The sequence below is a fragment of the Anolis sagrei genome, chromosome 2 (genome assembly GCF_037176765.1).
Source record: "Anolis sagrei isolate rAnoSag1 chromosome 2, rAnoSag1.mat, whole genome shotgun sequence".
NCBI classification, from domain to species: Eukaryota; Metazoa; Chordata; class Lepidosauria; order Squamata; family Dactyloidae; genus Anolis; species Anolis sagrei.
Genome location: NC_090022.1, coordinates 210,262,831 through 210,334,919, shown reverse-complemented (window position 1 = coordinate 210,334,919; position 72,089 = coordinate 210,262,831). Strand labels below are relative to the sequence as shown.

Here is a 72,089-nt window from a genome sequence, read left to right as displayed (position 1 = left end):
AACCCTGCTTTGTGCTGAAGTAGTTTAACAGCTGGAAAGACCCGGGTCTTTCCAGCTGTGGGCATTGTGTGGATTGGGCCCAGTGATTGCATCACATGACTTTCGATCCCAATCCACACAGCTGTCTTGGATTTCTGGGCTCTTAGAGCCAGAAAAACCCAAGACAGCCCCCACCCTTCCCAAAACCCCTTTTAAAAGCATTAAAAAAAGAAAAAAAAGTGACCTGCTTGGCATTAAATGGGGGGCGGGGGTGGAAAATTGCTGACAGGAGAGAACCACCAGCAGCAAAATGCCATCTGGGTAATTTTTTATTTTAAAGGCTATTCTGGGAGTTTTTATTTTGTGTCTGGGTGAACCCCCCTTCCAGAAAAGCATGAGCTTTCTGGAGTGTGTGTGGACTGTAATGCTGGCCCAACTGGTTTTTTAAAACTCAATTGGCTACAAATTAAAGTCCTGTCTGGAACTACACGCAGAGAGGTATCTCTTACCCTTCCTTCCTTCTTCCTTTTAGGCCACCGGTTGACTTATGTAAACCCCACTAAGTGCACAGAGTTTTCTTAGGCAAGGAATACTCAGATAAGGTATTGTTGAGCCCTTCCTTTGAAAGATAACAGTCTATATCACTAGATAATCATTGGTGGTCTCTGATCCAAACATTAACCAAAACTTAGCCTGCTTAGTTTTGTGACACAGTGCTAGTCTTGATGCTATGCTATAAAGCGGAGCCTTGTCCAGGACTGCATGATTTCTAACTGTACTGTTTCTGCAGTATTAGGACCATGAAGTGTCATTCTAAGATAAAGACAAATGTGTCTGACCTGAAACAAGTGGACTTTTAAGAGCCTATATCCAGCAGCATTAAATGGTGACTTGCATCAGAAAGAATGTGCCGTTTTCCAATGCTATGAAAGATATGTGAGTGGGATACTTTCCAAGCAAACATTTAAGACTTTTTACCCATGACATCATTTTGTAGTCAACTCTTGTCAATTGGATAAAGAAATGTGTGTAAAAATTGCCCCCCCCCCCCCCTTCATCTATTTCCCCCTTTTCAGAGTGGCAAACTATTCAGAATCACTGGAAGCATAAATATGATGAGTAGCAAACCCTGACCTTTTTAAGGGGAGAAAAAAAAAACAAATGGAAAATCCGCAAGCCAATTTGTTTCACTTTCGAAAAACACACTGACATGGAAAAGCAGAATGTTTGCTCTGGCTTTTAGAGTACAGGGCTCCAAAAACATTTTTTTGGAACCAATGAGGCATCTGATCCTTTTTGCCAAATGATGACCATTGCTGACTGGGTTAAAATGATAAGCTTTGTATATATCTTTCAGATGACCTTGTAATAAGATATATGTAATGTGTGTGTGTGTATTATATTCACTATCAACCTGCTCTCCAAGCTGCCTTAAACCCTGTCTGTTATGGTGAATGGATGGGATGGCTGGAATAATGAGATTTTTATAATCAATTCCACACATATCAGGAAGGTGCTTGGTTCAGAAAATATCAGTTGCCTCCAAAGATCTTCAAGCATAACTCCCCACCACACACAGAAACTTGATATGAGTTTCCATCCATCTATGACCTGGGAAGGTGAAGGGGCAAAATCTGAAATTTGACTTGCAGTTCTGGTCCATGGACCGCATTTCTGCATTGTCAGTCAATGCCATACAACTCACAAGATGAAGTTGTGAAATGAAATAGAAATGCCTCTAGTATCATGACACATTTCACAACCAATGTTCCAGGACAATTCATTGATAGTCATGCCTTCTGATTTTAACAAAGTTATGACAAAGATTTAACTTTTAACATAGAAAGTCCATTTTATACATTTGCTGCCCCTCTTCCACCAAGTGGAAAAAGAGTTAGGACATTTCACCTGCTCTTTGGCTATTTCCTTAACATTTAATCAATAATAATGAAGTAGAAGAGGAAAACCAACATGATTTAATGGTTTTAATGTTGGACTATGACTCTGGAGACCAGAGTTTAACTCCTTGTGCAGCCATGGAAAACCAATGGGTGACATTGGAGCAGTTATACTTTCTCAGAGGAGGCTTGCTTTTGACTTTAGAGAAAGGCAAAAGCAAACCCCTTTTGAACATATATTGCCTAGAAAACTCTGTGATAAGTTCACCTTAAGGTTGCCAAAAGTTGGAAATTACTTTAAGGCAACAAGAAGAGGTACACATGGAATGAAAACTAGCACTGATATGTGTCTGTACTTGCATGACAAGCTGCACTACAGAAAATGGTAGGCATTTTTTTTCTAAAAAATATTCTTCAAGTTCAAAACACATGTCATAACCAAATTACAAATAAAACTTCCAAATGTTCTGCATTAGTTTAACAATGGTAAGGAATGGAAGGCATTTGATGATCCCCAGGAAGAAAGGCCAGATATGGTTCTGTGCGTGGTGCTGTGCATCAAATAATAATAATAATAATAATAATAATAATAATAATAATAATAGTAATAACAACAACTTTATTTTTATACCCCACCTCCATCTCCCCGAAGGGACTCGGGGCAGCTCAAAAAGGGACATGCCCAACAAGTACAGGTTAAAACAAGCATAAAAATTACAATCAACAACAAAAAAATCAATAAAACATCATAATCAGACAACATCATAAAAACAAAACCATGGCTGAACAACAAATGGTGGGTTTGGGCTCATGATTCCTAAGTGCAATGATTCCTATGAAGAGTGAAGGGAAAGTGCAACAATCGGAGGACTGGGCTAGGAGGTGAAGATGCTGCATATATGGAAAGGACAAAACCTCAGCCTTTTATAGGCCTGGCCATCCTCTCATAAGCCCTCTTTAAATCTTTGGGTTGGATTTGCAAAATCAAGTCAGGCTATTATATTTATTTTTATGGGAAGAGTGAGGATCACAAACACAAGGTGGATCACAAACGCAAGGAGTTGGAGAACAGGGAGATTAGATAGCAGAGGCTTGGGAAGGGGGCTAGATCTTAAGACTTATGACCTCATCACACTAGAGAATGAATCCACTTTAAATCCGGTTTCTGTTTCCTGCAGAATTCTGGGGTTTGTAGTTTAGGGAGAAGCCTTTAACAGTCTTACTAAACTACAAACCCCAGAATTCTGCAGAAGGCAGAAACCAGATTTAAAGTGGATTAATTCTCTAGTGTAATGAAGAAACTAATCAAGCCATTTTAGGGTTTTTTTTGTCATGTCAGGAGTGACTTGAGAAACTGGAAGTCACTTCTGGTGTGAGAGAATTGGCCGTCTGCAAGGACATTGCCCAGGGGATGCCTGGATGATTCGATGTTTTTATCATCCTTGTGGGAGGCTTTTCTCATGTCCCCGCATGAGGAGCTGGAGTTGATAGAGGGAGCTCATCCACCTCTCCCTGGATTTGAACCTGCGACCTGTCGGTCTTCTGTCCTGCCGGCACAGGGGTTTAACCATTAAGCCATTTTAGTGCCATTTGGGGAAAGTTGGGGTGGTATTAGTACAGGTATGGATCGTATGCCACTTGCTTTCAGAATTTGGGTGTTTTGGGTCTAAATCCCCCTGCACCTCCATCTCTCATACATTGGAAATTTGCTAACAATCTGGCCATTTCGAACCTGGGTTACACAGGTTCTCTTCTGAGGATGTGACATGCATATCTGCTCAGCTGGAGATCAGATAACTGTAGTTTGTTTCCATTGTTGTTTTAATTTAAATTTGGGGCGAGCTGCGTGACAGTGTGCAAGAGATTATGTAGTACAGGCAGTCCCTGAGTTACAAAATCTGATTTACAATTGAATCATAGTTAAGAACGGGATGCGGGTGGGGTGAGACAACAAGAAATGAGAGAAATCTACTGCTCAGAAGAGAAATTCATTCCTGGAAGAGTTGTCATAGGGAAAAGGTGTCTCCACTGAAGCTTTATCACCAATCCTTGTTTCCACAACAAGACATATTTTTTTTTCAAAATTCAATTATCACAGAGACAGAAAGTGAGGTGAAATCTTCTGAACAGGGGGACAGACAGCAAAATAAACACCACAGGGTTATTAACCCTTCCCTATGCACACCCCAGAGTCAGACATAACTGGACTTAATGTCAGGGGACAACCTTTACCTTTACCTATGCTATCCAACACTAAAATATATGTCTATTTGACTGGAGTTACACTTAAAATGTGCCTGTTCTAACTTACATACGTATTCATCTTAAGAACAAATCTACAGAAGCGGTCTTGTTCATAACTTGGGGACTGTCTGTATCAGCCTTGCTGGCCAGCATCCCAGTGAGTGTGAACCAACAGTAATTCCTAGGTCCCTCACTGCATAGACTAGTAGAATTTATGTTCAAACAGAGCCTTGAAGCTGGTCACAGTCCCTCAGGCTATTTTGAGATGGTGTGTGCTTTAAAAAAATCACAGATGGACAAGGCTTGACTTGTGGCACATGTGGGATTAAAGGACCACTCTGTGTCCCTTGGACTCCTTTTCAAAACACATATTATACACTAACTTAAAATACTTTTCTAAATCACCTTTGCTTCCATTTTTAAAATCCACAAATCCAGCAAGAGGTCTCCTCAAATTACTATTGCTTTCCCTCTCATCGCACCCTCCTTCCCAACAAAAGACAACACAATACACTAAAATGGCAATTTAAAAGATGTATTTGGTGGTTTTAAAGCCGCAGCTAAAGTTAGAAGTCTGATTGGCTAATTAATCCGACAATCTCCAATTCATTATTTCACCTAGCAGGGTGTCTCTTTGGCCCATCGAGCCCATAAACTCATTAACGCACATTAATCAGCGGAATGTAATTGCTTGTTGTTGCCTGCAGACTGGGTGTACACTGGATAAATGGAGTGATGCATGCAATTAGCCCAGGGACTGGTTCTCCATAAGTAGCCTAGCCAACGGGAAAATGAGCATTAAAATAACAGAGATAATGACTGTCTTGGGTCCTGCTGCTAGTGTCATTGCCAATGGTAAAGTCAATGCTATTCTACCACGCCAGTTTTAATTTTCTTAAATATACTGCTGGATAAAGCTATTTGTTGTGCCAGAATTTATAACATTACTGAGAAACGTACTTGAATCATTAAGACAATGCACGTTTTATGAGTCATTTTTGAGATTTATTTTCTTCTATTGCAATCCACAGAGGCGGCCGTAGGTAATTTTCAATGGTAAGCTAACAGTATTTTGGCGCCCCCCAACCAAACACTGATATATATTTTCTGTTTGTCGTGGGAGTTCTGTGTGCCATATTTGGTTTAATTCCATCATTGGTGGAGTTCAGAATGCTCTTTGATTGTAGGTGAACTATACATCCCAGTAACTACAACTCGCATATGTCAAGGTCTATTTTCCCCCAAGAGCGCCTCAAGAGCACCCCTGGGCAAAATCAACTATACTGCAAATGCTTACTTTGCGTAATGGGTTGAGCTGCCCCTAGCAATCCATCTGGAAAACATTGGAACACAAAATTGAAAGATCACCCAAATTCAAATCGGTGGTAAAAAGGAAATTTGATAGCAACTCTCCAGATTTGGTTCAAAATCATATATTCAAGAATAGGATACTCATACCTTAATGGTGAGTTGTGTTATGTATATGTATGGCCTTCATGACATTCGCTACAGACTTTTGGTCAGGAATTGACAAAGCATGCCCCATGAAGAGCAAAAATGATCTTTTAATGGGCGGGAGTACTCATTTTAAGATAGGGATTTAAAAAACCCTCCAGATTTCAGTGTCATGATGATTGTCTGGCTTCTAGTGGATTGGGGCAGCCAATAGGGCACACCAAATAGGTGAAATAAAAGGGCAACATTCCCTGATGGGGAAGAAAAAACTTATAGAATGCCCATGGATCTTTTATTCTTCATGGCAAAGAAATGCACAATCAGGAACACCTGATCACCTCTCAACAAAGGACATTCACTCCCTCTCACAAAAGAAAAATTTACCCGGCTACTCCTTCAGTCCTTCTGGCACATAGAAATGACACTCCAGAAGATGACGGGGAGGGGGGAGGAGGAAAATCACTTCTCGTCACCCCCCCCCCCCCAATCTTCTAGCACATTATTTCTTCCTGCCAGGAGGACTGCGGGATTACCTTAATGGTGACCTGGTAAGGTTTTCTTTTTAAAGGGGTTATTCTGGAGGGCTTCTGAGTGGCTTTATGCCATCCCGAATCTTACCAAGTGACTAATTAACTTGGAACAAAGTAGGATGATGTGGTCCCCAGGTCCAGCCCACACTGGCCCCACACCTAGTAAGATCCGAGTGTCCAATTAGCCACCCTGCCCAGGAAAGCCTGGGTTTTGGGCAGTTTGTGGAGACAAAAGCCCATGCTGAAGCGGATTTTTAAAACCCGCTTCAGCATGGGTTTTACCCATTTATGGGAGTGTCCTGGGTTTAATAGTGCTAACTAAATTTGTCAAAGTATGCAGCCACTGCAGCAAGGAATGGGTGTAAAGTAGAAGGGGAAAAGGAAGATGCAGAAAAAGGAAGCAAAGGGGAACCTTTTACTTAATTATCCAATTTCCATCACTGTGTGAGAAACAAATACACTAAGGGAGTACAAATAGGGCTTTCTGAAGCTTACCTCAAATAATAATATTAAAAACCTAGAAAATGAAAACAATTAAATTGGAGATTTTTCAATTTGAGAGCAATAACACCCCCAACTTGCTCAATTCAAAGGTTCTAAAAACTTTCATATAGGCCAAAAGACCAGGAAAGGGAGTGCTAGGCATCAGCTCTTATGGGTGAGATTTCGTGAAAGGACTACGGCTGACTATGGGTCACCTACTGAGCAACATGTATTTCCATTACATCTCCCATTCCATTCTGCCCTTTGCTTGCCATTTCATTCTGCTATTTGCTCTCTTCGACTTCACTTTCTTGTTTTTAAAAGTAGGAAGCTTAGAACAAAAAGCCAAAAAAGATCAGTCAGATCCAGTTCATCTCTCCTTAATTCTTCGTCTCTTGGACCTCTTGCCTTAGTTTTGGGGACAGAGAGAGAGGACCACTTCACCCTCTAACAAATTCTGACAAGCAAAATGACAAATTCATTAAAGTGTCAGAATAATGGTTCTAATCAGACAATCCATAGCGATGCCAGTAGCAAAAGAGAATGAATGACTAATGTAATGAATTTACTAATAATGTTTTAGGGAGCCAAATTAGATTTTGTATCAAAACAATCTAGATTTTTTTTTTACTCAAAAATTGATTCCATCTCTGAAAAACTGAAGAACTACAGAAAGGTTAAGGATGGTAGACAAATGCAGCTTTGAATGGAAAGTGGAAATACAGGGAAGGAATGGAAATAAGGAAAAAAAAGTGTAAGTATGGTTGATGATGAAGGAAACACAATAGAAAAGGCCATAACTTTCTTGGAGGCTCTTTGTTACATTGTTCCAATTTCATCCATTACGGGAACAACTTTTACCCAACAAGAATTCTTAATTGTGCATGCATAACATTGCTTGCAAATAAGAATCCCACAAAACTCCATTTAGAATGCAAAACTACATTTAGTTATGATTACTTGTGACATGTTTACCAAAATATGTCTATTGTCTTTTAGAACAGTAGGGTCTCGCTAATGAACATTGAGTGAGACTAATTGATTACCCATGTGCATTCCACCATTTAAAGGGAAACAAAAGGGAATGATGGTGCTTCCGTACTAAAAGCAAACATGACTTTGTTCCCAGTTGTATACTTAATCAGACAAGTGCTGTTTCGCTTTCAGTTAGGTCCAAGATATAAAAAACAAAATGTGTGGAAGACTGAAAAGTGGAGAATAAAGAAAGGAACTAGGGATGAAGCATGCTGTTTCTTTAGATTGATAAAGAATGCCTTTAATGCATAGATAGCTGAGTAATAATATTTAAATAATATAATACACAACATTAAAGCCACGCTAACTTTATGACCCACATTTTGATTATTTTTTTCTTTTTCCCCAATTGATTTTTATTGAATCTTTTATGTATATGAAGATGATAAAAAGAATGGGGATTCAGGGATGGGGTAGGACCTAACTACAAATTATAAACAAGATAGGTAAGGGAAAAATATAATAAAGAAAGAAAAGAGAGAACACACACAAACCCATTACATATATACATTTATACATGGTCTGAATTAGCTAAGCAAATTTGGAGGTTTAGGGTAGGGCATAAGTAGAAAGTTCAGACTTCCAGTCTACTCCATTGTAGTTTTATTCTTTCATTTAGTTTTCCTCTCTCTTCTGTCCCCTTTTCTTCTTTTAGTTGCAGTGTATATGCTCTCCTGTTTCTTATTTTGGTTTTATAGTCAACTCCATGTTTTCATGTCTCATGTATTTACATATTAGTGACCAGTCTGTATTTTTCCTTCTTTGACCCTTGGAGTCCTTAGATAGTAGTTGGGTCAGTTTTCCTATGCTCATAATATCTATTAATTTAATCACCCATTCTTCTGTAGTAGGGATTTTTTTTTTGTTCTCCATCTTTTTGTATATACAAATTCTAGCTCCTGTTGTCAAGTAACAAAATAATATATCTCTGTTTTTGTCTATCTCTACATCTATCATTCCCAGGAGAAAGTATGCAAGTTTTAGTTCCAGCTTTATGTCCCTTTTGTGTGTGTTTTGTCTCGTATTTCCCTCCAGTATTCTTAGCCTATTTACAGTTCCACCACATATGATGGAAAGTTCCTACTTGTTCTCCACATTTCCAGCATTTATCCTGCATCTTTGATTGGAATTTTGCTAGTTTCTGCGGTGTGATGTACCATTGGTGTTATGTACATTTTGATTATTTATGTATGTTCAGAGGAAGCCAGAACTCCACCATCACAGGGTGCATCTACACTGTATTATCAATGCAGGTCGATACAACTTTAATTGCCACAGTTCAATGCTATGGACTCATAGGAGTTGCAGTTTTACAAGGTCTTTAGCCTTCTCTACCAAAGAGTGCCAGTGCCTCAACAAATTACAAAGCCCAGGATTCCATAGCATTGAGTGATTGCAATTAAAATGGTGTCAAAGGGCCCTTCCACATAGCCCTATATCCCAGAATATCAAGACAGAAAATTCCACATTATTAAGTGTGGGTTCAGATAACTCAGTTCAAAGCAGATATTGTGGGTTTTCTGTCTCAGTATTCTGGGATGTAGGCCTTTGTGGAAGGGCCCAAACTGTATTGATTCTACAGTGCAAATGCACTGAAAGAAAGCTCTCTCAAGGGCTGCTTCCAACCTCTAGAACTCCCTTCTTTGAGAGTCTTGGCTGGCCCCCTCTCTGCTCTCCTTTCACTGACAAGCAAAAACTTTTCAATTTAAGAAGGCTCTTAATGAGTAAGCCGGTAGGCTGCTTTTTGGGGGTATTTAGTTTGTTTATTCTAACATTTTGTCTGGAAGGACTTCAAGCTCAGCTCAGTTTTGATGCTCAGATCAAATCCCCATGAGCAGCGTGTTCTCCAATTCGTTTATACCATACTTCAACTTGGTGATTCAGCTTGGTGATACATAACCCTCAAATATAACCCCAGTCAAGCATGAAATAGATCCTTCAGGTCTGGTCTGCCTTCACCAGTCCCAAGCCATATATAGACTTTCAAACATTAGTAGTATTGCATCTGCTCAGAAATGGTGGAAGCCAGTGAAGGTCTTTCAATACTGGCAAGATAGTACCCCATGCATTGGGCAGCACAAAATGATGAACCTTTGTCTATATCAGTGGTTCTCAACCTGTGGGTTCCCAGGTGTTTTGGCCTACAACTCCCAGTAATCCCTGCCAGTTTACCAGCTGTTAGGATTTCTGGGGGCTGAAGCCCAAAACACCTGGAGACCCACAGGTTGCGAAGCAATTGTCCACATGGAGATCTACACTGCATCTTAAAATATTGCAGTCCATTGACTTTAGTGTGTATACAAAAGACACTGAAATGATCATATGAATCTCTATATAAATGGAAGCAATCTTCTGTTCTTTGAGATGCAAAATGTTCTGTCAAACCCCTAAACTCCTATCAGTTTGGAGCTTTGCATGTGCATTGGAGTCTTGTGGAATGTTGGATGGTATATCTACCTGAACTTTGAGAAAGAACTTTGTGTTTACAAGACTAATGTATTACTTGGATTTTAAGTTACCAATCCAATAATTTGTCCTTCCTGGTGGGGAAAAATTATGCCCTCAGAATTCAACCTGAACAGCAATGTATAAGTCCAAGAAGTCAGGTCTGGAAAAATAAAGAAAACCTCCAGTGTTGTCCAGGCATCCTCTGAAAAACAAAATGTAAATCGTGCCTTTATGTCAATAGTTGTTGTGTCAATGTAAGCTTTCACTGGAGCAGACACGCTTCACTTTGGAAACAGCTATGACAGAAGATAACAAATAGATGAAGTTTACTGCTGAATGCATGACAGTGTTCTCTCCTGAGAAAATATAATAATTGGGGAAAAAATTAGTGAGGGTGGCTCTGAAAGAGTGGCTGGAGAGCATACAATGTCGGTGCTGTTCAGGTACTCCATCACTCCACTCCAGTGGACATAGCTGTGATATTAGCTAACATGTAAAATGTTGTTGTAAGGAAATGGTGAATCTGTAAGGTACAAGTTACAAGTTAGGAGAGATGGTTGTCATTAAAAGTTCTTTTGCTAATTAGGATTGCCAACCATTGCAAATCTGCTCAAGCTGCTGACGTCCCACATACAAATTTGGTTAAATGAATGTTTGGAAATTAAGTGTTTACCTCTGAGAAACACTAAGTCGCATTCAATTAGCATCCAAAAAATTGGAAGCTGCAGACTTAAGGCTCGGAAAAAAGAGAAGCCCATTTTCTCTCCACAAACAAGATTATAGAACAACAAAATGCACCGAGAAAGATGCTTTCTGTTTTACCAACCCAAAATGCTGTCTCAAAACAAACCTGGAGAAAGAGTGTGTCTATCTTAAAATGCAGCAGTGGTACCCAAGCAAATGAGAAAAAGTGAATTATAGCTCTTCTTTATGCCATCAAAATAAAGTTAATATTTTGGCCTTGAAATTAACTTCATTTTACAACGAGGCAAATTTTAAATCTCACACTTTCATTAATTGGCTGCTTATTTCTTCATCTTATGTTTTTCAGCTTCCAAAGTGGTAACATTTGAAGCTTGGCAACAACTCTTCTGTTGAAAAGTGAAATAATGCTGCACACTGAACCCCAAATATGTATTTGTGATACCATAAATTAAATAAATTGTGTTGGTCTGAATTACTGTCAAGACACCAGAACTTATATTGATATTGGAAGATAAGCAGGGTCAGACAGTGAATATCAGGTGCCACCAACGAGTATCGGGCATGGTAGACAATATTTCAAGGGAAGTAACTGGTAAAACCACCTCTGAGGGCAGTTCCAGACAAGACTTTAATGAGTCCGCATTGGAGTCTGAATACGCTCCAGAAACCTTGTGCTTTCCAGGGAGTGATGGCCAGATGCCCTGTCGGACACAAAACCAAACCCCAGAAAAGCCTTTAAAAAAGAAAATAACTTACCCAACCATCACTCCTCTTTCTCCAGAGTTCTCCTGGCACATAGAAATGATGTGTGCCATTTCGACTCACTAAGAGAGCTCCAGAGAAGGAGGAATGGTGACTGGGTAAGTTATTTTCTTTTAAAAAGGCTTTTAAAGGGGTTTTGGTAGCGGGTGGGAGCTGTCTTGGGTTTGTTGGGCTCCAGGAGCCCAAGAACCCCAAGACAGCTGCGTGGATGGGCACCAGGTCGTGTGATGCGATCCCCAAGCCCAATCCACATAGTGCCCACAGCTGGAAAGATTCGGGTCTTCTGAAAGACCCAGGTTTTTCCAGCTGTCAAATTACTTCAGAACAAAGTAGGGTTTTCCTGCTTTGTCCTGAAGGAATTAGTTTTTACCTAAGGCATTTTTTTGGATGCTCCAGGGAAAATGCGGGAGAGTGTGCATTTTAGGCACTGTCTAGGTTCACCTTGAGTATTCCTTGCCTGCAAAAACTCCTATAAAAATCTGGAGTCTTACTGTTTTGATGAAGTCTCTCTTTTTTTGCTAATTTGAATGCATTGGCTCATGTTCTAGTTTTTGGAGCCATAGGAAAAAAAAATCATGCTTCACGTTCAACATCCCTTCATACTTTCGATACCATCGATCATGGTATCCTTCTGGGTCGACTCTCTGGGATGGGTCTCAGGGGCACGGTTTTGTCGTGGCTCCGATCCTTCCTGGAGGGTCAAACCCAGATGGTGAAGCTGGGAGATGCCTGCTCGGACCCCTGGCCTTTGACCTGTGGGGTCCCGCAAGGGTCTATCTTGTCTCCCATGCTTTTTAACACCTACATGAAACTGCTGGGAGAGATCATCTGGAGTTCTGGAGTTAGGTGCCACCTCTATGCAGATGACACACAACTCTATTACTCATTTCCACCCAACTCCAAGGGGGCCTCTCGGGTGCTGGACGAGTGCCTGGCCGCTGTGTCTATCTGGATGAGGAGGAACAAGTGAAGATCCATCCTGACAAGACAGAGGTCCTCCTGGTGAATCGTAAACCTGATCAGGGTATAGGGTGGCAACCTGTGTTGGACGGGGTTACACTCCCCCTGAAGCCACAGGTCCGCAGTTTGGGAGTCCTCCTGGATTGCTTATGTTTGAGGCTCAGGCGTCGGCAGTGTCCGGGAGGGCTTTTGCACAATTGAGACAGTTACTTCCCTTGAGTGCTCACTAATGCTTCCTCTTCATCTTGGAAAGAAGTGACAAGTGGAGTGCTGCAGGGTTCCGTCCTGGGCCCGGTCCTGTTCAACATCTTTATTAACGACTTAGATGAAGGGCTAGAAGGCATGATCATCAAGTTTGCAGACGACACCAAATTGGGAGGGATAGCCAATAGTCCAGAGGACAGGAGCAGAATTCAAAACGATCTTGACAGATTAGAGAGATGGGCCAAAATTAACAAAATGAAGTTCAACAGTGACAAATGCAAGATACTCCACTTTGGCAGAAAAAATGAAATGCAAAGATACAGAATGGGCGACGCCTGGCTTGAGAGCAGTACGTGTGAAAAAGATCTTGGAGTCCTCCTGGACAACAAGTTAAACATGAGCCAACAATGTGATGTGGCGGCAAAAAAAGCCAATGGGATTTTGGCCTGCATCAATAGGAGCATAGTGTCTAGATCTAAGGAAGTAATGCTACCCCTCTATTCTGCTTTGGTTAGACACATCTGGAATATTGTGTCCAATTCTGGGCACCACAATTCAAGAGAGATATTGACAAGCTGGAATGTGTCTAGAGGAGGGCGACTAAAATGATCAAGGGTCTGGAGAACAAGCTCTATGAGGAGCGGCTTAGGGAACTGGGCATGTTTAGCCTGAAGAAGAGAAGGCTGAGAGGAGATATGATAGCCATGTATAAATATGTGAGAGGAAGCCACAGGGAGGAGGGAGCAAGCTTGTTTTCTGCTTCCTTGGAGACTAGGACACGGAGCAATGGCTTCAAACTACAAGAGAGGAGATTCCATCTGAACATTAGGAAGAACTTCCTGACTGTGAGAGCCGTTCAGCAGTGGAACTCTCTGCCCCGGAGTGTGGTGGAGGCTCCTTCTTTGGAAGCTTTTAAGCAGAGGCTGGATGGCCATTTGTCAGGGGTGATTTGAATGCAATATTCCTGCTTCTTGGCAGGGGGTTGGACTGGATGGCCCATGAGGTCTCTTCCAACTCTTTGATTCTATGATTCTATAATTCTATGAACTGCGACTGTACCTCACAAAGGCTGATCTGGCCGGGGTGGTCCATGCCTTGGTCATCTCTAGATTGGATTACTGTAATGCGCTCTACGTGGGGCTGCCCTTGAAAATGGGTCGGAAATTTCAATTGGTCCAACGGGCAGTGGCCAGGATGTTAACTGGTGCTCCTTACAGAGAGAGGTCAACCCTCCTGTTTAGGGAGCTCCACTGGCTGCCGTTTATTTTCCGAGCCCAATTTAAGGTGTAGGTGCTTACCTACAAAGCCCTAAATGGTTTGGGACCATCCTACCTGTGTGACCGCATCTCCGTGTATGAACCCACACGTTCACTTCGTTCATCCGGAGAGGCCCTGCTCGTGATTCCGCCTGTGTTGCAGGCGCGTTTGGTGGGGACACGAGACAGGGCCTTCTCTGTGGTGGCCCCCCAACTCTGGAACACCCTCCCCAAAGATCTTAGACAGGCCCCTACATTGGCAGTCTTTAGAAAGAACTTGAAGACCTGGCTGTTCCGATGTGCCTTTCCAGAATAGGAAAACTCCAATAACAAGTCCCAGAAGCACTTTATTAGAATTAAGATTGCCGCACACCGCACAATGCACTTACCCTATAATCCTTACATATCACCTGTCACATCAGTACTTTTAATCCTGTACCCATTACTCTGGCCTGGCCCAGTTTTATTGTGTCTTGGTGTATTGTTGATTGCTCGTTGTTTAATTTTGCTTTAACTGTTTTAATTTTTTAATTGCTTTAGGTTGTGTATTGTTATGTTGTGTTTGAGGCCTTGGCCTTTGTAAGCCGCATTGAGTCCTTCGGGACATGCTAGCGGGGTACAAATAAAGATAATAATAATAATAATAATAATAATAATAATAATAATAATAATATAGCTATTATGTGAAGTTTGACCAAAGCAGAACAGAGTGGCACTACTTCCACCTTTGAACTGGACATAGTACTTCCGCTGATATACAGCCCAAATTGTATTGGCTGTTCTGACTGCTTCATCACACTGTTGACTTATATTTAGCTTGTGGTTTACTAAGTATCCTAGATCCTTTTCAAATACAATGGAAAAAAAACCCCAGCAAGTGGGTGCAAAATAGTAACAAAATAGTACAAGGTGGGGAGAAAGAGAATCCTGTAGTACTTCTAAGATTTACTTTAATGTGAACTTTTGTGGATCGTAAACCACTTCTTCTAAGGCTTAAAGCCCAAGAAACATCCCCAACCCCAAAAGCATCAATTCATGATGGCAGACGGGATCAAACAGGTGTTTCCTTTATGACAAATCCCCTCCCCTTGTACATTGAGGACACCGTCTCCCATCAATTAGTTTTTGATCACTGAGTTAGAGATCTCTCTTTGCACATAATGATAATTCTTAGACACTCTTAAATGAGAATAATGGCTTCGGCACTGCCACCATCTGCTTATGGTTAAGCGACAGAAGATCTAATTGCTTAGGGGAAACGATTCCCCCTTCCCTATAGGAAAGGAAGTACATTTGGTCTTTACAGAAACTAATAGTTGTCAAGAGGCCAATTTTAAAAAGCACTGCTGGGTTATTTACTTATTTGTTTAGCGAAAGTATGCAAAAATAATTGCAACAGTGATGGATGCAAAACCTGCGATGACTCTGTTTTCTGATAGAGTAAACCATGCACTTACTATTTAATACTGAACAGATCTAGAGGTGTATTGGTTTAAAGTATGTTATAACATGGGGTTTTGTTCTTCATTAAACACCAGTAAATTAGTAATGCTCTCACATTGCATTCTCAAAAGACTTTAAATTTGTTGGAGCTGGAAGTGATAGAGTTTCTAGTCATGTAACAGTATATCAGAGATGTTTTAATGAATGGCCTATTAAGTAAATGTCATTCACAACTCACTGGCTTGAGTGAATTAGATCTAATTGCAACACAATGTATAGGTTGGCATGCTCAAGTACATTCAATGAAAGACTGGTTTAATTTTTCTGGAACATATAGTATTGGATTGAAAGCTGTAAGGTCCATGCTTTGGAGAACAGAAGTTGAGAAACTGGCTAGTTCCATCAAGTCCCAAATAATCTTTTCCAGACAGGTTTGCTTTGCAACACATCATTTCATTTTGCTTCTTAAGGGTGCAACTAGACAGCCACTTTATTGCGGGAGTTTCCGCAATAAAAAGGGGGATGCCCAGATGACGTCCTGGACAAACCCAAATTAATCTGCCACAAACCAGGAAAATCAGGAAAACCCTGTTTTGTGATGAATTTGATAGTGGAAGGCACGGGATAACCCCACTACTTCTGGTGTCTGGACTGCAGCCCAGACAGTATTCTCTCAGTTCTCAGGGCTAAATTAGCCCAGAAAAATGTGAGAATACATACTCCACCCTGAAAGCCATTTAAAAAACAAAAGTACTTATGATGCTCCAGGAGAAAGGGGAGGGGAGAAGGAAAATCACTCCTGCCCCCCTTCTCCTGGCACATTATTTCTACATGCCAGGAGAACTCTGGCAACCATCTCATGAAGGCCGGGTAAGTACTTTCGTTTTTTAAAGGGCTTTTGGGGAGAGGGTTAAAGTGTCCTGGTCTGGGAAAACATCTGGACACCCACCCCAGAAAATGTGCGCTTTCTGAGGTGTGTGTAGATGGATAACAGTCTGTCTGGAAGAACCTTAATACTTAAAATAACATTTCCTGTCTCTTTCCATCCAAAGGCTGTCCTGTCATTTTGGGGAGGGGGCATGAAGAAGTACATATAAAAGTAGCACATTTTTGTTTTTGAATGATATTATGTTCAATATGGATGGGTTGCTGTGAGTTTTCCGGGCTATATGGCCATGTTCCAGAAGCATTCTTTCCTGACGTTTCACCCACATCTATGGAAGGCATCCCCCGAAGTTTTGAGGTCTGTTGGAAACTAGGCAAATGAAGTTTATATATCCATGTAATGTCCAGGGTGGTGTCCAGAGATACACAGATACATAAGCTTCACTTGCTTAGTTTCCAACAGATTTCACAACCTCTGAGAGAATGCTTCTGGAACATGGCTATACAGCCCAGAAAAATCACAGCAACCCAGTGATTCCAGCCATGAAAGCCCTCAACAACACATCACAAGACTATCTGATTTTCCATTGTTCGTACATTTGATATTTACAACTATAGTGACAGCCAAATGCTTTTTTTTTAAAATCACAGATCAGGCACTGACAAAATACTTCAAATTATTGTGGAAAACGAAGGGTGAAATTGTGTAGGTGAATTTCAATACTCAATGGAAAAGTTTAAATTCTGCTTTGCAACATTCACAGTTTTCAGCTGGAGATATTGTTTATCTTTGAAATGTGTGACTAAGGCACATATTGTATTAGCTGAAAACATTACTGGCGCCCAATAGGCTACTTCCTAATAGACTAGACCAGGCATGGGCAGACTTCAACCCTCCAGGTGTTTTGGACTTCAACTCCCACAATTCTGTTGGAGTAGGCAGTTAGGAATTGTGGGAGTTGAAGTCCAAAACACCCGGAGGGTCAAAGTTTCCCCATGCCTGGACTTGACCCATTCAATCAATTGTTGAATCATGAGTCAACATATTGGTAAGTCCTATTGACTGAATTAATCTACTCCAGTCAGAACTAACAACAGTATTTAGGCCATTATTATTCATGTTTTATGTATGCTAAAACTCTTCTATTCAAAGGTTTCATATACATATAAACTTTAGAACACTTAGATTTTTAAATTTAAAAATCTGAGCAAATGTGCAGCCTATCTAGTCTAAGCAACACACTGAGCCTTGTCTGTTTTCCAATATATTTTGTTTCTCTAAGCATTGTTGCCCGTGCAACATAACCCCATTTTTAGAAGTGTTTTTTTTTATTTCCTCGCCTTTAAAGTCTTTACGCCCAGCATGAGATTATTGCAACAACTTAACAAGCAGCTTCTTTTCTTATTTGTTCTTTCCTCTCTCTTCCCATGTTCCCTTAAGTCCATTCAATCTTTAGGGAAACATTTAGTACTTAGACGACAAGGTATTCATGTTCATTCAGGTAGAAAATCAAACACTGAGCACAAATGATCTTGTGATCTAACAGGACGGGTGAACACTGAGCACCACAAAGCCCAGAGAAGATGATAAGTGTTTGAGGACCAAGAGTTGTACTACAAATTCAGTTCCCTAACATTAGCCTCAAAGTTTTCTCCCAAGATTCCTAGGTTTCAAAGTGTTCACAATGCTTTTATTGTCAGGAGGGTTACATGGAAAATATGGGCAACGGCAGACTCTAATTATGCTTTTGGCTCTGGGCTATTGAAAGGTGTAACATTAATCCTGGAATTGTACAAAGAACGTGTTTGGCTGGCTATAATTGCATGGTTTCATGAAAGCATTTGCCATCAATGCTAATTTTGGGTCTGATATTGTGAGGTGCCAGATGCTCCTTCCGAAGGGCTAATTTCTCTCACCATTCAAGGACAGACAAAGGAATTTAGCTTCTCACAGGGGCACTCAACACCTTCCAAGCATTGGTCTCCTTGGGTAATTTGGACCGATAGTGCGCCCTGTGATTGTGACTGCTGCCTGTTGGTTGTTTTAGGCAATTAAACAACTCATGCAAAGCAGTAAGATCTTTCTTAATAACTGAACTATGGGATTGAATGGAATAGGAATATCTATGAAGGCCAACTTCCTCAGTTATAGTAGGTTTTGCTGTAGCCAAGCATTTTTAGCAAAATAGCTCCAATGGTGCCGATTAGATCTCAATGTAGACAGATAAGATAGAGCAAAGTGATAAAAAACTTCCAAATCACTCAAGCAGGCAAGACAGAAGGCGTTATTTAAAATTGTCAACATTTACTTTAATCTGTGAAGGACATTCTTTATTACTTCAATATGGCAAGGATTTAATGTAGAAAAGAGTATTTCATTCTTTTCAAGGAGATCTCTCCTGCCCTTTAAGATAGTTTCCATGTGCTTTGGAGATGGAGTCCCAGGGAGACCATAATTTCCAGTGGGACTCTGTTCCTGTGGTGTATGTAAATGGAGCCCAGACTGCATTTTCAGGAAAATGGGGAAAGATGGGGAAAGGACATGGGATGGCTTGCTATCCCTGAAGATGGACCTCAGCAGCAGGGAATGAAGATGGTTCCCCAACTCATTGGATGAGGTCCTTAGTCTCATCTCCAGATCAGAAGGTCTTTTTTTAAAAACCTTTTGTTTCCTTTTGAGGTGAGCTTGTCTTAGATTCTGCAGGAAAAATAAGAAAGTTAAATATACTTCAGGATTGTATGAGGGTTGAATGAAAAGTAATGCCTCTACCTTCGTTACTTGGGTTTGGATGGGAATATTTTAATAAATCAAATGCAAAAATAATCCTTAGAATGTGCTCTTTTCACTTTTCCACATAATCACCAGACAATTGGATAATTTCTGCCAACGATAAACAAGTTTTCTGAAGCCATCACGGAAGAAGTTGACACTCTGTTTCCGCAACCAGTGTCTCACAGTTCTCTCAACATCTTCATCAGAAGCATAATGATGTCCCACATATCTTCTTTCATTATCGGGAACAGATGGAAGTCAGACAGTGCTAACTTTGGACTGTATGGAGGATGTCGTACAGTGCTGAGATCCAGTCTCTGAAGTTTCAAGTCTGTGCACTTCCATTTCAGGCGTCAACATCCTGGGTACTCATTGTGCACAGATCTTCCGATAGCCAAGCAAAACAATAATGTGACTCACACATTCTTGTGAAATGCTGATTATGCTTGAAATTTCTCTCTGAGTGATAAGGCAATCATCCTGAATCAATCTGTCAACTTTTTGCTTGTGAAACTTGGTGGTTGCTGTCACAGGACGTCCAACTCTTTGTTTGTTATGCAAGTCAGATGTTCCCACCTCAACATCTTTAACCTTACTCGCCCAACGATGCACAGTACGCACATCAGCACAATCACCATAATCAGCTTGCATTCTCTGATGAATCTCCTTTGGGGTGACACCTTCTGTTGTCAAGAATTCAATGACTACACAATGCTTAAGTTGCATTGACCAACCGTCTGCGCAGGGTTCCATACATTGCACTTTAACAACACAACCATTCAATGATAAGGCTTCCTGCCAAAATTGAACTGTAGAGGAGAGTCTACTGAACAGGCCAGTACCTGCCACATACTAGTACTGCCATCTGTTGAGGAATTACGAAGATGGAAGCATTACTTTCCATTCAACCCTCATAGTTTTTCAAAGTATATTTTCTGATCCTAGAGTTGGAAGACTTTCATCCATAGTAACATTTTTGTAGGGTCACATTGCAAATTGGGTTTACAGGCATCAGAATAAAACTGTTATCATGTTTCCTATTTCTATCTGTCTGAAGTTTCCAGCTAGTATGGCTTTTTGGGTTCTTGTCAAAATTTGTTCTTTATCTCATTTCAGAAGTAGTACATGTGTTGCAAAAGTTTGTACTTAAAATAGCTCCCTTAACTAAGGTTTTCTAGCACTTGTGTTTAGTTTTGGTTAGTGTCCTTAGAATGATTTCCTTCTATATTTTCCAAACAATTTATTTCCAGTTTATAGATCCCATCTCCCTCCCTCTCTGTGTGTGTAAGGGCATGTGTTTTGGGGGAATTATATATGTTCTTATGTGTGGGCTGCCTCAAATAATGAAAGCTCCCATACAGACTTTTTAAAAGCAACAGTAAGGCTCATCTCATGCTCCTGTCATCCCTCACTATTGGCTAGCACTGAAAGGAGTATCTGGAGCTCTTTTACTTGCCCATTCATGGTTACCAAATCTTCTAAACAGACAGTCTTCTCCTTTTAGCATAGTACAGCAGGTTAAATATTGGAGGCACTTCTTTTTCCTTCAATGTGCAATTCTACTGCCATGTTGGGCAGATGTTGATGGTGCAATGAGCTGCCAGAATTCAAAATCTATTTGAAGATGTATCTCTTTCAGTAAGCCTAGTCACTTTTAATCCTGAATTTGAAACTAGTATCTTTGTTCTGTGTATTTAATATGTATTTTATAGAAATATGTTATATATGTGTGTGTGTGTGTATTTTACAGAAATATGTTTTAATATGTGCATGTGTACAATGATTATGTGTTTAAACTATGCTGCAACCTTCCTTGAGCCATGAGAAGTGGGTAAGAAATATAATAATAATATTTTTTTTATCATTTCAGAAGCAAATTGAGAATATACTGCAAGTTGTTTTTGAAAAGACCAGTATCAAAGAAGTTTTAGGGCACTATCACACCATGGTCAATTAGCAACAGTCCCACAAAGTCATGTCTACAAAGATAAACGAATCTAGAGGCTTTGTTCATCAATGGGATTAAGAGACTTGTAGCCTCATCACACTAGACCATGGATCCTCTTTAAATCCTGCAAAATTCTGGGGCTTGTAGTTTGGTAAGGCCCAAGACCTGTCTGGCTGAGCAGTTTAGTGGCCCCTCCCTAAACTACAAGCCCCAGAATTCTGCAGGAGGCAGAAACTGGATTTAAAGTGGATCCATGCTCTAGTGTAATTAGGTCCTTAAAGTTCCCATTTAATCATTCCACATGGTGGCACATTCAGAGGTAAGTAACCTGTGACCAGGGCTCTCGGCCTTCTTTGCCATCTCTTATATGGTCCTCAATTTTATGAGCTCCTGATGTCTCCTGTTCAATTCCCTACTGGCTGCTACCTCAGCAGCAAGAAGACGACTTTGGAAAAGCTTTCTAACTGCCATATTCCACAGTGGATGTTTGTGCTATCTGCACAATGGATTGCTTGTCTTTCTTTAGCCTTATGTTCACTGGGGATATCCACTGAGGCTGCGAGTTTTTAATGGGGAAAAAACAACAGTGAAGTGGGGATGGTAGAGAGAAGATGGGGAAAGTGGGAGAAAAACAGGGAAGGGGAAAAGAAAGGAAAGGGGAAAAAGAATGGAATGGATGGTATGTGTGCGAACGGGACACAAGAGTATGCAAAAGAGGATAGATGGGTGATGATCTCAACACAAGATCGGCAAAACCAAGATCATTTGTCCATTAACTGGGGGTGCAACTACACTGCAAAATGAATGCAGTTTGACCTCACTTTAGGTGTCATGGCTCAATGCTATGGAATCATGATTAAGAGATTGGTGCAATGCATTATTTGTGTATTAATATTATGTTTTAATATGTTTAATGGTTTTAAATGTCTATTGTTTCTAGTGATTTTATTTTATGTTTTATTTGGTTTCAATAATGACGTATTGAATTTTTGCCTAGATGTATGTAGTATGCTGCTCTGAGTCCCCTGTAGGATAGAAATGAAGTAAATAAATAAATAAATTTAGTATTCTCTGCCAAAAAGTGTTGGTGCCTCACAAAACCATGACTCCAAGAATGCCATAGTATTTAGCCCTGGCATTTAAAGTGGTATCAAACTGCATTAATTTTAAAGTGTAGATGCACCACAAATCTCTGGTGCTCATACTATCCATCCAATCCAGACCTCAGAAAAGGTACTGTTTTGAACTACAATTCTCAGATTTTCCTTGTCAGTGTGTACAATGGCTATACTTGTAGTCCAAAAGATAACCTTTTCCAGCTCCGGCCTAATTATATTTATGCTTATTCAGAAGGAAAATTAAGTATTTCGTGGAACTAATTACAGATTGAGGCAAATGGGACTAGAGCTTTTATATTCCATAAAAAAAAAAAACCTGCACAGGATCACTAGTGTGTGCTGCCAAGAATGATTCTGCTCCTACATTGATAGGTGAATTAAAAAAAATTCTGCTGCCAAACCAAACCAAACTATTTCTGAAATTTTAATCTTATCATAGACACCTTTCAAATTTCGCTATGGCCCATGACTTTGTCCAATATGTTGTCCTCACACTGTGAAACTGAAATGTCATATTTAAGAATGACTAAAGACTGCGACATAAAATCCAGTTGCCTGACACCTTTCACAAGAACCTCTGAGGCAAAATGAAAGTAAATGAAAGAAATGTAAATAAATGTTGGAAGGGTGGCAAAGAAATGTCTTGATTTTGAACGAATGTGACTAGAAAAACACCAAGAAGGTCAGGCAGCAGAGAGGGATCGTGACTTAAAAGTTTGAGGGAGCTGGCGATGTGAAATAGAAATAGTGACTCATGTTGTCTCATGTAGCTCGGGTTGACGTTCTGTCAGAAATGAAATGAAAAGTGCCTTTTTGAGATCATGAATCAATGTGGGTGATTTGTTCATTACTGTGACTATCCCATCTGAACTCACAGCAGGGTTGGAAAGTTACTTTTAAAAAAACAATCTATTTCCATTGCAGGGCTCCAATTTTTTTCTGTGGACATTACTTATTGCAATGTCCGGAAATTAGCTAGACGTGTTACTCATCACGCTACCTTTTATTTCATGCTTTGAAGAGATGAAACTTGATAAAATAATGAAATACAACCTGCAAAATTCCTGTTAAAATGACCTTCAAAGGTAATGTTTAAAAGTAGGAAATTGTACTTATCACACCAATACTTTTGTTCCCACACATGGCACCTGTTACCTCCAAAAAGTAACTCATTACAGGGAACTATGTTAACTGTAATTAATTACTTCACAGTGTATGGAAATTCTACAGTCTTACCACCAATTTATGTTATTCTGGCCATAGGCCATTTTATGAGGAGCACACAAAAATGGACAGCTTTATTCTTTATGGAGGAGTAAAGACGGCAAATTCAAATCTTGTAAAAGCCACCCACCATCTCAAAATTGTTATCATTGATCCATTAAAGGCAATGGTTGGTATCCTGCTCAATATTGATAAGATTGTAAACTGGACTTGGGAGCAGGCATGGTGTGGTGATGTAGGTGTTGGGCTATGACCAGGAGTTGGATCCGTCCTCAGACATGAAAGCTATTAAACAAGTCACACACTCTCTTCAGAGCAAAGCCCTAGCAACCCGCTTCTGAACAAATTTTGCCAAGAAAACCCTGCAATAGGTTTGACATAGGGTCATCATAGGTTGGAACTGACTTGAAGGCCCACAGCAACAACAAGAAACTGGATTAATGATCTCTTCACTTTGTGATTTAGGGGCACCATCATTAATGATTGAAACTAAACCAAAAGCTTACCTCTTAAACCATGCAACATCCTAGTCAAAGGGTTTCTGAGGCACAGCAGATTGGAACACAGGACAACGGGGACTACAATGTTCTTCTGGATATGGGGCTTCTTGAGATAAGCAGCTGTGGCTGAACCCTGTGAGGTTTTTCTAGTTGCCCATCTTAAAGTGTCCTGCAAGAAGGAAAGCACTGCAGTCATCATTTATCAGCAATGATATGCCCTTTGGTTGAGGCCCTATCTGGCTTAAGTAGCCTATATGCTCATTTATTTATTTACCCTATTTATACTCCGCCTTCCTCTACTCCAAGGAGGACTCAAGGTGGCTTACATATGGCAATTATTCAATGTCTTAAACACATACAAACATTAAGCTTAAAATCAATGGAATTAAAATTAATTCATATTAAACATTACATTGAATATTAAAATCACGCCATCCAAAAATCGTAGTCTAAGGCCGTTTTGTAGTGGTTGCACATATTCCAATTATATTATTGCACTGCACTATTCTCCAAAAGCCTGATCCTAGGGGGCTGATCTAATGTCACTAGGGAGGGAGTTCCACAGCCGAGGGGCCACCACTGAAAAGGCTCTGTCCCGTTGTCCCCACCAGTCACGCTTGCAAAGAAGGTGGGACTGAGAGTAGGGCCTCCCCAGATGATCTCTGAGGTAGCTTTTAAGCAGAGGCTGTATGGTCATCTGTCAGGAGTGCTTTTCCTGCTTCTTGGCAGGAGGTTGGAATGGATGGCCCATGAGGTCTCTTCCAACTCTTATGATTCATGTAAAAGTCTAGAAATTTGAGAAACTGGGTTGATTTATCAATTGGTTAATGTATATACTGTACCTTAACCCTTACAAAAAAACCTCAATAATATCCTTCTCTAAATAGATTGGTGAAAGGCAAGAGCTTCTTATGTCTCAAGAAACATAAAAGACACCCAAACCTCCCCTAATTTTTCTAGCATGGCACCATCTTTAAAATGCCTATATGAGGAAATTGTGATAGGTGGCACTGGTGTTTCATTGTCTCCACAGAATTGCCCTCCACTTATTCATGGGTCATCTCCCCTTGATTTATTGATGAGGATTTATTCATGAGTATATACTGTAGGTTTGGAGTGTAGCATTGGCAAAAGTAGCCTTGGCAATGATGTTATGTTGCTGCAGCTACCTTGGAGCATGCAGGATTTTGGCCAATGTCTTTAAAATGGCTGCTGGGATTGGAATGGAAGTTGTTATAAGATTGTTCCAGAGATTTAGAAAAAAATGGATTACAACTCCTAATATGTCCCCAGCTAGTAGCTGTACTGACTTGGGAATCATGTGTGCTGTACTACACAGTCTCAGTAATGCTAAACCTACAGGGCCGGTTCTATCATTAGTCATAGTCTCATTTTGGCTGCAAACTATTATTTGTGCGAATGCAAAGTTTACAACATTTCAAAGACATGGCATATGATGGTTTCCTAAAAAGGAACTATTCATTCTTATATCTGAACTTATGAAATATACATTTTATATCAGAGCTCCACAAATTCCTGAATGAGGGAGAAAACAATGTTGGGTGGCAGCAGCAGCAGCCTCATTCAGACCTGAACTCAGCAGTATTCTAAGCTTAGGACAGAACATTAGTTATCCTTTTCAATGGCAGTTTAACAATTTTTACTTTTGGAGGAAATCTGAAGAAAAAATAGACATAAGATTTTTTTTAAATGACATGTGTTGTAGAATACAATACAAGAGCAGCTTTGACATAGTAGGTTTCCATTCAGATATGGGAATAGTAAGACCACGTTTTGGGTAAGGTTCACTAATGAACAAAAACACTGTGAATTCAGTGTCCAAAAAAATCTTGGTTTCATTCACTGGGAAAGAGATGGAATGATTGATTTTCTACTGTAGGGGCTTAAAACAATAAATAAACACTTTTACTGCTGTTATAGGAAAGATCAAATGTTCAAACTGCAACTTACAACACAGATAACCATCCCTGAATTAGTCTGAATTTCTAAATTAAGTGTCTTAGCTTTGATTTTCAGAATTGCTAATTCTCAGCACTTACAATTAAATAATTAAACACCAAAGTTTTATTACCAGCCATACAACCTTAAGAAACAATATGGAATTTATCATGTCTCTATCCCTATGTGCTTGCAATCAAGGGTCCTAATTTGGGGGTGGAGGTGTGTCAATCAGTCCTGGATGGGGTTACACTCCACCAAAAGTCTGTATTTGTAGCTTGGGAGTGCTTCTGGATCCATCCCTCCAAATGTCAGCCCAGGGAGATGCGACAGTCAGGAGTGCTCACTACTAGCATCAGTTGATATGCTAGCTGAACCCCTTCCAAGATCTAAAGGACCGTAAGATGGTAGTGCATGTGCTGATAACCCTCAAGGTTGGACTTCTGCAATGCGCTTTACATTGGGCTACCTTTGTACCAAGTTCAGAAACTCCAGTTGGTTCAAAATATGGCAGCCAGACTGGTTACAGGAACATATAGGAGTGAACATATTACACTATCATAAAGTCATTCCACTGGCTGCCAATTAGTTTCCAGGCAAAGTACATAGTGTTGGTTTTGACCTTTAAAGCCTTACATGGTTTGACTCCAGGTCATCTAAGGGATTGCCTTCTCCCATACAATCCACCCCAAACACTGAGGCCCTCTGGGGGGCAGTTACTCCAACCAACTAGAACCTGACTGGAAGCCATCATCCAGAGGATCTTTTCATTGGCTGCCCCAAAACTGTGGAACAACCTTCCAGAAGAGCTCGGACAGTTAAATGAGCTGTCGAGATTTAAGACACAAGTGAAGACCTATCTCTTTAATATGTATCTTTTATAGAAATACACTTCAATATGTGTATTTGTGGTATTTTTACAATGGTTATGTATTTTAATTATTCTGTAACCCTCTTCAAGCCAAGAGAAAAGATGGGTAAGAATTATTATTATTATTATTATTATTATTATTATTATTATGTTTTTTATTTGGAAGAAAATATAGTTTATGTCCCAACCAGAAATACAATCCAATTACAGGAACAAAGGGAGGCAAAATGATTTTTGCATGTTTGTCTTGCTAAGAACAGGCCAAATATTGTATCCTGCTGGTGTGACTCTACTCCTATGCAACTTCAGACTTTTACAATAATTTGCTTTAAAAATAAATAAATAAAATAAATTGACTCAATGACATGGCAGGACTTGTTTTCAGCTGTGTTACTTACACTCTTATTCAGCCATGAACTATAGTGGAGGGTTGACCATCTGGAAAAATAAACTACTCAACAGCCGTGTAATTTGTCTTTTGTCTGGCTTCTGGCAGTGGATTTTTTTTGTGTGGATTAGCTCTGAACAAATATAGAAACTGAGCTTTCCTTCAGACAGGTTCCTTTTTTCAAGTAGCATTTCACAGTGTTACAAAAACCTCAAAAGTGTAAGGCTGTTAAAAGATTTTGTCAAAATGTCTAGGCAAGGCATGATTGAAAGTCTCTGGATTTCAAAATGCTGAAATTATCCCCACTTGAGACGGGGAAAGGGAATACATATATTTATTGGAAGAAGGAAGAGCTCCTTACAGCCATACATCATAATGCACATTAAATAAAATTGCTATCGAGGAAATGAATATGCTTTCTGACATGTTACCTTTAAACTATATGATGCATGTTGGAAATAGACCTGACTCAATGAATTTTAGCATTATTTTCAATATAGTTAATGATCTATTGATGGTTATAGGACACCCTGAATAGGATCACCTAAAGCCCTGTCTACATGGACTAAAAATTACACTCATTCTGTAGGGCTTCTGATGCTGACCATCAATGTTAGTGATGATTATTTTGAAATGCATTTATTCGGGATGGTTATGACAATCTCAAAGGATGTATGTCATGTGTATAGCATTAATGAGGAGGGGGCAGGATCAACGTGTCAACATGAGAATTTATTTTGTGAGTATAAACAAGCTCTAAGTTTAAAAAGGGAAAAGATTTGATAGTTTATTGTCTTCTAGGCATGGTTTTAGGTGAACGAGTCTTGTTTTTGTTTGATAACAAATATTGTCTTACTAGCTACTCCAAAAGCATTTCAGATATGGAATGAATGATAAAATGTGTGAATTGTAATGACATTGTTAACTGGTATTCTTAGGGCAATGCAGAAATGCCAGCCCTTCCCTCTAGATATTAATGTGTTCAGGGAGACCCTTGAGGAAAGTAAACTACCAGAAGTGGATTTCAGACTCAGGAAGAAGGAGGATGTGGGTCAAGAAGTACAAGAAAAAAAATCACAAAACATACATAAACTATACTGAAATGTATTGTCAAAGGCTTTCATGGCCGGAATCACTGGGTTGTTGTAGGTTTTAGGGCTGTATGCTCAGAGAAGCATTCTCTGGTGTTTTGCCTGCATCTGTGGCAGGCATCCTGAGAGGTTGTGAGGTCTGAAATGATGTTGATACAAGAAGAAAGTGAATACATGAAACTATGCCAAAAACCAAAGAATATCAAAATTACAACCTATGCAGACCCCACCCCCATTATAATCACTCCCAAGATGTTACCATTCTACCTCTAAGAAGTAGATATGAGAGTATTATGGATATGAGAGAGCAGCCAGGAGGTATATTTTTGTAGCAGCCTTTTAGAGCTGACTTTATATACGGTGTTACACATTTCGGATTCTGTCCAATCCATATTGAGCTTTTAGTACATGGGTGTCAACTGTGAAACTCAGTTTCATCAAGGTCCACATCAGTCTTATGGTTGCCTTCAAAGGACAATTGAATCCTTGGATGGAGAATCTGTGGATACAGAGGGCCAACTATAATTTTTTTACATAGTGGTTGGTGCTTTTCAGTTTTTGCCCAGTTTGCATGCCCAGATGTTAATGAACGGCAACTTCCAACACTTTTGATTATTAAATGTTATACATACCTGAGGATAATGGGAATTGAAACCAAATAGCACTTCTGATTCTCGGGAAGGGTTAAAGGACATTTTAAAATCAGACATCATGTCTACAAGCCTGGTATCTAAATTCAACCCCCTGAAGTCAATCTAGACGTTAGGAGGGTTTCCCCGGTAAGAGAGACCCCTAGGACCGCACCAAAGAGGGTCCGCTACTTTGGCGAGGACAGAGAAGGCGAATTCCAGCAATATCAAAATAATAAAAATAATGATTTTCTCACCAAAGTGGAAGAAGCGGCGACCGAGACTTTTATTGGAGCGATTCAGCTGAAGCGGATGCAATTGTAGTGATTGCTCACATACAAGCATGCCAATACAAAGTTTTGAAGCATTTTTATAGTAAAAACATGTACAGAGATTTCAAAATTCCCGCCCTCCCTTCCCCGCCCGGCTCAACGGTGATTGGCTGGTGGCCAAACAGCTGGGAGGAGGCTTGGCGGCCCATCCCCAGCCTGGGCCAATCACGAGACTTCCCCGCTTCAGGGGAGCCTATCAGGAACCGTTCCCCGCTTCAGGGAATTGACGAATCAGGGAAGAGGAGGTGGGACGATCAGAGACAATGGGGGATGAAAGGATTATGACATTACTGAAACCTATGTGTCCCTGCGTCCGGAAAGTCAACCAGCTGGGGGATTGGCTTATTGTCTTGATAATGAGAAGGCGATTGATTTAAGATGAGTTTTCCTGTCCCTGATCTGATAAGATGTGTTTGTGATGTGTCTTGGGTGAGGCAAAATGGAGCTGGGCAGAAGACCCCCCTGTGGGCAGTCTTGCCCTCATTGTTTCTATCAATCAAATCTGACCGGAGGAGATTCCTATCTATCAGCCTAACTCTGAAAATAAATAGGAATTTCCTTTGCTATTGCCCATGCAAGAGTTTGTGTAATGTTTCTCTTTGTGAGGGAAAACAACCCTCTTTGGGCAGCTGGTAGCTTCCTGGTGGCCGCTCTAAGGTTGGGCAAGGGGCAAAGAATTGAGCAAAGGATAATTCATAGAAAGATATACATTCATACAATTCATAGGCATTACATAGCAATAAATCCCATCCCTACCCTACATCCTAAATATATTTAATAAAAGATTGATTTCATGAGGAAAACTTTGGAGTCCAGAGTCTCTGAAGAAAGTTCATGGGGAAATAGTGCTTTCTGAAGTTCAAAACAGGCAGCAGAGAGTCCTTGATCTGTGTGAAGGCTGGCAGATGAAACCCCAGCAATGCTGCAGCTGACTCAGTCTTTGGTCCTTGGGAAACTAGAATCCCCTCCCAAGGTCCGGGGCCTCTTGGCCAGGCTCTTCCCCGAAGTTCCATGGGTGAACCACATCAAGTCCCCGGGTCTGGAGCTTGGCAAAGGCGAGGGGCAGCAAAGCGCAAAGGAGCAGCAGCAATGGAACCGGCACTTTTGACAGTCAGCTGATCCTAATAAAATATATTCTCAAAACTTGAGAGGTTATTTCCTGAGCATAGGGATCCATAATGAGAAAAGCGAGATGGCAGATAGGGTTAGAATTTAGTACAGAAAAATAAGTCATTAAAATGGAGCCGATCCGCCATTTTGTGGATACGGAGATCTGAAAGGAGAGATTCCGTATCCGTAGTTTGAAGTGACGTGGATCCGGCGTCCCTGGAATGCCAGGGAGGCATTCCGGGCAGGTTCGCAGTCTCCCACGGCCTGGAAAAGGTTGAATTCATGCATTTAGCTAGTTCAGGCAAGAAGTGACACAAAGTATCCAGCTAGAGAGATGAAAAGTTGCAATTTCAAGTACCCTTATTAGGGGAATGGTTACAAAGTTAGGGCTTGGGGGAAAGTGATAGAAAGGCATAGATGCTGTGTGCAGTCCATGTTTTGAGCTGTCTGTTGGGGCACATTTCATCAGTTGGTCCCAATTGTGGCTTCCAGGAACTGCAGAACTCTCCGCTGTGGGTCAGACCAACTTGAAGGTGGGGGCCTCCGCTGCCCTCGATTATACCCCCATTAGTTTGAACTAGTCTCATCACTGAATTAAAACAAAATTGAAATCTAATTGTGGCTCTTTGCAGGCCATCACTACATATTAAGGACCCACACAAAGAAATGAACCAAATAAGCAGTCCAAACAAAACAAAACAAACAAAAAAAAACCCAACCAAAAATAGGTACTAGAGAGATCTTAAGAAATCTCTAGGTTCTCCAGTAGGACCACAGAGTAACACTCGAGGACCTAGAGATTTTTAAAAAGAGCATCTTTAATAAAATCTATGAATTATAATCAAAACGGAAAAAGTCAAGCTGTAACTGTGAAGGGACAACTGTACTGAGCATGAAAAAGCACTGTGCCCAGCTCTTGAACTATGTGATATTTTCCCTCTGCCTTATGGTGAGTCCACACCACCTGACTGTATAAGTTACTAAAAAATTTCAGTTACATGGCAGGGGTGATGCATACCTCCCCCCCCCCCCCCCAAATCTGCACTCTGTAGCTATGCATTTGTCATCAAAAAAAGAAATTAATCACAAATAATGTGCACTCCATAATGGGTTATGTTCGGGCTCTGGACATGAAGAACTTGTAAAGTGTTAGCATAAGCATTCCATAGGGATCCTATCTTGCCTAAAAGCTCTTACTATATGCTGGGTTGTGCTCATGTGATGTTGGCAATATGTCCGGTAGGTAACAGTGCTTGTGCACTAATCTACACTTGGAAAAAGACACAACTAGAACAGAACTGTGTTGAAATCCTGGCCAAAACAAATGTTTTTATCTGTAGCCCATGTCACAATTAATGTGGACTCTGTAGTTAAAATGTCCATAACATGAAGGGGGGGGGGGGGGGTCAAAGGGGGTGTCAGAGGGTTCTGGTAATGGGGGTTCTCTGTGGGAAGTTTGGTCCAATTCTATTGTTGGTGGGGTTCAGAATGCTCTTTCATTGTAGGTGAACTATCAATCCCAGCAACTACAACTCCCAAATGTCAAGGTCTATTTTCCCCAAACTCCATCAGTTCAAATTTGGGCATTTTGAGTATGCATGCCAAGATCCATCATTGTTTGGTCCAGATCCATTATTCTTTGAATCCATAGTGCTCTCTGGATAAAGGTGAACTACAACTCCAGAACACAAGGTCAAGGCCCACTAAACCCTTCTAGTATTTTCTGTTGGTCATAGGAGTTCTGCATGCCAAGTCTGGCCCAATTCTACCATTGGTGGAGTTCAGAATGATTTTTGATTATAGGTTAACTATTAATCCCAGCAACTACAACTCCCAAATGACAAAATCAATCCCACCCCAACTCCACCAGTGTTCAAATTTGGGCGTATCAGGTATTTGTGCCAAATTTTGCCCAGTGAGTAAAAATACATCCTGCATATCAAATATTTATATTACGATTCATAACAATAGCAAAATTACAGTTATGAATTAGCAAGGAAAATAATTTTATCATTGGGGGTCACCACAACATGAAGAACTGTATTAAGGGGTTGTGGCATTAGGAAGGTTGAGAACCACTGCCTTAATAGTTCAAAGTAATATTGAGAAAAGGTTTTTCTTTTGTTCTTTTGGAATATCATCTCATGCAAAAATCTGAGTCCCCTCCTATCCCATCTCCAAGGGTCCATCTACAATGTAGATTTAATGCAGTTTGATATCACTTTAACTGCTATGGTTGAATGCTATGGAATCACAGGAATGGCAGTTTTACAAAGTCTTCCATGCCAAATAGTGCTGGTACCTCACTAAACTACCACTCCTACAATTTCATAGCATCCAGCCATGATGTCCAACTGCATCAAGTCTAGAGTGTAGATGGCACTCCAAGTCATATCTAGAGTATTTGCATAACTGTTAAATAAGACTGCCAAGGCACACACTCAAATATTTGCTTAAACATTTGTAGCTCTAAGGAAATGCTATAGTTACCTGGAAAATTTCTCTGCCAAAAAATAGTTTGTCTTTGTACATGCAGAAAGGCTTTGTTTTGGCCTTGCATTGTTCTGCCAATGAATACAAAACGTGATACCTTCCCAGCAATTCATAAGCAGTAAGGTGGAGAAAAAAGGGTAACTCTAGTATTTTAATTCTGCTTGAATTGATTGTCAGGTTGGAGTAGTGTTACATTCTCTTGTTATTGGCTACAGAGACCATAATGAAATGGTATCTTCAAGAGGTTACTTCTGAAAGGAGAAGCATTTTGCTTCATTGTATTTCCTAACAGCTCTTCAATGTGGCATTTACATTTTTTTCAAAGACGTTTGTTAAAACACTTATCTGTTCTAGTCAAAGTACAGTTAATATTTCAGCAAACAGCCAGCATGCACAAATTTACAAGTATTGTAGTTCTCATTGAATGTTAAGAGGGTATTTCCATTGGCTTTAGAAAACTGCATTTTGAAGTATTTTTGTTTGGCTCACATTTTCTGTGCTCGCTTCTCCAGCATTTACAACTTGGTCATAATGCATAGTGCAAAGTGAGGCAACTGCCTCCCACAGTGGATGCTGGATGTTTTTTTATTTACCATATTGAAGCTGATGTTGAAGCAAGGTGCTGAAGGGACAGAATTTCATGTGTTGTGCACAGACTTAGGCCCAAATCCCTGTTAACAAAAAGATTTGTAGTTTTCAGAGAGCCATTTTCTTTAATTTCTGTAAACAGAAAAGGGAAGAAAGAGACAAAAAGACCAGTGAAACGGATTTGGAGAGACAATATTTTTGGAAAGATTTAAGCCCACAAAATACCTGAGGCAGGGTATCTTGCAGTGTCTTTTGCTCTCCCTGGCAGAAGAAGCCTCCTCCATTTTTTTCTTGGAAAGTTACTTCCTCCTCCAGAGAGGGTCCTGGGAACTCACTTCTGAGGTGGCACTAACATAGGATGGCCATTGAAAGTACCTCTCAGAGCATGATGGGAGTTGAAGTTTTTCTCTCTTTGTGTCTCTCAGCCAGTAAAAAGCCTGGTTGTGTCCATGCTATGATTGGCTGAGAATGGACAGAACCAGTGACTACAATTCCCAAATGCTATGGTTAAAATAATTCTAAAAAATCAGTAGCTTGGTGAATTGTTTTGAATCTTAGCAGGCCTGCAGTTGTAAATGGAGTCTACAACTGAGGTAGGTTTTATGCAGATTGGCCTTAAAATGGCTGAGGATTTAGCCTTTAAAGTTTCCCATTCTAGCCAAGGGGCCAAATCTATGCTGAATGAAACAGAAAACTCCTCCTCTTTTGGGTAAATTTTCTGATAAAGAAAACAAGGGGTTAGATGAAAATGAACTGAAAACAGCATGCCTTTTGGCCCAAATGCACATGACTAATTATGCAGCTTGACTTACTCTCTCATCTACTCTGAGGTGTGATGGGTGTCATTTAGCATGATAAATTGGTTTGAGTGTTGGCCCGGGATTCCAGGAAACTACTATTCAAATCCTGGGTTATCTTGGACAAGTCACACTCTTTCAGAATCAGAGGAAGACAATGACAATCCCCTTCTGAAAAAACCCTACCTAGATATTACCAATAACGATAGGGCCAAGGCAGTGACATCTCCTACCCACCCCCTGTTGGGATATCAGCCTTAAATCAAGAAATAGCTTTCTAACATCTACAGAGATACTCACAGGAACACCTCAACAAGTGAGAGTCCAAAAATAGCAGGCTAAAACTCAGAACCGTGATTTTATTTATTTATTTATTTGCTGCATTTGTTAACCGCCGCTCTCAGCCCTAGGGCGACTCGCGGCGGTGTACAACATATAAAAAACAATTTACAATAAGCTACAACGGCAAAAACCAACATATCACTAATACACAATCATCTAGTTACACTAAAATAATCCGCTCCGTCTTATCATAGAATCATAACCAATCTCGTAGTCCATATTCCGTTCCAGTTGTCATTCCAGTTACTGTAGCACTCAGTTAAATGCCTTCTCGAATAGCCATGTCTTCAGGCTCTTACGGAAGGACATAAGGGAGGGCGCCTGTCTGATGTCATGGCCGATACCAAATGAGAGACTCCCCCGTGGGCACACAGAAGACTGGGCAACTTGGAAGGCACTAAACAGACTGTCCTCTGGGACCATTAGATGCAGAGCCAACCTTAAGAAATGGGGCACAAAAGGGAGTCCATGACATACAAGTGTGGAGAAGAGCAAACCACAGACCATCTATTACAATGCAGTCTGAGCCCTGCCACATGCACAATGGAGGACCTTCTTACATCAACACCAGAGGCACTCCAAGTGGCCAGCTACTGGTCAAAGGATATTTAGTATAATGCCAAGTTTTTAAACTTTGTTTTTTAAAAATACATTACAACTGAACCCTCAGTTCGCTTCCGATACGATAAATAAAGAACCTAGATTTGTAAGTGTTCAGCAGCCATATGGTTATCAGACAATGTATTATGGATTCTTTCACTTGGGCTTTGGCAAAGTCAAAAGAAATGAATAGTTGTCTTTCTGTGGTGAGAATTTTAGCTCTGGTGATAGCAATAGAAGACTGGATGTCACTTAACAACATGGATAATTCCAACCAGTTTGGAATGCAAGAAATCCATTTGTAATTTCCTCTTTTTGAGGCATCTGAAAGTAACCCTTAGTTGGATTACTGGCATTAGAACTGTTGTGTCTTGGAGAAGAAAGAGGGATTTGGAAGAGATGCTTACAATAAACCAACAGTGAAGAACAAAGGCCTATCTCTCACTTATTTCTATCAGAGCAAACCAATATCCTCAGGAAGACTTGGCTTAGTCTACCTAATTGGTCACCACTGAGTTGATATGTTAGGAAAGGGTAACTTTTCAGTTGTTTGTCAGTAACCCCATGTATTAGCCATGGCCCTTCTTTAATTCCCATCTTCCTCAACCTCCCGCTTACCTCTGTCGCATTCTGCCAGCCCCATGAATAGGAAGCCTTGACTTTGTTATGCTCTTAACTTAGGATGTTGGGCACATTTCTCTATAGCCCAGGGTTTTCTCATCAGCAGGCTGCCTTGCCCTGTCATTAGCCTTCCTTTCAAAATTAGCCACATTCTTGCCAGTTGACCCATGCTACCCAGTAGGTCATGGAAGAGTGTGGATGTTATTTTACCCCTGGGGTTTGTGGGCAGGTGTGAAGCCTTCCCCATTTATTACCACCCTTCAGTCACAGCTGGTTTTCAGGAGGAAAAAACTGTCTAACAAGGAGAGAGGGCAGGGATTAGCAGAGAGTATTTTGAGTGAAAGTTTAATTAACATAAAGACAAGGCACAGCGGCACAGCAATGGTGCTGCCTCCTCATAATAAAAAAATTAAAGCAATAATCACATTTCTTATGAGTGTTACTTAAAGGGGTATTTATTTTTATTGTCTTGCACATTCTTGATGGTTTATCCTGGAAACCTAATTGGAGCAGGGACTCTAAATGCACAGATGGAGGTACTTAAGGTTTGTTCATAGCAATTTTCAGACGGGCTTCACCAAGGAGTATACATATCCCCACCACAAAAAAATCAATAAAATCAATAAGAATATTCTCCCACCTTCTATTCGGGGAACACTTTTCCAAGACAGACTTCCTTAATGACCATTTACTTTAATGCAACAGTCAAAAAGTAATGACACTACTGCATTTTCATCCTCACAAGCTTTTTAAACATCACAACAGCAATGATTTTATTACTAGCGCCTCTTGAGGATAGGGGCAGTTATTCGGTTCTAGTCCATTCTTATGATAGATTTCCCCCTTTGAGAAGGAATGAGAGAGCAAGATTGCAACCAGCTTGCTACATTGACTATAGCATGACTTTCTGACTGTTGCTTAAGTTAATAACAAGTGGCTTTTAGGGCTCTTCCATATAGCCATATAATCCATAATATCATGGCAGAAAATCTCACAATATCTGCTTTGAACTGTGTCCACACTGCTATATATTCCAGTTTAAAGCAGATACTGTGGGATTTCCTGCCTTGATATTCTGGGCTATATGGCTGTGCGGAATGGCCCTAGGAAATTGTTTTGAGAGGACTACATTCCTCAATTAGTACAATCTTAACATTTGTTGCACCCGTAAAATGTGACTGAGTTTTTTTTAGATAGTCCAGGCTATCTAAAGTCTTCAGTAATTTCTGGCAGTCCTTTATTTGAAGAGTTTGAATTCAGTACACCTTCAGTGTCAATAAGCCCATTTCAGTAGCTTTTCTATCACCCACTTTCCCTCTGTTTGAGCCCCCGGTAGCGCAGTGGGTTAAACCACTGAGCTTCTGAACTTGCTGACTGAAAAAGTTGGCGGTTTGAATCCGGGGAGCGGGGTGAGTTTCTACATTTAGGCCCAGCTTCTGCCAACCTAGTAATTCAAAAGCATGCAAACATAAGTAGATCAATAGGTACCACTTCAGCAGGAAGGTAACAGCACTGCATGCAGTCATGCTGGCCACATGACCTTGGAGGTGTCTACAGACAACACCGGCTCTTCAGCTTAGAAAAAGAAATGAGAAGCACCCCCCAGAGTGGGACACAACTAGGGTATTGCCAGGGTAAACCTTTACCTTTGCCTTAGAGACCACTACTGTAAATTCTGAAAATGGCTGGAAAAGGTCATTGTATTCCTGATCTCATTCTGAGTTAACTGGACATTCTGTGGCTCTTGTGTAGATGGTATCATTCCTGGGCAGAAGATCGGATTCTGAGATGAGCTGGGACAGGCATATTAAAAGTATCACCAGCAATACCATGGAAAATCCAGAACAAATGTCAGACCCCAGTACTGAGCCCAGATAAGAACCTGCTCCACATGAGACATTTGAACAGTGACTTCCTTATGGATCCGCTGTTAGTTTCAGTGGCCTTTTTACATTAGACACTCAGGAAGTTTTAGCGGCCACAGCTCCATCCTATAGAGCCTTGGGATTTGTAGTTAAGGGAAGAGCATTTAAAACTTTCAGCCAGTGAATACAAACCCCAGGATTCCATCGGATGCAGCCAGATAAGTTCAAGAAAAAGCATAGCGTTATAACTGTGTAGCCTGAAAAGATCCTAAGCAAAGGCTGGGAAAGAATTTATGAAAAGGAACTGGATTGCGTAACTTTGGGCCAAGAAATTGTCTGGGCAGGGTAAAATGCCTAGATGTGGCCCAAGGCTTCCATGATGAATCCACTTTGGGTTTCATTTTAGACTTTATAGGAACTATCCAACATGCTGATTCTATTTTGGCAGAGGATATCTAGTTCCTTTAAAGTCTGGAATAAACCGCCCCCTTGGCATGGGTGACATATCTTCTCTATCATATATAAGAAGCCCAGTAAGTTTTCTTTAATTTGTACCCCACCTTTCTCCCAAATTGGATTGAAGGCTCTTCACACATGAGTTAAAATAAATTTGCTGTTGTTAACTATTGTCAAGTTGGCACCAACCTATGGCAACCCTATCAATGACAGACCTTGAGGTCACTATATCATCAACACCCTGCTCAGGTCTTGCAGACTCAGGGTAATGACTTCCTTAATTCCATTTAAACATCTGGAATATGATCTTCCTTTTCCCCCACTGCCTTCTATTTTACTAAGCATTAATATAATGGATTTTAAAAAGTAGTAGTAAAAGGTCAATTATGTAAGCATCAGTATTTCAAAATAATATAAAATCATTTAAGACTATGACAGTACAATTAAGAGACAAGAAGCATACCATGAAATAACTTTCCATATTGCCACTTAGTCACCAAACGCTTGCTTACATAAAAAATTATTAGCTTGTCAATGGAGGGAGGGGGCTCACCCTGGTCTTCCATGGTAAAGAGTTCCATCCCCCTTGGAGCAATTACAGAGATGGCTATCTTCAGTGTCCTTAACAGATGTGCCTATCACATTTGCTGAGTCCAAGAAAAAGCCCTCCTTGAGGATCTTTAAATTGGGAAAGGCTCATAAGTTCATTTGGATGTCAGATCATGTGAGAACAAAATGCCTATGTAGAGCTCTCCAAGGTCCTGTGACTCCAACTGAATTTGTTGGATGCTACTGCCCTCTGATAAACTGGTGTGCCCACTGGGTTTCTCTTTAGGAGCAAGACCTATGTAATTGGATCTTCATAGTATAAGCATATATGGATTCAAGTCATCCATAAACTTCTGGCAACCTAATAAATTTCATTATATTCTGCAATTAATGTTAAGAAGGTTAGAAAGCCTGAATGCTCAATGCTTATCTGTCTCCTCTATGCCATCCTTTAGCAGTTTGGTTGAAGGTTTCCAGAAATGGTGGAGGGGAATAGACCTCTTTTTGCTTAACCTGTCCAAAGCCAGAATTTAATCGTTTTTGGATTACGATATTATTTGGTTGAATGTTCCTTTTTTAAAACTGTTAAGTCCCAGAATCCCCAAATTAGCATGTGCTGGATGGGGGATTCTGGAGGTAGTGGCCTCAAAAATAACAGGGATAAAGAACACAACAAGCCCAGTATTATCTGTGTGAGTGCCTACAAGTAGCAGCTATTCAATGGACTAGTACATCATGTAAACACAGGAAAGGCAACTCGGTGAAATCATTTTAAAAAGGCTGTGTTACATTCCACAATGAAACGTGAGAATCAGTTCTCTGTGGATTACCAGGACATGTTATAAATGTTAGTGTTGATGAGCTTATTTATGCCTCATCGAATCTTCTGTCAACAGAGTTCCCTTTCAATCCTGCAATCTATCTTATTGAGGCCATGGCTTCTGGAAGGGGCCAGCATGAATCTGAAAGGTGAGCAAACAGCAGTGGCGCCTCTCATCCTTTCACCCTTAATTGCACATATTTCAAAACAGGTTAATACTTTTTAAATTATCACTGTTATGGACAAGGAGAAGAGCTCAAGCTTCCAACTCACGACTAGAGACCTAGATTTGATCTTTATACAGATGATCTAGCCTATGAAAAATCCTAAATTGTTGCTCATCTTTTTATGACACTTTTCATCCAACTCAATCAAGGCATATACAGGTTGGGTATACCTTATTTGAAACTCTTGAGACCAGAAGAATTTTAGATTGCACGTTATTGAAAGAGATATCTTGGAGATGAGATGTCCAAACACAACATTCCTTGATGTTACATGTGGTCTGTATATACATAACCTGAAAATAATTTTACACAACATTTTAGAATCAATTTTGTGAATGAAACAAAGTTTGTATACATTGAACCATCAGAAAGCAAAGATGCCACTATCTCAGCCATCCATGTGACCAATTTTGGCATGTTTTGGAGTTCTAGGTTAGAATGCTCAACCATATAATCTTGTGAAAGCAATGGTCTGCAACTCTCAGCATGGCCAATCAATGATAAGGATTCGTGGGAGTTGCAGTCCAGCAACATTTGGAGGACCACGGTTGCCTAACTCTGCCATAGGGAGATGGTATGGAGATAGTATAACTCATCTAGTCTCTATGTGTAGGTTTTCATTTCCATAAGCAACATGCAAACACACCTTTGCATCCTTTAGAACAACACAAAGTAAGCAAAAAACGTGCAAGGCCAGTGGTTCCCAATCTGTGGTCTGTGGACTACCAGTGATCCTCAAGAACGAAAATATGGTCTGCAGCCTCACCATTACTACATCGTTGCCTCAAAACCATTTGGCAACGAGAGTGACTGTTCTCGCAAAACCATCTTATAGTGCCATGGTAATGGGGATTTAGAGAGGGGAGAGGCTTACTACCCACAAAAGATTACTACTACCACATCAGCTCTAAATTATTAAATATGGTTTGATGTGGGTGAGCACTTTTCAGCTCCTTTTAGCATGTCCCTGTTTTTCTCTCCTCACATTTCCCCCCTTTATCCCCACCTTAATTCAGTTGCTACATATTCCAAAGTGTAAAAACAGTTCGTAGTCACTTAACTCAGTCAGGGTTTTATGTGGGTGAGCAGATGGTGACTACTGGATGGCATATGCTCTGTATCGGAAAATAGAGCTGATGTGGTCTATCTAATGTAATTTTCTGTATCAGCACCCCAAATAACCAAACTAAAGCTAAAGTTGACCAAAAACTGATTTGTAACCTTTATGGTTACTGGTCAAGTGGTCCCTAGTCAAGTGGTCCTTGGTCAAAGTGGTCCTGGGTCAAGTGGTCCTTGGTCAAGTGGTCCTTGGTCAAAGTGGTTCCTGGTCAAGTTGTTCCTGGTCAAAAAAAGGTTGGGAACCACTGTGCTAGGCCGAGCCATTCCTTGCTATACAGTGGTGGTTCTCAACCTGTGGGTCCCCAGGTGTTTTGGCCTACAGCTCTCAGAAATCCCAGCCAGTTTACCAGCTGTTAGGATTACTGGGAGTTGAAGGCCAAACATCTGGGGACCCAAAGGTTGGGAACCACTGCTATACAGTGATGGAGTTTTTAATCTATGCATAGATTATCCCCTTTTCAGCCTTCTTCCTACTCTACCATCTCTGTCCCAATTAGACAAGGACACTTCCAATTAATCCTCTGTCACTCCACTTTTTCAGCTCCTTTTAGCATGTCCCTGTTTTTCTCTCCTCACATTTCCCCCCTTTATCCCCACCTTAATTCAGTTGCTACATATTCCAAAGTGTAAAAACAGTTCGTAGTCATTTAACTCAGTCAGGGGTAGAGACAGAAGAAGAGAGAAAAGAATCTTCCCCTTTCCAATAGGCTCAGCCAAAAGCAAACTGTTGCAGCATCTCTTAGCTTGTGAGTATTTCCTCATTATAACTATTGCCATCTTGTCAACACTCTGAGATTACTTGACCTCTTATGTCCCAGTTTCATCTGTTAAATCTTGGAGGGTATGTCTCGCTTGTTGCTGTTATTCCCAGCTAGATTTAGATTGTGTCACAAGTGAAGAGAAAGCAGGCGTTCATTATCGAAAATCCTGAAAACTCCCTTCTAACCGTAGAATAAAATTCATAAAACCTATCACTGAGAAACAGTTTCTTCACAGTCTGGCTCCATTTGTACTTATTTTCCCAGATATCTCAGCTGTTCTTTCCTGCTTGTCAACTGCTACTGGATGTCAGTTGAGAAAAGGCCTGCTGTGTAAAACAATTTTCTTCATTGCTCAGTGTGATTTCAGGGTAAATATTTCTGGCCTCCTCTTACAGTCAGAAGTCAGGAGCAGGTCTTCAGAGTACTCAACAGTCCAGAGATGTCTGCTCATCATGAGAGGAATATAACAAGTAGCTAAATAAAATGCTAGAAAAAGAAGAGCAAAATTCATTCAAATGGACTGTGTCAGGCTGGTGGTGGTGATTCATTCTGATTCTTAATGCTATATTCAAGTGAAGAATTTGGCCTGCAAATGCACCTGACCTTGCGTTGTCAAGGGCTTTCATGGCCAGAATCATTGGGTTGCTGTGAGTTTTCCAGGCTATATGACCATATTCCAGAAGCATTCTCTCCTGATGTTTTGCCCATGTCTGTGGCAGGAAACCTCAGAGGTTATGAGGTCTGTTGGAAACTAGGCAAGTGAGGTTTACATATCTGTGGAAGGTCCAAGGTGTGAGAAAGAACTCTTGTTTGCTTGAGGCAAATGTGAATGTTGCAATTAGCCCCCTTGATTAGCATTGAATGGCCTTGCAGCTGCAAAGTCTGGCTGCTTTGCCTGGGGAGATCCTTTGTTGGGAGGTGTTAGCTGGTCCTGATTATTTCTTGTCTGGAATTCCCCTGGTTTTTTTAAAAAATGTTGCTCTTTATTTGCTGTCCTGATTTTAGATTTTTTTAATGCTGGTAGCTAGCCAGGTTTTTCATTTTCATGGTTTCCACCTTTCTGTTGAAATTGTCCACATGCTTGTGGATTTCAATGGCTTCTCTGTGTATTCTGACATGGTGTTTGTTAAAGTAGGCCACCATTTCTGAAAACACAGCCTAGTTTCCAACACACCTCACAACCTCTGAGGATTCCTGCCATAGATGTGGGTGAAATGTCAGGAGATAATACCTCTGGAACATGGCCATACAGCCCAGAACACTCACAGCAACCCAGCATCTGATCTTGATAGTCCTGTTACAGAGGGAGTTTGTAGGGATAGGGGAGAAGATTTTTTAGTTCACATGTAACACTTTAAAACTAATACAACAAACTGAAATTCTATTTGCTTTCACAATTCCCACTTCTTCAAAGATTGCAATGGAATTTTAAAAAGAAAATACATACAGTTGCATGCTTCCTTTGCTGGGGTTATGGGGAAAAAAAGGGAAAAATGCCTTTCTCAGAATTTCTAAGTCCTCCAGCACAACCCTGTGATCAATTTCCAGCAGAGGTTGACAATACAGTGATGCAGAGGACCTAAAGTTTCTTAGAGAGATCATATTAATCTAATCCACTGATAGAGAAATTTGACTGTACTCATAAAACTGAAATCAGCATTTTATTTATCATGCCAGAAGTGAATTGAAGGTACAGTTGTAATGTATTTAAAAACATGCAAAGTTAAAAACTTGGCATTGTACTAAATGCCCTTTGACCAGTAAGCTGGCCACTTGGAGTGCCTCTGGTGTCAATGCAAAATGGTCCTCCATTTTGCATGTGGCTGGGCTCAGGCTGCATTGTAATAGGTGGTTTGTGGTTTGCTCTTCTCCACACTCGCATGTCGTGGACTCCACTTTGTGGCCCCATTTCTTAAGGTTGGTGCTACATCTTGTGGTGCCAGAGTGCAGTCTGTTTAGCACCTTCCAAGTTGCCCCGTCTTCTGTGTGCCCAGGGCGGAGTTTCTCATCTGGAATCAACTATTGATTGAGGTTCGGGGTTTTTACCTGCCACTTTTGGACTCTCACTTGCTGAGGTGTTCCTGTGAGTATCTCTCTTGATCTTAGAAAGCTATTTCTTGATTTAAGACATTGGCATGTTGACTGATATCGGAACAGAAGATGGGCTGGAGATGTCACTCCCTTGGTCCTTTCATTGTTAGTTGTTACTTCCTGACAGATGTCAGGTGATGAAATACCGGCGAAACAGTATAATTTCTCCAAAGGTGTGGGGTATAGACATCCTGTGATAATGTGGCATGTCTCATTAAGAGCCACATCAACTGTTTTAACATGGTGAGATGTGTTCCATACAGGCCATGCATATTTAGCAGCAGAGTAGTAAAGCGCAAGGGCAGATGCCTTCACTGTGTCTAGTTGTGATCCCCAGGTTGTGCCAGTCAGCTTTCATATGATATTTTGTATGAAGCAGTGTTTCTTGTAGATCAGAGCACGGTCCAAGGTAACTTCCAGGTATTTGGGTGTGCTGCAATGCTCCAGTGGGATTCTTTCCCAGGTAATCCTCAGAGTTCGAGATGCTTGTCTGTTGCATTATAGGAAATATATATGGTGTGTGTATATGTGTACACAGTGTGTGTTTGCGTGTGTGATGGTATGAGGAGAAAGGTGAGCCACAATGAAATATGGTTAATAATACCACGAGGCATTATCTTTCAGCCACCAGACTGTAAATCTGCCTGTCATGTCTAAGCTTGATGTCTGAAGGAATTAAAACCATATCCACTCAACTCTTAAAGATGTTCTGAGATCACTGTGCAAGCACCCATGGCGGTCTTCTGAGAAAGTAAGAGGAACCTGTCAAGTTTCCATTGTATTCCTTCATGTTTTGCCATCAGCCATCTCTGAATGCTTGAGTGAAAAGTTACAAAGAAGTTGACAGAGGATGGAACATTCAATCTGCAGAAATGAAGCAGATGTTTACTCACTGTAAGTTTTATCTTGCCTGCTGGTCTATCAAACTGTGAGAACGTCATGGTTGTTGCATAGGGATGGAAACTTGCCAGACCTGAAATGTTATGGAACAGGAACAAGAACAAATGGCCCAAAAGTAATTATTTTGTAGCCTAACTGACCACAGGAAAAAAGAATCCTTCTTGTTCTTACTTGAATCTTGTTTCTAGATGAGGGATTTGTCATGTTGCCCATTAGAAGGAATGACAGTACGATTCCTATAGCCATAGGGAATACATTCCCAGACTTCCCAAAACCACAGAAAATAGCAAACCCTAAAACGGAGGACTTCCAGCCCAAGAATACCATAGTGTCATGCTAGGGGTCCCAGAAAATGCCTAGGGAGGGCATATTATGTTGGATGTGGATGGTGATGATAACAGCAACAGTAATATCCTGCTTTTATCTCAAATGGCTCACAACATTATAAACAGTACAATGGGAAAACAAACGAGGTTAGGAGTAGAAAATGACAATCATAGGATGTCCCTTTATTTATTTATTTACGACATTTATGTGCTGCCCTTCTTACCCTGAAGAGGACTCAGAGCAGCTTACAAGTTATATGTAAATACAATATATTATATTATTAGCATAGCACAATATTATTACCAAACGTTCCCATATTGTACCACACCACTATACTGTAATATTATTAGTAATATTACATGTAATATGAAATATAGAATTATTATATTGTATTATTATTAGTATTATATTGTATTACATAATATTCTTATATGTGCACACAATATATTATATTATTTGTACAGCACAATATTAGTATTATATATTACTATATATAGTATTATATATTACTATACTGTACTATACCATTGTAATCCACTGAATACGACATGGCACTGGCTTGATAAAAAGCTTACCAATTCCCACTCTTGGTATGATCTGTTGTGCAAATAAGGCAAATCAAGAAAACATCAGTGACACAGCTGAACTGCCTCGCAGAGATAGGGCCTTTTAGGTGCTCGTATGAATTCTTAAAATGAGTTATAAAATAAATGAATTAAATTGTTGAGATCGTCAAGATTTGTGTTTGGTGCTTAGACAGAAGACTGATGGAATTTACTTATGTACAGGGTGTCCTTAATTGCTGTACACCATTTAACAGGCAATGGTAACTATAGTGATTATTTGAATGCTAAGTTTATTTATTGAAGAATTAATAGAACAATATTAATTTAATCAGTTATAAAATCCATATTAAATTATCATTTTATGTAAGGTGTTCAAAGTGTTGTCCCTGAACAGCCGTAAACTCCTTGCATTATCAAACCTTAGAGTTGTAAACCTCATTTAAAAGTTTTTATTTTCATTTCATGACACTTGTCTACTACTGGAATCTTTAATTCTGTTAATAGTATATACTTAAGGGTGCTGTAGGTTTTTCGGGCTATATGGCTATGTTCTAGAGGCATGTTCTAGAGTATATACTTAATTTTTTTGCACTATATATATATTCCAAAAGTATATGTTGTTCAACATGTATACATCTTTTGGGGAGGGACATACTACATTTGATTTAGATCTGTAAGCCGCCCCGACTTCTGTTTGGAGAGGATATAAAGATTATCATCATCATCATCATCATCTGCAGAGGCCAATAAGATTAATGCTTAGCACTGAAAAAACAGCTTTTTTCACCCCAAGTAATGACTCTGCCAGAAGTCCGCCAAACCATAATAAAAACAAAACAATATTTTCAAAGAGGATATAAAATCAAAATATATGTTTTGTAAGCAACTGCAGAGCAAGTGCTCCATCCTTTGATCAAAGCTCCATTCATGAATGGCTAACATTTCTCCAGTCTTGCCGATTCTTTAATTGTGATGTGGCTATTGAAAGCATCATAAGTATGTCTTATAAAAGGAGTACTGAGCAATGGCTGAAGATAAAGAGTTCATCTTTCTGCTTTCAGCAAGGGATATGCACCAGAGGATTGCTGGTTAACAAGCAATGCAAAAGTAAGCCAAATTCTGAACATTCTGGGATTTTTATTTTCTTGCGGCGGCTGCTGCATGCCTTCAAGTTGTTTCTGACTTATTGCAACCTTATGCAAATCTATTCCACGGTTTTCTTGGAAAGATTTGTTAAGAGGTGTGTTTGCCTTTGAATCCTTGGAATAAATCTTGCCAAGGACTCCTTAAGATAGATTTGTAATCCATATGTGTCATTTTGAAAGCACATAAATCGGAGTTATTTTGAAGATATATAACAAAAAGCAACAACAAGAAAGGATATATGATGCAGATCACACAACTAGTAACGTTTTCAGTTCTGCCCAACACTCTTCCTCCATCCCAGAGTGTGTGAGGTGCCCAAGGTCACAATGGGTGCATTTGCGCTGTAGAATGAATGAAGTTGGCTCAGTGCTATTCAATCCTGGGAGTTGTAGTTTTACAAGCCTTCTTTGCCAAAGTGTGCTGGTATTTCATCAAACTACAGCTACCAGGATTCCATAGCACTGAGCTAAAGTGGCATCAAACTGTTTCATTCTATGGTGTAGATGCAACCTATGTCACTCCCCGCCTTAGGTAATAATAATGGCAAGTCTCTTCTGAATTGAGTTGCTGTGAATTTTCTGGGCTGTATGGCCATATTCCAGAAGCATTCTCTCCTGATGTTTCATTCACATCTAGGGTAAGCATCCTCAGAGTTTGTGAGGTCTGTTGGAAACTAGACAAGTGAAGTTTATATATCTGTGGAATAATGTCCAGGGTGGGGTGGGAGAAAGAACTCTTGTCTGCTTGAGGCAAGTGTGAATGTTTCAATTAGCCACCCTGAATAGCATTGAATGGCCTTGCAGCTTCCAAGCCTGGGTGCTTTCTGCCTGGGAGAATCTTTTGTTGAGAGGTGTTAGCTTGCCCTGATTGTTTCATGTCTATTTTTTTAGTGTTCCTTTTTGTTTACTCTTCTGTTTTATATACTGGTAGCCAGATTTTCATTTTCATGGTTTCCTCCTTTCTGATGAAATTGTCCACATGCTTGTGGATTTCAATGGCTTCTCTGTTTAGTCTGTCATGGTGGTTGTTAGAACTATGTTCAGCAAAAGACAAGAGGGATCCTCTCACCTCTGCAGGAATCTACCATATGACCTTGAACAAGTCATTCACTTTCAACCCTAGAAGAAACTGTGATAGATTTGTTTTAGGATCAACGTAAGGCAGAAAGGGCTTGAAAGAACAGAACAATAAGGCTTTTGGACAATAGATGCAAGCAGCACTTTAAGGGAATGTGACTGGAATGACGATATGGCTGATGAGAATGTTTTACTGTTTTAACAATGGCTTATGTATTGTTAATTATGCTTTTCTTAAATCTAGAAATAGTTTTCTAAGATCTATAGAGACACTCGCTGGAACACCTCAGCAAGCGAGAGTCCAGAAGTGGCAGGCTCAAACCCAGAACCTCAACCAATGGCTGATACCAAATGAGAGACTCCCCCCTGGGCACACAGAGGACTGGGCGACTTGGAAGGCGCTGAACAGACTGCGTTCTGGCACCACGGGATACAGAGCCAACCTTCAGAAATGTGGCTGCAAAGTGGAATTCTTGACATGCGAGTGTGGAAAAGAGCACACCACTGACTACCTGCTGCAATGCAACCTGAGCCCTGCTACATGCACAATGGAGGACCTTCTTGCAGCAACACCAGAGGCACTCCAAGTGGCCAGATACTGGTCAAAGGACATTTAACCAACTACCAAACTCACAAGTTTTGTATTTTGTCTGTTTGTTTGCTTTGTTCTGTTAGAAATGTAATATAATGGACTGGTTGCCCTGACAGGACAAATAAATAAATTATGCTTTTATGTCTAATTGTGGTTTTAATTTTGTAATTTGTTGTGTAATGGCTTCGGAATGGGGCCCATTGTAAGCCGTCCTGAGTCCCCCTTCGGGGGTTGAGAAAGATGGGATAGAAAATCAAGAAATAAAGAAATAAGTATGAAAGCCTTCAAATCCTGCACCTATCTCCCCGAAGGGACTTAGGAGAATTCCTGACATGAAACAATCAGGGCAAGCTAACACCTCTCAACAAAAGATTCTCCCAGGGGGCATAAAGTAGCCAGGCTTTGAAGCTGCAAGGCCATTCAATGCTATTTAGAGTGGCTAATTGCAACATTCACACTTGCCTCAAGCAGGCAAGAGTTCTTTCTCCCACAGTGGACATTATTCCACATATATATAAACTTCACTTGTCTAGTTTCCAACAGACCTCACAACCTCTGAGGATGCCTGCCCTAGATGCAGGTGAAACATCAGGAGGGAATGCTTCTGGAACATGGCCATGAAAGCCTTCGACAATACAATGGCCATATAGCCCAAAAAACCTACAACAACCCAGTTTGATATACTGCTTTTTTGAAAGAACCAATTCGGAAGTGACATTTATAACCCAGGAGAGAAGAATCGTGTTACATTGTGTCTAGCTTGGGGCTTGAGCTTGGAACTAGCAGCCATCCCAAGGGCTTGCCTTCTTTGGGGCGGGGCAGGGCAGGTCTGTGTGTGGTGCCAAGGGGCGGGACGCTCCCGCTGGGGGTAAAAGGAGCCAGCGGCCGAGGAGGAGACTTTTGTGAGCCATGGCCAACGCGGGGAAGGCGCCTCTTCTGGGATGTGGGCCTCCCTCGGCGCTGGCGATGCCGCCCTCGCTGCTCTACCTGCGCGCGGCAGTGCCCGTCTACCCTCGCGCTCCCAAGTGCGCGCGCTGCCGCAACCACGGCGCGGTCTCGGCGCTCAAGGGGCACAAGCGCTTCTGCCGCTGGCGGGACTGCGCCTGCGCCAAGTGTGCGCTCATCGCAGAGCGGCAGCGGGTCATGGCAGCCCAAGTGGCGCTCCGGAGGCAGCAGGCGCAAGAAGAGGCCCAGGAGGAGGAGGAGGAAGAGGAGGAGGAAGAGCAGCTGCCAAGAGGTGGGATCGCCGAGCTGGGCCACTTTGCCAGCTTGGGTGTTGGGCTAAGGGTGCATGTACTCCAGGCATGGGCAAACTTCGACCCTCCAGGTGTTTTGGACTTCAACTCCCATAATTCCTAACAGCCCGGAGGGCTGTTAGGAATTATGGGAGTTGAAGTCCAAAACACCTGGAGGGTCGAAGTTTGCCCATACCTCATCTGCATACTGTGGAATGAATACAGCCTGGCCCTACTTGAACTACCATGCCTCAACGCCATCACTTTATTGAAGTTGTAGTTTTACAAGGTTCGCCAGCCTTCTCCTCCCAAACCGCAACTCTCAGGATCCCATAGCATAAAGCCAGGGCAGTTAAAGCGAGCCATTGCCTGGATCTCCACTGCCCTATATCCCTGGATCTCATCTCAGATTATATGCTTTGATCTGGATTATATCAAAACGGCGGTCCATTCGGTCATGCCACATGACCTTGGAGATGTCTACGGACAACGCCGGCTCTTCAGCTTAGGAATGGAGATGAGGACCATGCCCCAGAGTCGGACATAGCTGGACTTATGGGGAACACCTTTATCTATGATCATAATAATAAATATTTCTTTATTTTATTTCTTTATGCATTTTTAAATGTGCCCCCAGTGGCGCAGCAGTTTAAACCACTGAGCTGCTGAATTTTCAGACTGAAAGGTTGGCGGTTCGAATCCGGGAAGCAGGATGAGCTCCCGCTGTTAGCCCAGCTTCTGCCAACCTAGCAGTTTGAAAACATGCAAATAGGAGTAGATCAATAGGTACCGCTCCGGCGGGAAGGTAACGGTGCCCCATGCAGTCATGCCAGCCACATGACCTTGGAGGTGTCTACGGACAATGCCGGCTCTTCGACTTAGTAATGGAGATGAGCACCAACCCCCAGAGTCAGACATGACTGGACTTAATGTCAGGGGAAAACTTTAACCTTTTAGCTATATAAAATGGCAAAGTGGAATTTTATTTTTGAATATGTCCAAGCTCTAGATGGTAGGATCCATGGATGTGGAAGGCCAACTCACATATCTAATCTTACAACATTTGCTATTGCATCCAAATATTCTACTTAGTTTCCAAGCTCAGATGGAATCTGATGTTTTCAGGATATTTAGGGCACTTGAAAATCATAAGCAGGGGAATATCCCTTATCCCGAAATCTTCCAAAATCCATCAGTGGCTGAGACAGTGACATCTTTGGGTTGCTTTGAGTTTTCTGGTTTGTAGGGCTATGTTCCAGAAGCATTATCTCCTGATGTCTATGTGGTGCAGCAGGTTAAACTACTGAGCTGCTGAATTTGTTGACTGAAAGGTCAGTGGTTCAAATCCGGGGAACAGGGTGAGCTCCAAATGTTAGGCCCAGCTTCTGCCAACCTAGCAGTTCAAAAACATGCAAATATGAGTAGATCAATAGGTACCGCTTTGGCGGGAAGGTAACAGTGTTCCATGCAGTCATGCTGGCCACATGACCTTGGAGGCGTCTATGGACAACGCTGGCTCTTTGGCTTAGAAATAGAGGTGAGCATCAGTCCCCAGAGTCGGACACAACTAGAGTTAATGACAAGGGGAAACCTTTACCTTTACCTTTGTTTATAAGATGTATATGAAACATACATTAATTTTATGTTTGGACTTGTGTCCCATCTCCAAGATTATGCATTTGCACATTGTCCACAATGTGAAGCAATCCAATATCTAAAAAAACTTGTGGTTCCAAACATTTTGGGATAAGGGAGACTCAGCCTGTAAAGTCTCTCCATAATACAGGAGGTTGCTACACCCTATCTGTAAGTTGTATATAAGCCATTGAGTCTACATGTATTAAATTCGTTCTGAGCTAAAGGGCCTTGCATTTGCAAGCTGTCTTTTCCACATACAGGTGTAGCAACGGAAGGTACAAACAAACTACAGTCAGGACTTTGTTTCATCATGAAAATGAATTGAGAGCACGGTTGTCCCTTTTCCGTACTTCTTGTTCATAGCTATGGCATATTTTCATACCAGTTTTCTAGAAGTCTAGGCCACGGTAGTACACGCTCTGGTCACATCCCGCCTCGACTACTGCAACGCTCTCTACGTGGGGCTGCCCTTGAAGACGGCCCGGAAGCTCCAGCTAGTCCAGCGCGCGGCAGCCATGTTACTAACAGGAGCGGGACGCAGGGAGCATACAACGCCCTTGCTGTACCAGCTCCACTGGCTGCCGATTTGCTACCGGGCCCAATTCAAGGTGCTGGTGTTGGCCTACAAAGCCCTAAACGGTTCCGGCCCAAAATACCTGTCTGACCGCATCTTGGCCTATGAGCCGAGGAGGCCCTTCTCTCGATCCCGGGGAGGCCCTTCTCTCGATCCCGCCTGCCTCACAGGCACGCCTGGCGGGGACTAGGGACAGGGCCTTCTCGGTGGTGGCCCCCCGGCTGTGGAACACCCTCCCTGTGGACATCAGACTGGCGCCCTCCCTCATGACATTCCGCAAGGGACTAAAGACGTGGTTGTTTGAGAAGGCGTTTGAGTAAGTGCTGCAACAATTGGCAATGACGATTGGAACGGAACATGGATAACGAGATTTGGATTGTAATTCAATGATGAGACGTTGCGAATGATTTAGTATAACTGTATTATTGATAGTGTCGTTGTTTACTGTTGATGTGATATTGCTTATGTTGTAAATTGTACCTGGTTTTATATGTTGTACACCGCCATGTGTCGCCCTAGGGCTGAGAACGGCGGTCTACAAGTGCAGTAATAAATAAATAAATAAATAAATAAATAAATCAGATCAGTGAAGGCAACAGGATAGGGCAAGTATGCAGTGTAGTCTAACAGTACTGATTTTTTTTAAAAACCAGAAAGACTGATTATAAGCTTTCCCCCTTTAGTCTTGTCTTGAAAGTTTTATAAATTTTAAGAGATGGATCATGGATAAAGTTATCCTATGTGGATGTCCCTTCCCCAATAAGCACACAGAGTTTGGAAAGGTGCATTTAAAAGTAATTGTTACTTTCACTCATTGCTCAGTTTCTCCTATTCATTATTTATTGTGCACCTTCAAGTCGTTTCTGTGTTATGGCAACTCTAAGGCAAAGCCATTGCAATGGTTTCTTGGCAAGATTTACTCAAAAGGGAATTTGCTGTTTGCCCAAGGTCACCGAATGAATTTTTATGGCTGACTAAGGATTTGAAATTTGATCTCTAGATTTATAAACTGGTGATTATACCATTATACCATGCTGACTCTAATTCTATTGTTCATAATTGTACTTTCATTTGGAGGGTCAAGACGTGGCTCTATGAACAGGCATTCGGTCAACAAGGCAACTGAACTCATGAAGATGGTATAAATGAACAAAGGAATGGTTGAAGGATTATGAGAACAAAATCTGATTTTACTGAGGCGTTGATGACCACGTTGTTCGTCTTGTATTGTCTGTTGTGTATGTTGTGTTTTAATCTGTCATTGTTATATAAATTGCACTGTAAACCGCATTGAGTCGCCGATCGAGGCTGAAAAATGCGGTATAAAAATGAAGCAAATAAATAAATAAATAAATTTGGGGGAGGTTATTTTTTTTAAAGAAACATGGCTTCCAATTGGAACTTAGAACATTTTAGGCCTTTCAATTGAAAGGGGGAAAACTGATAAGTAATTAAGAGTGATGTAGACAAATAATGGCTTTGCCATTTGTTTTATAAGGTGGGGGGGGGGGGGGGAGGGTGATGATCCAAATAACCTGGGCCCAAGCTGAATAGAACTTTATAGATCAAAACTAGCACAAGATGTGTACATTCAGTGGATATGAGGGGAGATGTTCTGGGCACATTTGTAGTACCTATATGTAGGAAATCTGTTATAAGTGGAGTAGAAATCAGTGTGGCAATGTACCTAGAATTCTTGAAGATTAACTGAATAATAATGAATCATCAGTAAGAGATTTTCAGGAGAGTCCAATTACATCCAGAGAATGTAGACAAGGCCTGTAGTTTTGATGTCATTGAAGTAGTGAATCTACTCTGGATGTTTGGACAAGCCTTTGAGAATGTTTAGTCCCGATGGTCCCCAATTCCGTCCCATGCCCTAGTTTATTAGCTAACATTTGCATGATCATATTCCCCGCTCCTGTTTACAGTTGGCTATGTTTTACGACAATTCTTATCATAGGTTATTGGGGTTTTTTTTAGCTTAAACTTTGTTTTATATGCTATTGGTTTTATTTTATATTGTATTGTGTGTTTATTTTCTGCATTGTTTTAGGCACATGTAAGCTGCTCTGAGTCCCTTCAGGGAGATGGAGGTGGAGTACATAATAATAATAATAATAATAATAATAATAATAATAATTTTATATAAATAAAAATGTAATGTTCATTTCTAGGATTAACATAACTCAAAAACCACTGGATGAATTGACACCAAATTTGGGCACAATCCACCAATGAGTGACCATCACTCATAAAAACACTGAAAAACACAGCAGAAGAGACTTTAAAAGCCAAAATTTAAAAAATACAGTACAATGCATGTGTAAAACCACATATATACACATATATACACACACAAAACACATATACAAAGACTGGGCCACAGCAATGTGTGGCAGGGGATGGCTAATAATAATAATAATAATAATAATAATAATAATAATATAGTCTGAACTTTAAAAGATGCTAAACATATTTTGGGAATAGTGTCAAACAATTTGAACAGTTCAATGTTTAAACTATGATCTAGAATGGGGATCACTTCACTACTCATATCAGAGCCACCTGTCTCTATCGAGTACAGCTTGTGTATTCTCTTTTATGCTCTAATTCTATGCATTATGTACATCTATGAATGCAGAGCTCTGAGTAATTATGACCCTAAGGTTGCCTCCTATGAACTGATATTTGACTACATGTTTCATTTTTTCCCTGCCAGAAAAGATTCAGAAGACTGACTTCTACAACAAAGAACGTGGCAGTTCTGTAGTCCATGTTCCCATATCTTCTGTGAGGTCCTCTCCTGAAACTCCTGGAGGCCACAAAGAGAAGCCACTTGGTGTACAGAGTCTAGGTAAAGTGGTTACAATGGTTCATCCCTCAAGTCCTCATGAGTCTTTAGAAGGGACAGACAGTTCAACATCTCTCTCTTCTTCAGACATGGAATCAGGGAATGAAAGTGAATGTCCCAAGGACTTGGCTGCCTTCCCTATCAGAGTTTCTGCTGCAGGTTCTCCTTCAAACACTGTTTCCAGACGGAGAGATCCACTTGATATTCTTATCAGGGTGTTTCCCAGTCATAAGCAGAGTAGGCTAGCAAAAGTTCTGCACTTCTGCAGAGGAGACATAGCCCAAGCTATAGAACAGATACTGAATATGAATGAAAAGGAGCAAGAATTTGGAGGCCGTGGATTCCTGCCTTTGCCTCAGTGTAGCGCCATCCAGCAATCCTCTGATTTTAATCTCTTAGGAATGGATGTCAAAGCTTTTGGTGGTACATCAGCATTTTCTCCTCTTCAAACCAATCCATCTCCTTTAGGGAGTGAGGTGAATTTTTATGGTGTAAATCCTAGATTGGGATTCAGACCTTTGCGACTGGCATACTCCTCTCCAGGAAGAGCTGTTCCGGCATTGATGTCTCCCTACCTAAGGACCAGCCTGTTTCCTGCTTTACCTTTTCATCCATCTGTGGACTGTTCCTTCTCGGGAGTGACCAAGGATGCATCCTATTTCCCCAATAAAGACATGGTAATCAGTAGCAGGATTTACACCAGGTTCAATGAAACAAACAAATAGCACCTGAATCAGGTCTTCGGTTTTGTAGTATGGTATATAGTATGATGCCTATATCTGTGGGTTTTAGATTCCAGGACTTTGCAGACATTAATGAACCCTATTGAATTAAAGATTTTCAGTGGAAGCATACCACAGAATAGAGGTCCTAGGAAATGTCTATAGTAGACATCTCTAGGCATCGCTAGATCCTCTAGTACAGCTGTATAGCCAGCTTCCAGCAGAAACCTACTATAGAGTCACCTGGAGAATCTAGAAAATGCCTAGAGAAGATTTATTTTGTGAAACCTGAGTTAATGGAACAATGGATAATGATCCTGCAGATATTGTACTTATTACAATGCGTAGAGATGGGCAGACATTAATGTTTGAGTCCAAATCTCAGGCCTTTTCCACACAGCGGAATAAAATCCCACATTATCTGCTTTGAACTGGAATATATGGCAGTGTGCACTCAGATAACCCAACTCAAAGCAGATATTGTGGGGTTTTCTGCCTTGATATTCTGGGTTAAATGGCTGTGTGGAAGGGCCCTTAATGGTACTATCTTGTAATAAAGAGCTATTAAGCTACTCTTAAAACTGTATATATCTTTTTTACAAATAGGATGTAATTGTATTCTCTGAGTCTCGTTCAACCGTCTTACAAGTTATTGCTTTTGTACAGATTTTTAAACTATTAATATTTTGACATAAAACAATGTGAAAACCAATAGAATTCTAGATTAGCAATATCAAACTTCATTAGAATTAAGCACTGTGTTTAGATACAAGCTTTCTTATATATTTTCATACTTTTGTGATGGGGGATAAGTGGAATTTAAGACATTGTTTGAAAAAATGGAAACAAAATTACAGAAGAAATCCAATAAATTATGACTATTGAAATCTATTTTGCCTGTTTCAAGATCTTTGGTATGTTTGTTGTGTTTGATATGGATGTGTTGAATGGATGAGGGCATAGCTTTGACTTGATGAGAAAGGATTTTAGATGTATGGTATCAGAGACAACTGAATACAGTATTCCTTCACTACTTCGCGGTTCGCTTATTGCGGACTCGCTGTTTTGCAGGAAGCAGCGAGGGAACACTGTATAGCTTCTCCCTGCTCCTTCCTTGCCAGGTTGGGTGCCCAAGGTGCCTCCGAGGCAGGGAGCAGTGGAGGCGGCGAGGAGGAACAGATCACAGCTGAGTGGGTGGAGTGTCTCTAGTTCATGGAGGCCTCCTCCTCCTTGCCACCTCCACTGTTCCCTGCCTTGGAGGCCCCTTGGGCACCCAGCCTGGCGAGGAAGGGGCCTTCTCCTCGCTGCTTCTGCTGCTCTCCACTCCTTCCTCACCAGGCTGGGTGCTCAAGTGGCCTCCAAAGCAGGGAGCAGCAGAGGCAGTGAGGAGGAGGAGGCCGCCACTGAGGCCCTCTTGGGCAGTGGCCTCCTTCTCACCACCTTCGCTGCTCCCCGCATCGGAGGCCCCTTGGGCACTCAGCCTGATGAGGAAGGGGCCTCTGAGGTGGGGAGCAGCGGAGGCAGCGAGGAGGAGGCAGCTGCGAAGTTGGGACACTATGCCCTACTTCGCGTTTTTTCACCTACTGCGGGTGGTCCTGGAATGGAAGACCTGCGATAAGTGAGGGAACACTGTATTGTCAATAATCAACAGTTTCCCAAAACTTTTTTTTGTGTGTCAGGAGCGACTTGAGAAATTTCAAGTCACTTCTGGTGTAAGAGAATTAGCTGCCTACAAGGATATTGCCCAAGGGATGCCCGGATGTTTGATGTTTTACTATCCTTGTGGGAGGCTTCTCTCATGTCCCCGCATAGGGAGCTGGAGCTGACAAATGGAGCTCAACCCACTCTTCCCGGATTTGAACCACTGACCTGTCAAAACGGGTTTAACCTATTGTTTTCCCTGGGCAACATCCTTGTAGACAGCCAGTTCTTTCACACCAGAAGTGGCTTGCAATTTCTCCCAAATCTGATAAGGAGTTATTCTTATGTATCTGAGGCAACAATAGTTAGTTGCCTCAGATACCATAGATCTAAAATCCTGATCAAGCAGTGCCATTACTCACACCTAAACCTATGAAAGATCTCTCCTACTATAAAACACCGAAGCAGAGGTCATAAATTGCCCTTTTTGTTCTCAGTTAACAATAGATTAGAAAGGAAACATAGCCAGTGGCTACACCTATAAAGCAGTGAATTGTATAACCCCAATTCTTTTAGTAATTGCTTTCTACAAAACATGGTACATTTTTTTTTTGGTAAAGATCAACTCCATTTCATATTATCTTCACTTCCTGAGATCTTGCCAAAATCAGCCAGCCAGTGATATATTTCATATTTGTGTATTGTGCATTAAAGTATCTTTCATTGCTTTCTGACTACTACAGAATTTGAAAGCAAAGAGCCTGGAATGTAGCCTTGAAAAGAACCTTATATGGTCAAAGGTGTTGAAACATTTGAGGGATTTGTATCAAAAATTGCCTATCCTGATGGAGAAAGCAAATTTATAAAATTTAAATTGATATCTAATACTTGAATAGCAGTAAGAAATAAATGATTGCATAAACTAATTTACTAATGTGCAGTTTATATAGTGTTTCATATATAGTAGAACAATTATGGGCTACTAAAGCTGGGTCCTAGTCTTGGATGGCAGGGAACATGAGAGAAGGCTCCCCGCAGGATAGTAACACATCCAGGCATCCCCTGGGCAAGGTCTCTGTAGATGGCTGATTCTCTCACACCAGAAGCAACTTGCAGTATGCAACCCACTAACTAATCAAACAAACAAACAAACCTTTTCAGGACCAACTATGAACTGTGTTTTTGTTTTTTCTATACATTATTGCTCTATTCTCAATTCGCTTCTGACACGATATTGGACGACACGTTTTCTACTTTGAAAATCAAGCATCTCCAGGATTTGGCCTTCTACTACGAATCTATGGCATCTACACAGTAGAAATAAACCAGCTTGACAACACTTGAACTGTCATGGCTCAATGTTATGGAATCATGGGATTTGTAGTTTGGTGAAGCACAAGCAATCTGGTAGAGAAGACTAAAAATATAAAACTACAGCTCCCAGGATTCCAGAGCACTGAGCCATGGCAGTTCAAGTGCTGTCAAATGGCATTAAATCTTACAGTGTGGATGCATCCTATATATCATATTTTATTTTATTTCATGTTCATGGAGAGCTCTGGGGTGAAAGCGATCGATAAATCACGTGCTCATAATCCATAATTCACTTCACAGTCTGTAATCCATAGTCCACATCATGTAGCTGTAGATATCAAATCAAAGCTTGGTTCTTGTAGTCAATAGACTACATGGATTTATCTCTTGGAAAAGTGATTTTTTTTCCAGCCACAGTCAGATACTGCCTGGAGATGCTGGGAGTTGTCTTCCAAAAAAAGCAACTTTTCCAAACTCTGGCACATAACTTTTCAGTAAGATTAGATCAAAACTAACTTCATTACATCTGTAGCTGACCTGTTTCTTTGACTGCCTTTCATTGCATCTATAGCTGGTGATCACCATCTTGTGGTTCATCATTCTCATTACAGCTTCAAAAATAAAAAGCGGATTCTTTTTGTTAGATGCCAACACAAAAGCAATTACTAATTGCTCAGATGCAATGTTGCCTTTGTTGAAACTGCAGTCTTGTAAGCAGGTCGGCAGTCATTACCTCAGCCTTCTGTCTGTTCAGGAATTACATGCATCTGTTTTTCAGTCTAGTTAAATATTATATGCAAGGTGATGGATCTAGTTTATTTAATGTGAAGCTATATCATTAATTAATGATTAAAACATTAATAAATGGCTGTGATGTTAAATCATTGATTAAAACATTAATAATAAAGATAATGAATTTAAATCATATTAGGCTAATGTCTAGTGTGGGTTTTCCTGATTACTCTTAGGAAATCAGCTAATGCCAATTGACTTCAACAAAGGCAATCTGGGTGCGCAAATTATGAGCATAGAGGGAACTTGGTATCCACTTGGGTTTGCTTTCAGGACCCCTTGTGGACACCAAAAGCCATGGATGCCAAGACCCCTTATATACACTGACATGGTAAATTTTTTTTGTCATTTGGGAGTTGTAGTTGCTGGGATTTATAGTACACCTACAATCAAAGAGCATTCTGAACTCCACCAATAATTGAATTAAACCAAACGTGGCACACAGGACTCCCATGATCAACAGAAAACACTAGAAGGGTTTGGTGGGCATTGACCTTGGGTTTGGGAGTTGTAGTTCACTTACATCCAGAGAGCACTGTGGACTCAAGCAATGATGGATCTGGACCAAACTTGGCACGGCTATTCCATATGCCCAAATACGAACACTGATGGAGTTTGGGGGAAATAGACTTTGACATTTGGGAGTTGTAGTTTCTGGGATTTATAGTTCACCTACAAAGAGCATTCTGGAACCCACAAATGACAGAATTGGGGTAGACTTCCCACACAGAACCCCCATGACCAACAGAAAATCCTTAAGATCATCCAGTCCACCTCTTTTCACCAGGGCAAGAAAACGTAATCAAAGTCCTCCTGACAAAGACTCATCCAGCCATAGATATAGATAGATATATGTGATTCACACACACACAGATATAATATCATAGTTTTGAAAGGGACCCCTAAAGAAGGACAATTATATGTTGCATGTTACAGAGCAGACAAACCAGACAATCTCCACATCAGTACTGACAAAGAATCAATAAGAAAAACTGTTTACCTACAAGCATAAAAAATTACATATATTGGAAACCAACACTTTCTCATTACTTTATTTTCCAGATCACCAGACTGGGCCACAGCAACATGTGGCAGGGGACAGCTAGTTTATGATATTTTAAGAACTGTGCCTCTCTCCCTGCCACTTGTACCATGGTCATTTCCTTTCAACTGGTTCATCCATTCCTTTTCCTCAGCAAGCTCTGACCATTAACTGATAGGAGATCATGAGCAAAGAGCTGCAGTCTTGTTTGTCTAATATCAGATGGGAATTGCATGGACTTCAAGATGTTGGACTGTAAATCCCAGCATTCCTTGCTTTTGGCAGCTCTGGCTAGGATTACTGGGACTTGCAGTCCAAAAGTGATTAGTTCTCTACACTAGAGAACTAATGCCATCTGATGCAACTAACTGCCATGACTCAATGAAATGGAATTGTGGGAGTTGTAGTTTGGCAAGGCACCAGCACTCTTTGGCAGAGAAGGCTAGTAACTTTGTAAAACTACAACTCCCATGATGGCTGGATAAGCATCCGTCAGGAGTATACTGACTGTCTTTTCCTTGATGGTAGGGGGTTGTACTACATAGCCCATGTCTCTTCCAACTCGGTAATTCTATATACTTCCATAAGGATTGAGCCATGATAGTTAAGGTGGTGTCAGACTGCATTATTTCTATAGCGTAGATTAGACACGGGCAAACTTTTTTTACCTTGGGGCTGCATTGTGAGCTTGTGCTGGGTGGGATGGGCCCAGTAGGGGGAGGGCCTGGGAAAGGGTGGGGCTGGGAGGGGGTAGGGTAGGGCCCAGGTCATCAGGTTATCCTCCCAGCATAAGAACAGGGCTGCTCGCCCCATCCTTATGTTGGGACGAAAACAAGACATGGGTGACTGTCCTGATCCTCCTTCCCGATCCTCCTCCCCCAATCTTTGGGCTGTCCTCTTGGCATTATGCCGGGAGGAGGGCAAGACAAGTGATGGCCGAGAATGCTCCAGAAGGCTCTCAGCCGCTAGGTGTCTTCCTTGAGCCATCCTCTCAGCATAAGGACAGGGTCACTTGCATCTTCCTTATGCCAAGACGAAGGCTAGATATGCAGTGGCTGAGAGCAATCCAAAGGACTGTCAATCTCTATGTGCTTTCCTCGGGCCATCTTCTCAGCATCAGGTTGCTTGCACTGTCCTTATGCCAGGATGTGGGCTAGACATGCAGTGGCTGAGAGTGCTCCAGAGGGCTCTCAGCTGCTGCATGTCTTCCTCCCCCATCTTTTCTGCGTAAGGATGCATTGGGCTACCATGTCCTTATGCCGAATGGACAGGGAATATGAGGAGGCCCTGAGATAAGCACCTAGGGGGCCACATTTGGCTCCTGGGCCATAGTTTGCCCATGCCTGGTGTAGATGCACTTAGCACCTGATAAGGCTGTGTGATCCCTATCCCTGAATTAACTGCTAGCATCCCACCTTTACAACCTTAAACAAAACTCAACATTTTCTTGCATAGGCTATTCTACTGTAAGCAGAAAGGGGAGGTCCTTTCCCCTGAGGTTGGAAAAGTTATCCTCTAGGCAGTAATTAGGCAGTTTTGGGAAAAACTTGATTAGCAAGGCCACTAGCTGGGAGATTCTGGGAGCTGTCAGCCATGAATAACATAAGCAAGCCCTGCTTTTTATCTATTTTGGGGGGATGGAGTGGGGAGCACAGCTTGCTTTTGGACTGGAGGAATGGTTGGATTCTCAGTTTTCAGAACTGAGTTGCAATGGCTCACATTATACCAAAGCAGGGAAATGGCACTATCTGCCTCATTCAGTCTTCACCCTAGGCTGTTTATTTGCATGGTTATATTTTTCCAGAAGGTGCGAAGGCCGAGTTGAAGCCAAGACAAGCTGCCAGACAGCTCAGACTGCCAACTTCTCCTTCTCAGGGGAGAAAGAAAATGATGTATACGGTTGCTCTTTTAAGGAGCTGGAGCTTGCCATAGAAATGATTATTTGAAAAATGTCAGGGATGATCTGGACTTTACTGTCATTTTCATATTGCTTCCTTTTGATATGAGAGTTATAGGTGGAAAAACAGCACCCCAAGTGTTGGGAAAAACTTGATGAGACGAATGCAGGAGGAAAATGAATACTTGTTCACTGGGAAAAGCAAATGACACTTTCTGTACAGAAGGCCTGTGTCCTTCATGGAAAACTTGAGCTTTATGTGCAAAAAGAGATATTTCTGTGTAGTAAATGCTGTTTTTTTAAGCAGATCCGCCTACTTTTTTGAAATAAATAATTCCTTATCTGTAATGATTTCCCACAGTGGGGAGCAAAAATGTAAAATTATTTGTTCTTTCAAGAAAGAACGAAAATTGTGTAGTTTTGCATAGTCTTAATGTGGAGGAGAATATGTTCATTTTTCTGAACAACTGGAAGAATGCAATATCAGCACCCTTTACAAATGGAAATATATTGTGTTACTTGAAGAACATACAATACATTGTGTATAACTTGGTCTGGTATACAATTATTATGCACAATATATTAAAAGTAGAATTTATGCAAAAATACAAATTGAATGGCCTTATTTTTTTATTTATTTTGTTATAATGGAAGTAAAAGAGCCTCAGTTGTAAGGAATAACCGAACTGTAAGAAACATCTTTGATTTTGCCAATTTATGAGAAGGCTGAAACCCAATTATAAACCAGAGAAGAATGCAAGAATGGTTGAAATGGTGGGGTGTTTGTATTAATACTATTATAATATGAATATTCATGTATTTGATCTGTGTACCAAAATCACCCTTAATGTGGGTAGGATTTGAATAATTAAGAAAATACCCTAAATAAAAAAAATAAGAATAAGAATTTTACCAACTGCTAAGCATAGACAGTGCTCTGTGGCACAACGGGTTAAAGCACTGAGCTGCTGAACTTGCTGACTGAAAGGTTGGTGGTTCGAATTAGGGGAGCTCCCACTGTTAGCCTTAGCTTCTGCCAACCGAGTCGTTCAAAAACATGCAAATGTGAGTAGATCAATAGGCATTGCTTTGGCGGGAAGGTAACGGCACGCATGTCGGCTACATGATCTTTGAGGTGTCTACGGACAATGCTGGCTCTTGGGCTTAGAAATGGAGATGAGCACCATTCCCCATAGTCAGACTAAACTAGACTTAATGTCAAGGAAAAACCTTTACTTTTACTTTAAGCATAGAAAAATGAACAACATTGACCAAAGTTTAGCCATTGGAAGATTGAAAGACTATCGGTTGTTTCTAAATCTGGTTCAGTATTCTGGAAGAGCTTCTTCTGGAGCTGCCCTGGATACATGTCTTTCTAACTGCTGCTGCCATTCCATCTCTTGGAAATAACACCAAACAGCTCCCTAGCAGAGCCTTACTGGCGATAACACTTCTGGTGAGGGCACAACAGGGCATGTGATCATAAGAAGCAAAGCCACCAGTAAGACTGCTAAGGAGCTGCTTGGTTGGTGATAAAGCAGGCATGGGCAAACGTTGGCCCTCCACAATTCCTAACAGCCCAGAGGGCTGAAGTTTGCCCATGTCTTTGATATTGCAATGGAGCTTTATGATGTGCAGACACTCCAAATCCAACATTATCCACGTATTCACATGTCAAAAACACTTTCTAGTGTCTTGAAAGCGGTGGAGTAACTCAGGATTTTTCTTCTGCTGGAATAACAACTGGAAGCAGCACCTCTGCTGTGGAACCAGCTATCCATCGTACGGACCACTAGCAAAGAGTTCAAGGTGAGAATGTTTTACTTGGCCCAGGGTAATAAGGGCCTACAGAATCCTGGCTTTTAAAGGATCTTGAAAATGTAATTAAAGTCTAGGATGTATTGTCAGTGAAATCTATAGGGATTGCTGTCAAATATGTGCAGAATGGAGCTGCCTAGGTTGGTTGACCACCTTATTCTCCATTCTCCAATGTGGATTCCATTTAGACTTCGAGAATTTTGAGAGGATTGTGTTGGAGGTGATGTTTCGAAATTAAATAGGAGTGACAGAGGGAAATGATCACTCTCGATCCTATTATTAATTGCAAATGTTTGGATATCAGGTAGCAGGTTGGCAGAAACTGCCATATAATCAGTAGTTCTAGCTCCCCTGTTGGTGACATAGGTATAGGCACCTTTCATTATGTCATGCTGGGTTCCATTGAGGCAGCACAATTGTTGCAAGGAGCGGATCTCTAAGAAACTCAGACTGGACTTGTTTCATAATTATACATGCATGGATGATGATAAGGCTACTGAAAGGCTTAGCGTTACCTCAATTATACCATTAACACTATAATCTATATTTTTCCCCTATGGCCAAGAACCAAAGGGAAATGCTGGAAAGTTCTCCAAGTTCTTGCTTTGCTACAAGTGCAGAAACCTTGTTAAAAAATGGAATTCCAACAGGGCATTCATTTGGTTTTAAATTATTGCTGGAGTGTTGATTATTTTAATTGCTCATTAGGAGGCTTATCTGCTAAACAAACTGAATGATTGTCTTTGGGGTTGGTATCCAGGGTCTCCCAATTAAAAGCAATCAGTGTTGGACCCCTGCTGAGGCAGAACAAAAAGAGAATTGAAATGTAGCATCTACAAACATACTGCATAATGAAATCTAACCAGATGTTTCCATTGCTGTTGGACACCAACATTTTAAATAGGTATATAATGTATATGTGTTCAGTTCAAAAAGGTCTGAATAGTGATGTGCATCATTTTTATTTACAGTAGATCTTCCAATTTTTTGGAGGTTAAAGAGCAGAAGACATTTGTTTCTTATTTACAGTAGATCTTCCAATTCTTTGGAGGTTAAAGAGCAGAAGACATTTGTTTCAGGCCTTCTGATTTGTCATCAGCACTTAAGTAATCGCTGAAATGTCAACTAGCAAAGATGTGGTTGTCCATTCAGTTCAAAACCAATGTACCTCCTAAAAAAGGTCATGTTGCCACTGAGGTTTCTTGCCTCAGCACTCAAAGTCTGACTGGATGACCTCCAATTCAGTGATTTGTCATGGAGATCTAGCAGAGGTAACTAAACTGACTTCTTTTCTTAACTCACACAATCCTTGAATCAATAAATCCAATTGTCACAGCTGGTGAATTATTGGCTTCTGCCCTGAGAGGCACAACTGTGATATGGATACCTGTGTGCCAAGAAGTGGCCCGAGAGCATCAAGTCATTTCACAGGTATTAGCTGGCTTTTGATTCCAATTTTTTTTATCACAACCAAACAGGATTAAATTAGAAACAGGGAGCTAGATGTAAAACCCATGGTCCATTACGAATCCTTTACGTCAACTATCCATTTACTTTCCAAGGCACTTGAACACAATTTAATTTGCAACATCTTTGGCATCACCTTTCTGACAAACTGAAGACTGCACTTGCAATTCTGGGCTTTCCTTGCAAATCTTTCACAGAGAAAATAAGCACTTGCCTAGTCAGTTATCCTGAGAGCACACTTGAAAAGAAAAGAAGAAAGAGCTGCATGACTGATTAAGGCAACAGAAAACTTAGACCACAAGCCCAGTGGCTGGGGTATGTTTGCCAGTATACATGCTGGCAATGGTGTGACTAGATGGTTTAGGGATAAAATGGTTGCAGGGACTATGGTGTTGACAGGGGACGTGGGGTTCGGCAGTGGATTCAGCCTCTGTCAGTAGAAAATCTCTAGAGTGGCTCGGACTGGCCCCTGATCCCATGAAGCTGTTCCAATACCCTATGTCCGAGACATGGGAGTGGCAGGAGCAAAGTTCACACCCTCGAATCAGTCTGAATCCAGTTCATCCCTGGTCTGTGTGGTCACCCTTACCTGGACTGCAGTCATAGCAGGGGTCCTTTCTTTTCCTTGGTCTCATGAGCACCTTTGATAGTGTCAGCAATGCACCAAGTGATGGCCAGAAGATCTCCAGAGCATTTTGCCAGTTGTCCTGGTGATGAAAATGATACAGCCATTCATCCATCTACTTTCCCTTGTGCTATGAAGTAAAAAGGAAATTGGATGGTGGCACCTGACTGTGCGGACAGTGGGGCAATTTGGATTAGAGCCAGTCTACACTACCTTGGAGTGTGGGGCTGCTTCAGAGTTTTATTTGAACTCTGGAGCATTTTCCAATTTTTAACTAGTTTTACTCCCATGTTACTGACTCAAAGTCCCTCAACATCCAGGAGTGACCTCTGATTGAAACCAGAATTTAGTGTCCATGAAAAATCATAAAATACCACTAGGTTTGGTTTCTATGGTCACTATTTTTTCTTGTCACTATTATTGTTGGAATTATGAAGTGTCTTCCAGTCAACTCTAATGTATAGCGTGACAGATTAGACAACCTTGCAAAGTTGGTGTACAAGCAGTAACAGGCCTGGATTGGAAAAGCTAAGGAGAGCGATCAGGCAGCTTTATAGATGGTGCAGTCTGATTGGCTGATGAAATTGGAGGGAGTTAGTAACTGGAGATGGGCGGAGCCAGAGGAAAAGAAAGAGCTATGCAGTCAGAGTTTTGTCAGTTAGAGTTGGGAGTTAGAGTTTGGAGTCTGAAGAGGGAATTTTTAGGGGAGTTGAAGGGGAAGGAAGGAAGGAAGAGTTTTGGTAACTGTTATTAGAAAGATACCTCTTTGAGGAAAGTAATTATTCAGGGAGAAGGAGTAAGAAATATAGTGGACCTCTATAGTTTTAGAGCGCTGGTATTGAAGTCTTGGAGAAAGAGGATTCAAAAGGCTTTAAACAACCTGTTTGTATTCCTGTGTGTGGAACACTGTCTGCAAGAAACTCATGCTATAAAACCATTCTATGTATAAGTAAATCCTGACAGTTTATTGAAACCATTACACATCTTTACTATTCAAGAGCAAAATAAACATCATTTTCTTGTTTCCATTTCATCTGAAGAGTTTGTGTGCCTTCTTGAACATTCTAGCAAGAAGGTGGCCTATGGATCAATAAATGGTGGCAGCAAAAAAAGCCTTAATATAATTGGTGGCAGTAAAGAAATATATAACATCATAATTGTGGTTGTGTGTGTGTGTGTGTGTGTGTGTGTGTGTATATATATATATATATATATATATATATATATATATATGCAGTTGTAGCATCCCACTGTCTTGTCTTGTATGTCCTGTCCCTCGGCCTTACCGGTATATCCCTTTTGCATATAGCCACTCCATTGTAAGGTTTTCATGGCAAAGTTTATTCTGAGGAGGTTTGTCATTTTCTTCCCCTGAGGATGAGAGAGTATAATTTGCCCATGTTGGGTTCTGAGGGCTAAACAGGGATTTGAACCCTGGTTCCTGGAGGTCTAATCTAACACTCTAACTGCAATGTCACACTAGTTTCCCTGTCACTATGTGTGGCTACAAAAAGCACCTTATATCGATGCAACAGGCCATCACAGGTATATAAGGTACCAATGGGATTCCTAGGCAAAAAGTGTATTTTCAAGGATTGATGTGCAGGAGAATTTGGAGCCATTGGGATGTACATGATTTTCCTTAGTATTTTCTTCTGTGATTCATAATCTCGGGTTCCCTGGCATGCAAGACTTACAGTCCAATCCAATGAACACATATAAGGACAAAGGCAGAAAGAGAAATCTTTATTCAGCAATGGCCAAAGCAGATGCCAGGAGATGTAGTGAAAATCCCAAATCCTACAAGTCTCCCAGTTACAAGCCTGGATATTTTACAGAGTGGGCATGTGCTGTGATTGGTGCAAATTACAATCCGCAGTCCCATTAGTTCGAAAGTACATTCATTTACATTTTGTGATTGGTGCAAATTAGGGTCTGCAATCTCATTGATTAAACCTGAAACTGTTGGCTGTCTAAGGTGTCCACTCATTCTGAAAGTGAGAGGGTTTGCGAATGGAATGAAGATTGGGCCAATGGGTGTTTTGATGGATTTATCCCTGAAGATAAAGGCCACAGGGTTTTCCCAGATTTGGGACAATGGGTGTCCAAGTGTCCTGGTGGATTCAGAGATTGAGACAAAATAACAAGAAGGTGGGTTGATGAGTTTATGGTTTTGTGAGCCAGCAAAATCAGCTGATTGCTGATCTCTGTTTATTGTGAAGATGCTTATATGCATACTTAGTGGATGAATGGGCAAGACTTGGGAATAAAGATTTGGCTAGGTTTTGGGGGGAATTTCAGAGTGGTGGTCAGGGGACCTCTTAAGGTCATCCATTTGACCCTGATTTGGGGCTCCATTTTTGGGTGGAGGGGGAGGGAGTTTGACAACACTTTCACTATCATTTTCTTTTCATAGCAGCCAGAGCTACAGATCAGCTGTCAGTAATCTGCCACCTGCCAATGGTTTGAATTATAATCCCTGCCATCTACAGACATTGGTTGAGTACAATTTTTCATGGAACAATATTGCTTTGACTCAACTGGTAAGGAAGAATCAGAATCAAACCAAGTCTTGTATGTATTTCCACCACGCCACCACAATAAACTACCCCCTATCCACATTTTGTAAGGAACTAAAGACATGGATGTTCCGTTGTGCATTTGATTAGACAATTCCCTGGACAACTGGCCCTAACCATGGACTAAAATCTTGTCCTTAGAACTTACTACTGTACTATCCAAAGTCATAATTGCTCTTATCCTTCTACTGCTATATGAGCTATGAACTTTATTAACTAGTCCCACCATCTAAATTGTTGTTCACCAGTCCGCCCTCTTATGAGACCTGAATTATACTACTGGGTGTTGATTCTGATGCTTGTTTTCTTATTGTTATAATGTTGCTTTATGTTTTTTTTTTATACTGATGTATTTTCAATATGTTATGTTTTAACTCTGTTGATTGGGCTTGGCCGCATATAAGCTACCCCGAGTCCCTTTGGGGAGATGGAGGTGAGGTATAAAAATAAAGTTATTATTCCATTATTATTACTACTACTAATAAAAAATAAGAAAAAATGCTGCAAACAGATACATTTTATGCACTATACTGTGAGAAACATATAGCATAGCAGTTCACAAGGCAATCATAAACAGGTCCATTAAGGAGTAGGCACAACTGGATGCAGTGCAATCCACTCCCAAACTAGGGCTGGAATCAATGTTAGAATGCATCTTACAGCATTCATCAACAATTGCTGAGTATCTGGGAGTTGCAACCAAACATTGGGAAGACTTGTGGTTTGTAGTCCAGCCCCAGAAAGTGAATGAATGTGATACTGAATGCCATTTTTTAAAAACATACATTACATGTACTGAGACAATGATGCTAACAGAAGGTCTGGTTCAAGTTGGATTCTTCTTTACCAGTTAAGCTTTGAGGAAAGATTAGGGATTGCTAAAGCCATAATAGAAATTCTATACACACTGATCTGGGAATACACTCCACTGGATGCAGTGGGATTACTTCTGAATAATCCTGCATATAATTGCTTTGCAAGATCATTTTTCTACATCTCTCCAAACTACAATTCACAGCAGTTTTAGGCAGGAGCATGAGTAGTGCTATAAATCAGACATACTACTAAACTTTCTTGGCAGCCCATTGTGGTGAAGTGTGAATTTCAACCTACCGTCATGTATAATTATAGGTAGGTGTTTAAAGGGGTATTTAAAATAGCATAACTAGGGGGATGGTAGCCAGCTCAGTTCACTCTGAGATGGGTTGCCATGGAAAAAGGGGAGGAGCCAACTGCCACTTGGCAAGAGCAGGTATTTTAAAATAGGCAGTCTGTGGTCAGAGAACCGCAGGGAAAGCTGGTTCTACTGTGTTGAGAATCAGGAAGGTTTAGGCTTTTAGCCTGTGTGCTTTAGATAGGTCAAGTTGCCTTATTTAGATTAGTAGTTAGGGTTTGAGCAAAAAGGGGAAGAGAACCCCAGTAAGAATCTTTACTGTAACAGAGATAACAGAGGGAAAGAATAGGCTAGTACCTGGAGTGATCTGTTAAGGAAAGAAACACATTTTGAAGGAAATAAGTTTAAAAACTGTCTAGTGAAAAGAACAGTCCTCTTAAGAGTTGTTTTATGGAAGGTTATAAATGTAACCACTAAAGGAATGTACCTCTAGGAGTTAAGAAACATTGAAACCATTAAGCTTCTATACGTCAATAAACTTATTACAGTTTCTCTTAAATCCAAGTTTCTGTTTCGTATACTTTCGAGTCAAGCCGTGCTACACATCAAAGGAAGATAAACAACATATTACAGGCTAGTGGCTGTGTTATCGATTTTGTAGATTCATTACAAGTTGTAGGAGACCCTGACAAATCAGTAACATCCCTACAACTGGTGGCGTCATTACACCCATCTTGGAAAAATGTAGTAGCCAAAGGTTAATTAAACAGATAGTCTCTATACTAAGTGCTACCCAGTGCTTTCAGACATTTTAATAATGGTCAAAGCTAGGTCCATGTTCAACAAGGTATTTGGGATGTGTTAAAGTGCCTACGGTCACAACAGAATTAAAACAGCAGAGATTTTAAAAATTACTTTTTTGCACTACATGCTAGTTATAGGATACTGAGCGTTGCAGTCTAAGAAAGCTGCTTTTCCAATCTCTTAGTACCATTGCCTTCGTTATGCTGCTTAAAGGCTGTTGGGTTTAGAAGAAGGGGATTCTCATTTCCCCCCACTGATGTTGACCATCTGATTCCAAATAGAGAGAATTCAGAGTGGTTTGACTTTTATTTAATCCAGGTGGAATAATAATGAAAGGTTTAGGTTTTAAATTGTCAATAGAACTGTATTGTTGTCGAAAGCCATACTAAGCAATTTACTTTAAGCAGCATTTTAAAAAAAAATCATAGATTTAAATGTAAAGCAATTTAGGTGAACCAAATGTATGATTGATCAGATCTTTCCTTTGTGAGCACAAGGTCCTCATCAGCTAATTGCAATGCTTGTCAACTGCATTAATACACTCATATGTTTCTCATTGTTGTTGCCAGTTGAATACATGCCCAGGGTATCTATCTAAATGAATAATATTGAACTTGATCTCAGAATTTTTTTAAATATGGAAATTGCCAAGGACTGTCTGCGCACGGCTAGGGTCTAATCCATCAGGAACGATGCAGTTCCTGAAAAACAGAATGAGAAACAGACTTACAAATGCTGAACTTGGGAAAAGCAGAACTCAACTCCCATGTTTCCTGGGAGATTCTGCAAGGTGTCATTCAGAAAGTAACTTTCCCAATGTATGGACTCCCATGGCTTCTTGAGTTCAGTGTCAATGCCACTGTCCACATTAAAGTAGCAACCCTGGGCACATTCAACTAGGACCAAATCCCATTTAACAGAACAGGACTTGCTTTTGAACAGCCAAGGATAAGATTACCCTGTAGGTTTCGAAGAACACCATAAAGTTTCTTTCACACAACACAATCATAGCTTTTGGTTCCACTTTGACTGTTGTTGTTGCATTCCATGGGAATCTAGTGTTTGCAGTTCGGTGAAGTACTAGAACTCTTTGACAGGAGATTCTAAATGCCACACATACCTACAGATGGGTTGTTGTGAGGTTTTTAGGCTGTATGGTCATGTTCCAGAAGCATTCTCTCCTGACGTTTCACCTGTATCTATAGTAGGCATTCTCAGAGGTTGTGAGGTCTATTGGAAACTGGGAAAATTTTATATATATATCTGTGGAATGTCTAGGGTGGGAGAAAAAACTCTTATCTGTTTGAAGTAGGTGTGAATGTTTCAATTGGCCACCTTGATTTACCTTTAACGGCCTAGAAGTCTCAAGGTCTGAATTCTTACTGCCTGGGGGAACCCTTTGTTGGGAGGTGATTAGCTGGCTCTGATTGGAATTTTCTGGAATTCCTTTGTGTTTTGAATGTTGTTCTTTATTTACTTTTATGATTTTAGAGTTTTTTAAATACTGGTAGCTAGATTTTGTTCGTTTTCATGGTTTCTTCCTTTCTGTTGAAGCTGTCCACTATGGCAAGATGCCTGCCATAGATGCAGGCAAAACATCAGGAGAGAATGCTTCCAGAACTTGGCCATACAGCCCGGAAAACTCACAACAACCCAGTGATTCCAGCAATGAAAGGCATCAATAATACATTAAACCTACAAATCCCAGGACTTTTGTAGGATAGTGGCATGGCGATTCAGGAAGGATCAACAGTCTGTAATTGAGGAGTGTGAAGGAAACAGATGAAGGAATGGGGAATGTCTGGCT

The 72,089-nt window shown here is 40.8% G+C and overlaps 1 protein-coding gene across 1 annotated transcript; it reads left to right on the top strand.

Annotated features, from left to right (window-relative positions):
* Positions 1-49,075: 49,075 nt before the first annotated feature.
* On the top strand, positions 49,076-56,080 carry DMRTA1 (DMRT like family A1). The gene is made up of 2 exons (XM_060760836.2): positions 49,076-49,403; positions 54,336-56,080. The coding sequence occupies exons 1-2, from the start codon at positions 49,076-49,078 to the stop codon at positions 55,190-55,192; spliced, it is 1,185 nt and encodes a 394-aa protein (XP_060616819.2). The 3' UTR covers positions 55,193-56,080.
* The last annotated feature ends 16,009 nt before the right edge of the window (positions 56,081-72,089 follow it).

Coding starts and splice junctions, on each gene's coding strand:
- DMRTA1 (XM_060760836.2), top strand. CDS start 49,076: ATGGCCAACGCGGGGAAGGCGCCTCTTCTGGGATGTGGGCCTCCCTCG. Junction 49,404..54,335: donor GGAAGAGCAGCTGCCAAGAG/GTGGGATCGCCG, acceptor TTTCCCTGCCAG/AAAAGATTCAGAAGACTGAC.